Source organism: Carex rostrata, chromosome 25 (assembly GCF_964058835.1).
Source record: "Carex rostrata chromosome 25, lpCarRost1.2, whole genome shotgun sequence".
In the NCBI taxonomy this organism is placed as follows: Eukaryota; Viridiplantae; Streptophyta; class Magnoliopsida; order Poales; family Cyperaceae; genus Carex; species Carex rostrata.
In genome coordinates, this window is record NC_135942.1 from 4,685,075 (window position 1) to 4,739,838 (window position 54,764).

Consider the following 54,764-nt stretch of genomic DNA (forward strand, 5'->3'; position numbering starts at 1 on the left):
AACCAATTAGAGTATAAAGTATGGATGACTAGATAATTTCATACAAATTTGAATAAGTTTACACTAATAAACACCTGCTTATTGCTTAGGAAAATAGCAACGGGTCATTAGCTAGGCAACGGTGACATGTGAAGCCTTTGCAACAATCAAATGGTTTGGTTTGGTTTGGTTTTGATTTGGCTTCTCATGTGGTCACAGCTTTTGACAGGAGAAGAAACCAACAGTTCAACCTACAGTTTGGACAAAGAAGCAGAGCACAAGGGGAAACAAAAGCTTATACAAGGCCCAACAGTGGAGAAATACAGATGGAATGTTTGTCAGGAGGTTGGTGGTGGGTATCATTTTCTAAGGACATAGTAGGGACATTATGGGGTAGAATAAGATATTTTACCAATCTGGAAAAGAGGTATTTGGTACTCTTTGATTACTGGTTCTGAACAGTCAAATTAAGTCCTGTTTCTAGACAGGAATGTAGGAATTGAAGTTCTCATGTGAATTCCAGAAGAAATGAGATTAAAAGGAAGATTGTGAATTAAAATTTGTTGGCAAAAACACTTCAAAGTTAAGCAGAGAATTCAGTGTTAAGCTTCTTACATTCAAATTAATCTAATTGACCTGTCATTGCATTAAACTCTAAAATTTACATTTAAAAAAAAAAAAGAATTGAGAACAAAAATATTAGTCACTAATAGAAGAAATCATAACTAGTATTTGTCTAGGAAAAGAAAAAAAAAAGCACCTTTTGTGTGGAGGCGTGAGTTCAAAAATATGAATGGAGATTTCTCTATGGATCGCTATTAGAATTTAAAAGGCTAGATCTCTATCTTTCTCTTAAAAAAATATTTTAAAAAATAAAAAATAAACAAAAGTGGAGAATCTAATAATAATTTTGCTATATAGATATTTCTCTTGATTGTCAAATTTACTTTATTGTCAAAATGTTTGAATAAAAGCATATACGGAGCTAGTAAGAAAGAATGAGGGTTCATTGATCTCTATGTTTTTTTGGGCAAACTTTTTATATTTGTACATGATTTTTATAAAGTTTAGATACAGGTACTATAAAATTGATCTCCATTTGCAGCATGAAAATTTTATATAATTAATCCATAGTAAGAAAGTATGATTTTGATTATGAATGGAAACACACGTAGCAGAAAGGAGTTTTCACCAACAATGGTTCAAGTCTTGTCAAATTCTTTTCCTTAGCGTCGGATCTCAACATGTGATTTCGACCCTCTCAAATCGTGTGAAATGAACTCAACTCTTGTTCATCATTATCTTGTGATCGCCAAATTAATTTGAAATTCAATTTTAAATTGCGTTTGGTGAAAGAGGAGAATTCCTATCATAACCTTAATTCACATCCTCTTCATCTTGAAGACCTCCAACATAAATCGAATATATAGTATTTTATTGGCATATTTAGTTATTTACCATTAAAATGAATGTAAAAGAGAGAACATTTTTGAATTGGATGGTTTTATGTTTCTATTTTTTATACTTACATTGTGACATTTAGGTATATGTTTGTGTAAGCGTTAAAAATAGAGAAATAACTCATTTTTTTTCGGAAGCCTACCAATTAGGACACCAGCATTTTTGTGAAATATGCTACTATTTTTATTTTAATGAAGGATATAATGCGTACTTTATAAATTTAAAATGAGTTTTTATAAAAAAATATACAATAAAATGAGTAAATTTTGAGCCATTAAAGTTTAAAAGAGTAGATATGATCTTATGAATTTTAGAGGAAGTAACACGTAATTTTGAATTTTTTGAGGGGTATACATGAAATCACCCCTTAAAATAAACCCTTCTATTCGCAATTGTTGGATTTGATCCCTGGATGTAAATTTTATTCAACTAATTTTACTTTTTCTTAATTATAATGAAGTAGCGTGAATTACACTTGATTTCGGGCGGCAATTTACCCGGACCCGAAATATACTGTAAATGATTAGTTTGATTGAGGTTGATCACTGTTTGTGTTTTTTAGTCTAGCAAATTATAGTTTTTGGTTGTTCATATGTGCTGCATGGCTTTGTGTAATTGTCTTGGTGGCTTTTTTTTGTGTTTGTTATTGCTGTTATTATTGGTTTCTACCAGTATAAATGTTTCTTTGTTATTTGGAGTTAGAAGCAAAATATTTTACGAAAATTTACATTGGCCAGAAACATTTACGACGCAACCATGCCCGTGATTTTTATTTTTACCCAAAAAATAAATTATTTTATTATAAATAACCACGTTTTTTGAAATTTTTTATTTCTACTCAAACCGCATATATTCTGTGCGGCCCGAATTAAAAATTCGGACCGTATAAAATATATGCAGCCCGAATTTTTTTTTTTTTTTAACCGTTTTTTGGTACTATAACTATGGGATCTGAGTGAGAAAGAGAGGAAGAGAGGAAGAAGAGGAGGAGAAGGAGAAGTCTGCTAAATCAGTTTTTTTTTTTTTTTTGCAACTTTTCACGTATGTATTTATTGTTCATTACTGTTCATATATGTATTTACTGCTAAATCATTACTGTTCATATATGTATTTATGTGCGAGAAGCACGAGCGAGCAAGAGGGAGAGGGAGGAGAGGCGGTTAGGGCAGCGGTGAAGAGGTGGCAGCAGAGGGGAGAGGGAAGAGTGGCAGAGGGAGAGGGTGGCGGCGAGGGAAGGGACGACCAGCGGCGCAGCGCCGTTCTTCTTCTTTTTTTTTCTTTTTTCTGGCGGAGATGCGAAACAGAGAGGGAGAGGGAGAAATGGTCACGGGGGTTGGGAATATAGGGGTTCAGACCGCATAGAATATTTACGGACCGAAAAAACAATGGGGCCGCATATATTATTTATGGTGCGAAAAAAAATCCGGGCCGCACAGAATATATGCGGTTTGGGTAGAAATAAAATTTTCAAAAAAACGTGGTTATTTATAATAAAATAATTTATTTTTTGAGTAAAAATAAAAATCACGGCAACCATGCAACTACCGAGAAATAGTATTTCTAGGATCCTGTAAATATTTTTAATAAGCATTAAAAAATGATTTCCTACATATTTTTGAAAGGGCTTACACTTACAACGGCCATTTTTATTAATACCCAAAAAAAAAAACATTTTTACAATAATAACCTGACATTTTTTTTTTTTTAAATCTGACCAGACCGCCGGTAATTGGGGCGGTCCAATTCCATACCAGACCGCCAGGACCCTGGGCGGTCCAGTAGGGACCAGACCGCCTGGATCCCTGGCGGTCCACTATGCTGCCATATAGCAGATCTGTCTGCTGTCTCTCCAGCACAGTATCATTTATTAAACCACAGAGAAGAAAGAGAGAGCGATTTTGGCGATTTTGAAGCGATTTTAAGCGATTTAGAGGCGATTGCTACAGGTATATTATTTTTTATTTAATTATTTTATGTTTAATTTTTAATTAATAATTATTATACCCGCAGTCTGTAAAAACTATAAATTAGGCTTTAAGTAATATTATAATTAACTTTTAAATTCCAAAAAATAATGAATCTATTATACTGTAATTCTTATGAATGTTTTTTTTTAAATGTAGTTTGTTAAGGACAAAATGCTGGTTGCACTGTACGTGGGCGGTAGGCTAATTAAGGGTGTAGATGGCGTGTATTACTCGAAAGATGCCTCATTCGGCTTGCAGGTTAATGAAAGAACCACATTTATTGAACTTAAGCAACTAGTATATGAAAAGACTGGTGTGAACCCCGACCGGTATGAATTAGAATTGGCTACCCGAATTGACACACAACGGGCTGGGGCGGGTAGACCTTACTTTGTGAGTTTTCCTATAACAGATGAGGAGTTGTGGAAGGCTGTGTACCAACAATTTGAGTCTAGGGGGGTCGCTATGATAGACTTATATTCCAGGAGGGTTCCCCAGGCCGGGGCTAGACCTTTTAGTGCGGCTGGGGCTGGACCTTCAAGTTATGACAATTCGGCTTATGACAGCCAGGGGTACCACCACTCCCCTCATGACAGCCAGGGGTACCACCACTCCCCTCATGACAGCCAGGGGTACCACCACTCCCCTCATGACAGCCAGGGGTACCACCATTCCCCTCATGACAACCAGGGGTACCACAGTCCCTGTTATGACAACCCGGGGTACCATAACTCCCGTGAGTTTACTGAAGTTGTACCACCACCACCACCACCACCCAGACAGACACCCATAATCCCTACATTTCCAGCTATACCAGAGTCATTACCGATACAGTTATCCGTTAATCCAAATGATACTAATATTGATGTTGATGCTATTGATGTCATACCGGAAAAAGAAATGGAAACCGGAGATGAATACCAAGGAATTTGGGAATCTGATGACTTAGCAGATGGTGATGCAAATGTACCAGGTTTGTCCAGGGAAGAAAAATTCCCAATCAGGGGTCGGGGGAATAGGCATCCTGTCGCCACATTCAACGATACCACAGCTTTTGAAGAGGCTGACATTAGTTTCTTTGGTCCTCGTGTTGTATACAATTGTGAACTTGCCCCAGGGCAAGTCTATACCAACATAGATGAACTTGTAAAGAAAATCTATGAGACTCACGTTCACGGCAACTGGGAATGTATATTAGAAAAAAAGGAATAAAAAAGATTGGTTGTGATATGCAAAAATGCCCCTCGTTGCGAGTTTCGCCTTTATGCAACCCCTGCGGGTTCGGGGGAAACATGGATAATTAAAAAATGTGAACCACCTCATACATGCAAGTCTGCGTCCACAAGGACAGACCATTCAAACCTGACAGCATCACTAATTGCCGATGCAATTGAGGCAGACATTAAGTTGGACCCATCGATGAGCATCAAGGCGGTGGCTATGGCCGTCAGACACAAATACATACATGTAATCCCAAAATATAACAGGTTGTGGAGAGGTCGTGAACTTGCGATTTGCAGAATATTCGGTAGTTGGAAGGATTCATACAACTATCTGACACCATTGCTCCAGGCTATGGCAAGTACAAATCCCGGCACTGTATTTCAGCGGTGGCATGGCCCCATTTATGATAAGAATGGAGTACTAATAGAGGGAGTTCAACAATTCAAGGGCATTGCATGGGCTTTTGGTCCTTGTATCCAAGCTGTGCCATTCATCAGACCCGTTATCAGCATTGATGCATGCTTCATGTCTGGCCGTTACGAGGGGAGGCTACTGATAGCATGTGCATATGATGCTGAGAACCAGCTGTTGCCTTTGGCGTTTGCAATTGTTCGGAAAGAGGATGGTGAGAACTGGGGATTCTTTATGCAATTTTTAAGAAGACGGGTGGTTGGGCCAACAAAGTTTTTCTCTGTAATATCAGACCAGCACAAAGGAATAAAATATGTTTTTGATCATGAAGAATACGGTTGGTCAACACATACTGGCGAGTGTGTGCACAGGTTGTGTATGCAACACGTTGCGGAGAACCTTAGCAAGGCAACCGGAAACAATAGCTGGGTCCTAGAAACATTCAGACGTAATTGCAAAAAGAAGAAGCCAAGAAGGGTGGAAGAGATGAGTAGAGAATCTGCAAAGGTATGTGTTTGTTGATTGTTTACATGTCTTATTGTACTTTGTTAACATATTTTTATTTTAATTGTTTACTTATATTATTTTATTTCCTTATTTATATGTAGTATATGCCGAAAGCAAATCTGTACTTAATGAAGGTGGGCAAAAATAACCCCAGAGATGTCCAAGAGCCACCAGCATACGAGAAAATATTTCAAGCACGTGATGGAGGTTACCGTTGGGGAATTATGACCACCAACGACTCTGAATCGTTGAATGCAGTCTTCAAGGAGAGCCGGACGTTGCCTGTGGCTGCAGTTGTAGAAGACACTTTCTACAAGTTAAATACATGGTTTCAGAAACGGCGTGCTAAGGCCGCAGAATTAATAAGGATGAACCAGTCATTTTCAACAAGGGTGGAGGAGAAACTAAAAAAACACAGGAATAAAGGTGCAACTATGACCGTGATCCCGATGGGTAATGACGGTACAGAATTCGAAGTGCACAATCCAAATGAGTACGTTCCTTCCAGCCGTAGACCAGATGGCACTATGGAGTTTGTGAAGAGGGCTTTCAAGTACGTAGTGCAATTCGGAGAGGCAAGAGAGGTGACCTGTACATGCCAAGGACCCCAACTAGCTGGAATACCTTGTAGTCACGTGATGGCGGTATGCCGAGTGAGAAACTTCTGCGAGGATCACTACGTCGCTGACATGTATCGTACCGATTACCTTGCTTCTACTTGGGGTGGATCTTTCCATTCTTATCCCAACCAGCATGAGTGGCCTGCGTATGTCGGTGATAGAATACTCCCTTCAGAAGGATGGATAAGGAAGGGGAGGAGGAGACACAAACGTGCTGTAATGACTATGGACGAGATGGGTTGTAGGAGGCCATCGGGAAATCAGGCTCGCCGTTCCGTTTCTGACAGGCGCACGGCAGGTATGTAGCATTGTACGAAATTCATTTATGATTTTATTATATTACTAACTGAATTGTATTCTTATTTTCAGATGCCATAAACGAACACAATGAAAGAGAAAATGCGAGAGTTGTTGCTGAAGCAACCGGTAGAGCACAACCACCTCTTGCGACCCAATCATCTAGTAGCCAAGGGTCTACAAGTACTGCCGCACCTGCAGCTGGCACCAGAAAATCTTCTCGTCTATTGGGTTTATTCCGACGTCGTGAGAGATGAACTTATTATTTTGCTTGGGTGAACTTATTCTTTTTGGTTTGAACTAAGTTATGAATATTGGTGAACTTCAGTTGTATAATTGTGTAGAGTATGTTAGACTACTTTAGAACTACAGTTATATTATCTAGCATATTCAATAATAAATTCAGAGATAAATGATAAATTGTCTGACAAGATGATAAAATACATTAAGAAACATCTCACAACGGAAAAACTAAATTGACGAATTTAAAATCCTATTTCTTAGCAGTCGGCTTCTTACCAACTGACTTCTTAGGAGCCGGATTCTTAACAGCAGTATTCTTAGCCGCCGGCTTCTGATTCGTGACACCCGACGATGTGCTCGCCTTACTAGTATGAGTACATGGAACTCTTTTCAGACCATATCCATATGGATTTTCGACAAAGTCATCGTCTGAAAGGGGTGGATTTTCAATGGGATATTTGACACCAACTCTTTTCAAAAGAAGTATTGCATCACAGTGACATTTAGCAGCATGAGTACCTCTTTCGCTATTGTCCATCCTGTTCAATAGAACCAGAAACATAGACTAATTGTACAGTAAACATACACTAATTAAAAAATAATTAGAAAGGAATGAAAAAAATTACCTGAAAGAAAATCGCCTGAAATCACCCAAACAATCGCCTGCGCTCTCTCTTTCTCCTTCTTTGCAGTGTGTGCTGGAGAGAGAAAATGCTGATTTTAATTAGAACCGAGAATTCGAGGAAAATGAAATGATTATGTGTGTCCTACTTATAATATTAAATTGTAATCACCTGCAGGAGGTGGCAGCATCTCGGAGGCGTAGATAGGGACTGGTGGCTCATCCGGATTTCGCCTGGTAGTCTTGATCGCCTCCCGCCAATTGATGTTCTCTCCAGCATCGCGCATCATGCCAATGAGGCGGCCTTCCCAACCGCCTACCTCCACGACTGGTGCCGTGTGCTCGAGCATTTGGCATCCTATGGCTCGCCAAGCATCCCTCGCCATGCAGACCAAACTGTGTCCAACACCTCTCACAGCTGCCAGTAACTGCACACAACATATCATCATGATTATGACAACAATAAGTAATTAAAATTTGCAATTTTTAATTAAAGTATATTTCAGTTGTACTTACCGCACGAGCATGGATCGGACCCTAAGGCAAGAAACTCCTAGATGAATCCTCCATCAGTCTATGTCGAAGGGTGTCGCCGTAATGGCCTGTAAGGTAGACTGACGGCATGCCGTGTCTCTGGTACCAGACCTCATATCTCAAACGTCCGGGACCTACAGGCAATGACTCAGGAGATGGCGGACTCCATAAGTGGTGCTCCGGATGTCCAGCCCAGTCGTACTCCAAGCTGAAACGCTGCCTCCAGTCGACTTTGGGCTTGCAGTGAGTCGTTCTGCAAGTACAATTAATTAGAAAGTCCAGAAACGAAATTAAAATGACAATAGTAAAGTGATAACGATATTTTTTCCTTTGACGATAGTACTTACTTGTGGAACCTGTCCGTCTCATCCTGACCAATCAGCGGGTACTCCGGGATGAAGGCATCCAAGCCGAACTGTCGGGACACCCGATCGGGATAATGGTACTCCACTATCCAGTAACAAACTAACGGTCCCTGATAAAACCAGAGTGGTCTCTGCTCCAATGTCAACCGGCTCAGAAGACCGCTACGATAAAATGCACGATACGGGAACCAATCGATGTTACAATATCGGAGCATCTGGAGCTGACCCCGGACATAAGAAACCCCCTTGCCCGTCTCCTGGTAGTCGTGATCCCTGCCCCATATAGCAGCATATGCGGGGCATCTGTCTGGGTCTGGAACTCTCCAACGGGGAGGTGGATGTGGTATATCTGGCCGACATATGGGCAGATGTGACCACGACCAATGCTGGAGTAGAAGAAGTGGCCCTTGAATCTGCTTGTTCTTCACCTGAAATTTTAACTGTAAATAAGAACTCGGTATGAATTTTCAACTTTAAAGTAACAACAAAATTAGTACAGACTTACCAAACAAGCGTGACACAGGGATCTGTATAAATGGGCGAGAACGGCTCCACCCCAGTTCCACCTCTTAGGCTTATCAAGGTCCCTCAGCAATGAGAGAAACATAATCGGGACCGAATCACCGCTAGAGTCCACGAACATGACGGCACCGCACAGATCCAGCACAAAAGCCCTAATATACCTGCAACATGAAACAATCAATATAAAACATTGAAATTATTGAGATTACGAATATGAACAATATTAACAATATTGAAAAGCGTAATGGTACCTCCTGACCGCCTCAACATCGTCTGTCTCAGGGAATATCTGATTCTGATTCTGGAAGAAGTGAGCCCGGAGTGATCTCAGAGAAATACAGTAAGCAGAAGACCGGGCCTCTTCCTCCTCCCCCTTCTTCTTGTTGAACTTCTTCTGTAGCTGATTCGGATGACACCCTAACAACTCCGGTATCATCCTCTGCAGGTCTGGATGGTCTGAGACGCCACCTATGGGCTCGCCATCGATAGGCAATCCCCACAATGCGCTCACATCACCGAGGGTGACTGTCATCTCCCCAGGCGGGAGATGAAATGTATGCGTCTCAGGGCACCATCTCTCCGCTAGACCGTGCATCAGATACGGATTGATATTACTCTGTGGCATCATGGCAATCTGATACAACCCAAGCTGCAAGAGGCATTGGGTCATCAGCGGATGGGGAACAAACGGAATCTCAGACCTGCGGTGCCTCACCATAAGTAAGCCATCGTCCTGTATTTATTATAAATTTATGAGACTCAAATCGTGTAATTTTTTTAGTAATATGTACATTACGCATAATAATCACGTACCTCAAGAGATGCCAATGAGACACGGTGCTTAACATGATGGGTCCACAGAAGAGGACTGAAGGTGTCAGGATCGTGGCAGCGATAACTAGGCTCGGCCTCAAACGGCTGACCCGCTCCAGTCGGATGCTCAAATCCTGCTCCATCTCCAGCCACATCCTCATCAGACGACGGGCCCGCTCCACCCGGACCCGCTCCAGGCGTAGGCCGTAGTCCCCACCGTCTAGGTTTAGGCATACTACATTTAAAAAAAAAAAATTAAACAGTTCAAAAAATAAAATATTATGTATATGTGTATGTGTATGCCAAAAGATAAAATATTTGATATATTTACGAAGTGATATCGTAAATTTTTATAACTTTGATTTTTATTTTTATTTTTATTTGTTTGGTGAACTATATGTATAATATACACATACACATACACTTATTTCTAGCATATTCAAAAATAATGCAGCTCATGTTCAACTAAAATACCAGGAATTTAAAATTCATAAAATCCATATACATTACTAAATAATACAGTACCGTCGAGTCCATAGAATAAGATAACATAAAATTAATACAGCAACAACCAGTTCAAATAGCAATTATACAAACCGTTACAGTTAAAACATAAAATACTACAACAACATACAATTGGGGTCTAAGCCTTACGAGACGAGGAGCTTGCTCCCTTTTTTTCCTCACCCCGACGGACGTACGCAGGACACTCCCACGTAGTGAGACGAGCGTCATTCAGCAGATCTGCATGCAGGTCCATGCAATTGGGATGGACAGCTTTGCCACATTTATAACAGAAGAACATATCCACCATATCTCCCTTCAGCTCACATAAGCAGCACTGTCCCCATCCAGGTGGAGGGACCCTGTCCACCCAGCCTTCCATCAGCATTTTTCTAATTGATGGATCAAGAGTGCTCAGAAATTCTTCATTATTTTTGGGTGAAAACAATCTTTCCAAATTCCGCATCGCGTAGGCTTCAGCCGTCCAAAAATTAGTAATGAGTGCTCTTTTTGCTTCGCGTTCGGTTTCAGTTCTTCCTCCATTTTTTCCAACTTTGGGTGCCATTATAACTAGGGTTTCAAGTGACAACAATTGATTAGGAAGGCTAATTATGTGCGTAATTAAATACTAACTGTACAGTAATTGATTAGGAAGGCTAATTATGTGCGTAATTAAATACTAACTGTACAGTAATCAACGACTAATTAGAAAATAATTACAAAATATTTAAAAAATAATTGACATAAATATTTTAAAAATAATTAAAAGAAATATTTTAAAAATAATTAAAATAAATATTTAAAAATTAATTAAAAGAAATTTTTACAATTTTTACAAATAATTAAAAGAAATATTTAAAAAATAATTAACTAAATAACATACTTACAATTTTTAAATTTCTAAATTCAAACAACAATGTTGCATAATATAAAAAAAAATTATGATTTTCCTAAGAATATTCGGAACCATTATATTAAATGATATAATATATTAATATTTGTATTTAAGTGGTCAATCCAAGCTACAAATAGTAGGGTCCTCATATCAGATATATAAGGCTTAAAATTACAAGTATAACCAATTACAAGTGCATAAATAGAATAATAGATACATAAATAGTTATTAAAGGAGAAGCTTCCATAAACATACAATTTAACAGAGTTATGACTTATAATTCCTAATCAATTCTTAAAAATTATCAATTTTGTTCTTAAAACCCTAAACTATCAATTTGAGTTTTTATCCGTAAACCCTAACCATAAATTTTTATTAATAACCCAAAATTTAACCAATTCGACAAATTCGACCACAATTTTACAATTCTAAAGCCGATATCCAACTAATTTTATTCAAATATAGCCCAACAACAAAGTCATGGCCCCAATTCCATACAAATTCAACCAACAACAATCTTACGAACTAAACCAATTAATTTACAGATTCAACCGATTAATTTACAAAACCAACCAATTAACACAATTCATTTACAAATTTAACCAATTAACCCAAACCCTAAACCCTAATCGGGTCGCCTTCCGGGAAAATCAACAACCCGGGAAGGTCACAAGCAATTCGGAACAACCAATTCATAACGAGTTTTGATTTAGATAATTACCTGAGATAGCTTGAACACACAACGAGTCAGCGGGTTGCGGTCGGTTTCGAGATCCTTCGCTTCGCCTCCAAACCTTCCCAAAAGCACCAAATCACGATCAATGTACCACAAAGACACCCCTACGAGAGAGAGAGGGGCAAAAATATTCAAAATTGGTTAGAGAGAGAGAGAGAGGGAGAGTGAGGCAGAAAGAGAGAGAGAGGGAGAGAGAGAGGCAGAAGAGAGAGAGAGGGGCAGCAGAGAGAGAGAGTGCACCTGGCGGAGCCGAGCGGCGGGCGTGGCGGAGCTGGGCGGGGTGGGTGGCGCGGCGCTGCGCTTTTTTTTTTTTTTTCGTTCTGGTTCGGTAAACAGAGAAGGGAAGAAGGGGGGGCTAACGGGTCGGGTATAAAGGGGCTACCGGACCGCCAGGGATCCAGGCGGTCTGGTCCCTACTGGACCGCCCAGGGTCCTGGCGGTCTGGTATGGAATCGGACCGCCCCAATTACCGGCGGTCTGGTCAGATTTAAAAAAAAAAAATTGTCAGGTTATTATTGTAAAAATGTTTTTTTTTTGGGTATTAATAAAAATGGCCGCACTTACAAGAACAATCTAAATCTATGCCCTGCCAATACATGATTATATAATTAAAAAAATGTTTAAGAAGTATTTAGTCATGTCCGATACAAAAAAGAAAAAGAGAAAACCAGCAACTAGAGTGAAAAAAACGTGCCGTGACCAAGTTAATTTTTTACGTGTCGTGACTAAAATATTAAAGGGTGGTCACGCCGTACCCAAACATAAGGCATGCCGTGATCAAACATGTCTCGCGTGACCATTTAATCATAATTTAAGTTAGTTTATTCAAGATTCACCATTTATTCAATATCTAATGGTACTCATTACAAGTGACTCGCGTGACTACGTGTCGTGTCGTGACTAGATTTTTCACGTGACGTGCTGTGCCAAAGTTTCAAAAAATGTGTTGGGGTTTCACGTGGTGCTGTAACCAAAAACCCGTTTAGGCTTAAGTTGCGAAATGACCGTAGAACAAAAATTTCTACGGCCAACTTAAGCTCAGGATTAAACGGGGTATGTCAGGAAACTTTCCAAGGCGGTCCACCTTCAGTATTCCTTTGGCATCAAAACCCAATTTAATCCTTTTACAGATCTACTACATGATTGATTTCTAAAACTTTAATCTACTTACCAATTAAATAGATTAATATAGCATATTTATACCTTGTTTCCAAATCACAGTTGGAATGCAGACCGAGCGAGTAGAGCCACATCAGGGAAGGAATCGACTCGGAGTATCACACATGTGATACCTCTATTGGTTATCCACGAGGACTAACCGGAGAGCGGTTTATTTCTTCTGTCAGAAATACCGTAAACCGCGGAATTCTGTAAAAACACTATTCACGGGGAAAAAGACGAAAACCCGTAAACACGAATTTTCGGTTGCTCAGTTTCATCAATATGCAAAACTGACATACCGCGAAATTTGGTAAAACACTATTCATCGATCCCGTAAATATACTTCACAACAACCCGCAAGATTATACGTCAACTACGTATAACTTTCTTTTCTCAACCGAAACACTATTTGGGAGAGAAACCGAGAAAGAGAGAAAATACCGATCCGTTTCGGCATGAAACGGTACGAATGAATTAGTTATTTTCTCTCTACCCCTCCACCCCTATTTATAGGGTTTAGGGTCGGTTGCCAAAAGACCAAAATGCCCTCAAAGTTCAGCATATTTACAAGATATGCCATTGAATGGATAAGGATGACATGTCATGTGGATAAGATCGATGACGTGTCATCTGGATAGGATCGATAACATGTCATGTGGATAAGCACGAATCTGAAAAGACCCGAATGCCCTCGGCCCGAATACAAATAATATTCGTATAATTATTCTGAACAATTATATATATTTTTCTACGGTTGTTTGTTTCGGTATCGATGACGTGTCATCTGGATAGGATCGATGACATGTCATGCGGATAAGGACGAATCTGAAAAGACCCGAATGCCCTCGGCCCGAATACAAATAATATTCGTATAATTATTCTGAACAATTATATATATTTTTCTTGCCGTTGTTGTTTCGGTAATTTATACAATGTGTCCTGCACATTTATAAATTAACCGGTTAACTTTTATACAACGTGTCACACACGTTTATAAATTAACCAATGTTTTTGCTTGTTATTTTTACATAACATTTATAATTTAATTATAACACGTATAATTAATTATAACCATCTTACTATTGATCATAACCAATTTATAAACAATCACAATAAGATTCTCCGATTAACTCCTATATGGTGTGACCCAATAGGATCTGTGTTATGTTGGTAAATAGAGTTAAAACTGTTTTCACTTCTATAATCATGGGTGGCATCTGGCAACACATCATGACCATCCAATTACACAGATGATGCTGTACTGTACAATATCACGATCCAGTAAACAATTTACTTGTGTCTATTCTTCTGTCTCGTAGCTATCAGATTAGTTTCAAGGTAGATGTGTGTCATCCTTGCTAACTGAATCTTTTCTTGATCTTGAGCAGATTATCAAATATAATTACTCTTGTAATTATACCGCTAGCAGATAATCTTACTCTATCAAGGGGCCCAGTGATGCTATAGCTCGTATAGAGATACGAGGGACAAATAGTATTCTTGGTAAACTATCACTTCCTCAGCTAAGCTATACATATGGAAAAGCTACCGTTATGACTGCTTTTTACGGACAGCGGTAGATAACAATCACACATACATATTTCTCAGTGGGAACGATAAATACCTCATACTGTAGAACCTGACACTGAATGAAAACATAAATGACACGAACACAATTCTATTTAATGTTTTATTCGGGGTCTGTCAAATACCATGTTCCTAGAACATGTATCTATGTGATTAAAATGACATCTCGTGTCAGGTGGTTTGTAAAACTTAACCATCTTTTAATCCACATACTAACCTTATCGCGGTAATTAATGTTCCTGCTAATTACCTTGGTCAGTGACCTTTTAAGAGTATATATCATCTATATTATGGAGTTTCACAATTTCAGTCATGAACTCGAAATGATCCATAAATTCAATAATACTCAAGGCAACAAAATGATATATAAATAAACATTCAATTCATGAACAAAGCTTTATGATAATTTATCGTATTATTGACTTCTAGATTATTACAAACTAACAAAATGATCACGGCACAGGACACGTGAGTCACGGCATGTAACTGACACACGTGCCATGCCATTCCGTGACGAGTCTGCATTAACTCAAAAGGGCATATTTTGAGTTGATGCATCTCGGTCGTCTGATTTTAATCGGAGCCAATTCAGTCACAGCCTATAATTCAGAGTCCCTTTAATATTAGTGCGGATCTAGTCAGCACGAATCTTAAAGCGAATCGGATCCAGATGTTTAAGCTCTAAAGATTCTTTTTTGAGTTAACGCAGAGGATACGAATTCATTCCGTAATAGAGCCGGCTCCACCTTACCATTTTTCCCGAATTTTTTTGATAAACCATAATTAAGAAAATAATTTTTACTAATCCAGCATGGTTGATTTTTTTTTTTTTTAAAACTACAAAGACCGGGAGGCTCCTCCGGTCTCACCAATTTCCTTTCCTCAAGACCAGGAGGTTCCTTCGGTCTTACCAATTTCTCACTTTTTCTTAGTTGTCGGTGCAGCAGACTATGTAGCGGTTCACTTTTTTCCTTTTCACTTTTTCCTTTTCAAGACTTTACATTATTCTACAATTACACTAAAAAAATCTAAATTATACTCAAAAAATAAATCATTCAACAACATGCATGTACACTAAATAATTATACAGTTAATAGTTACACTATATAAACTTAAATTACACCAGAAAAATAAATATGAATTACTACAAATTACTAAAAAAATCATTTATACTACAATTACTACATGAACCATTTATTTATACTACATGCAAATTACATACAAATTAATTAGTACATGCAAATAAATTACTACATAAACCATTTATTTATACTACAATTGCTACATAAACCATTCATACAACTATACACATAAACTATTTTGTTATACTAATTGCAAATAAATTACTACATAAATCAATTTTTATACTACAATTACAACATAAATCATTTTTTTATACTACAAACTACAGAAATAATTTATACATAAACCATTTATACTACTAAAAAAATACACATAGACCATTTATTTATATTACATGCAAATAAATTACTACATAAACTATTTATTCTAACCATTTATTCATAATTTCATATTATTTATTAAAAATAAAAGAATTAAACACATACCGAACGAAACTTGTAGATCTGAAGCTTTTCTTGTTCTTCTTTCAAAAATACACAAATCTATATAATTAGAATTAAAATTACATTAATTTGAAGAGTTCAAAAAAAAAAATGGTGAAAATTGGCAAAATAAAATATCTCAGATCCAGTGCAATATCTGACCGTGTACAATGAGATCTGAGTTGTCCATTTTAATATGGCATGAATCTCGAAACTGACCCCCTACATTCCAAATAGACTTCGAACAACAGGGGAATACTCACTCCTTAATCCATCGATCCAACAACATTATATATTGGGCTCCAACAGTGATAGCAAAATTGGGAGAGACCGGACCAGCCATCCGGTCCTGGATTAAAATAAATATTGGGACCGGACCGGTCACTCGGTCTTGTAAAATATTGATCGTATGGAAATCGGTTATAATTATGGGAGACCGGAGGGCTCCTCCGGTCTTGAGAAAAGTAAAATGTTGAGACCGGAGGAGCCTCCTGGTCCTTCTGATTTTTTAAAAATAAAAAAACAATCATACCGGATCAGTAAAAATCATTTTCTTAATTATGGTTTATCAAAAAAATTCATTTTTCCCACTCTAACAGCAACTATCTCCTAAATGTCATATCCAAAATCTTTTTTCTTTTTCTTTATTTCATGTCATAATATGTGAAAGTTGGAGACGATTGGGCTGACATAAGAAGCAATAGTGGTAGGTACAAGAAAAAAAATAATCCACACTCCATATCCCTTTCTATACTTGACCGGTGAGGTACTCTCAGAAACCCTTGATATTCCTCAAGATATACGCTGAGAAGCAGATCAACGGCCAAGATAAGTTCATCACCGACAAGTACCAGATTAGATCCCAAAGATGCAAGAAAACGGTAGTGCGAAGGCCACGTAAATAAAAGGAGAAGGAGATTTGGAGATGATAAAATATTAAGTGATGATGGTTTGCACCCAATTTGGAGAGCAAGGCGTCCATTAGAGCAGGGAGGTTCCTGGCCCAGCACCTGAAGGTATATTTCATGCAGTATTTGATCTTCTGTGGCGTTTTCTGATTTTACATTGCGTAGCGAGTCAGGACATCTGAAATGATCAAGGTTCTTCTTGTTCAGACCATAGTAAAAATAAATTATTCGGTTCGGTTCGGTTCGGCAAGGTCAAAAATTCGTGATTTGGGAATAATTCGGATATAATTCGGGAATGATTCGGAATTATCCGGATCAGAGATCTCAATTCTGCAAGAGAGCCAAAAAAAAATATGGGAAAAATTCAGGAAAAATTCGGGAAAAGTTCATAAAATTCACGAATTATTCGGGTTTAATTTGATCAAAGTTCGGTTCCGCATCACCAAAAATACAAATTATTCAGATGTAATTCGCAAACCTTGTGACTATGGTTTAGGCCCTTCTGGGAGCATGAGATTTTATTTCGACATATGACCTCTGAACGTTTCTAGGTAGTGAAATATAACATGTGTGCTCTTGTCAACTCTAATTCCATTCTTTTCTTTTCTTTTTCTTTTTGCGTTTTAAGTTTCATTCATTGTAGGCTTGGCAGCAAAAGAGATCGCGGGGCCATCGGAAATGATCTGCATTATGGTTTAAGCTCATCTCCACAACATTTAGAATGGAGACATCCATTGACCTTAATTTTTATTTTTTTGTTTAAGAGAAATGTGGAGGTTTAGCCTCACATTCTATTAATCAAGACACTAACAGTGTCAAATTTTTACAGAGTTTTTTGAAAAAGAAAAATAAATAGAAAAAGAAAGAAAAAAAAAACATAATTTACAAAACAATTCTTTTATCCTCTAGAGGTATGTTTGGTTGATTTCAGAATAGGTTATTATTGGGATTAGACTATTCAGTGTTTGGTTGGTTTAAAATAGCTGGAATAGTTAATCCAATTTTTTTGTCTTATTAGAATAACCTATTTCTAAGAATTTCAAAATTTAACTATTCTTACTATTCTTGTTTTACAATCAAACATACCAAAGTTGCTTTCCTCTATTCTTGACTAAACTAGCTATCATACTCTTGCTTTATCTCCAGAACAGTAAATCTAGCCCCTTCTTCTCTTCCCTTAAAATTCTCTAGCATCTCTCCCTTCAAATGACAAGACCACAACATAATAGTTAGCATTCGGAAAAAATCTCATAACAAAATAAATAACATAGAGTAGAACTAGGGTGTTTTTAAGTTCACCAATTTCTTTGGTGAATTCAAGTCTAAAATCTATTGAATTGGCTTTAAACGACGAGTTCGAACTATTGAAACCCGCATACTTTACGAGTGATGTGTCTACATGTAAAAAAAAAAAAAAATTGAAATTAATTTTGCAGTCAAGTGGTAAAAAAATCATTCAAAAAATGAATGCATTAAAATTAATTTATTAACCTTCTAATTTTGACCGCTTGACTTTATACTAAATTAATTTGAATGTTTAAAATTTTCATAAGTAGACGCATTACTCGTAAGGTAGGCAAGTTTCAACGATTCGGATTCATCATTTGAAGCCGATTTGACGAATTTTAGACTTGAGTTCACAAAAGAACTTGGCGAGCTTAAAAACACCCTAGTTCTACTCTATTCATATATAAGTTAAGTTGACTTTGGTAGTAAAATGAAAAAAATGGGAGCAGATGGCAGTCTTCATAATATCTTAAACAACAAAACCTGAGCCTTAATTTTAAATTTGCTCATTCTATTTTAATCTATTTGATTTGTATAGTATCTGAGCAAAGATGGACGTTTGATTTGCAGATAGAATTATCAAATCTCTAAATAATCTGAAATAATAATTTATTTACTTATTTTAATATCAATTTTACTGAATGTATATATGAGATTTGTTAATATTTTATATTACATATGAAAAGGGGAGCTGAATATTTATTTTTTCAACGTCTTCACTAAATATATATTGAGTTTTTGTGATAATTCAAAATAAAAAATTAAAAAGAGAAAGAAAGTTTCATCAAAAAGAAAGAAAGAATATCGCTCCATACCACATTTCCCGATTTTTTTATATATATCCAAAAAATAACCAATTAGCTATTGAAATTGCAAAACTACCCAAACCGGTTAACCAGTAACCGGACTCAAATCAAATTTCCGGTTAACCATTTCCCGGACCCGTTGAAATAGTCCGGTTAACCATTAACCGGAAATTTGATTTGAGTCCGGTTATTGGTTAACCGGATTTGTGCATTTTGCTTTTTTTGTTTTGTTTTTTTTTAAAACAAAAATTATTTATTTATTTTTATTTTTTTGTATTAAAATTTTCGAAATGTTGAATATATTTCTTTGAAAATAGATGAAATACAATATAATTTGATTTATTAGAAAGACTGCAACAAATAACCCGGATCAATATTTTTCGGGCCGGATTTTTTGCGGATGTAAGAAAAATTAATATATTTCTTTATATGCTATTGGAAAAAAAATAAAAATGCTTAGATTCTGAGTTATTGATCCCAGTTGAAAAGTCACTTCTAGGTAATCCAGAAAATATTGTGATCAATCTAGTACATTTAATTAATAAAAAGTTGTATCTATTTTGATAATTCTTTTTGAAAAACAATCATTAAATAAATTAAAGTTTTTTTTTTTTTTAAATAGATACAATTTTTTATTAATTAAATGTACTAGAATGATCACAATATTTTCTGGATTACCTAGAAGTGACTTTTCAACCGGGATCAATAACTCAGAATCTAAGCATTTTTATTTTTTTCCAATAGCACATAAAGAAATATATTAATTTTTCTTACAGCCGCGAAAAATCCGGCCTGAAAAATATTGATCCGGGTTATTTGTTGTAGTATTTCTAATAAATCAAATTATATTGTATTCCATCTATTTTCAAAAAAATATATTCAACATTTCTAATCTTTTAATACAAAAAATAAAAATAAATAAATAATTTTTGTTTAAAAAAAAAAAAAAACAAAATGCACAAATCCGGTTAACCAATAACCGGACTCAAATCAAATTTCCGGTTAATGGTTAACTGGACTATTTCAACGGGTCCGGGAAATGGTTAACCGAAAATTTGATTTGAGTCCGGTTACTGGTTAACCGGTTTGGGTAGTTTTGCAATTTCAATAGCTAGTTGGTTATTTTTTTTAATTTTATTTATTTTTTGGATATATATAAAAAAATCGGCCACATTTCTATGTGCAAAAAAAAAAACAATTTTTGATTTTTTTACATTACTTCATTACCATTGTTAGTGCATACATGAAGATTTACAATAATGATAATTAATGTCAATTGACAATGTAAATTAAAAGAAACCATTTTATTATATTAACTAAGAAAAAATATACGCAGACTAACTTTCTAGTTCCATTAATATTAGATGTAGCAAACAATAAACAAATATGTATCCTCCCAGGTATCAGGTATTGCAGAGGATTACTCTCACTTTATGGTTTGATATTAAATCTCAGCCGGTTTGAAATTCGAGCTAGTATAGAGGGCTGGAGGCAGTATTATTGAGCTTTGAGATTCGTGCCAAGTTAAAAAGAACAGATCTACTAATTGTAAAAGATTTCCTTATCAGGTAATGGAGAGGATGTGAATTCAACAATAAACTGCATGTACAGTATGATCGTATATTAATTTTTTGAGTGAAATGATCGTATATTAATTACATAGTGGAACTTTTCTTTAAGAATGCTGAGTATTTTTATGAGAGCAAAGATAGGGTGTGATGTGTTCACCAAGAGAGTTTGGTGAACATAATTCCAAAAGTATATCGGATCGACTTCAAATGTCGAATTCAAATTGTTAAAATTCATGTATTTAATGAGTGATGCATGTACATGCAAAATTTTGAAAGTTTCAAGTTTATTTGTTACAAGGTCAAGTGATCAAAGAAATAATAAAAATTAAATATATAAAACAATTTACAAATTAACTTATAAAATAGTCATTTCTTTGATTGCTAGACTTTGTAGCCAATAAACTCGAAACTTTCAAAATTTTGCATGTACATGCATCACTCATAAAGTATATGGATTTCAACGGTTTGGATTCGACGTTTAAAATCGATCCGATATACTTTTAGAGTTGTGCTCACCAAATTTTCTTGGTGAGCACATCACACTCTAGCTTTACTCGTTTTATGGTATATGGATTTGAACCTCTCCATTATTTTCGAGAACTGGAGAGAAATATCACTGGAATTTGTCTTTTAATCAAGTGGAGGTTTAGTGGAAGCATTATAGCCTGGGTTTTCCTGAGCCGAAAGCACCTCCATTAGATTTGATTTGAATTTATGCAACTCAAAGCGATACAAAGATTAAAGCCCTGTACTTCATGAATAATTGAATATATATTTTTTTTCATTAGCAAAAGAAAAAGGCTACAAAGTGCAAAACCTGTTCCTGTGTAATTATGAAGATCCAGAGTTCTTTTCACTTTTGATTTACCTGACCATATTTTATACCCTTTTTGTGTGGGACCAAATTTTTATTTATTTTTTACTATACATAATTAAGCGCACTGATCAATAAATAATCCATTTCTTCTGTGTACATACTTGGAAGAAGTACCATATATATGTATCACATAAAAGTTAATTCTCGGTGGAGTGAGAGCATCTACATCCCTGAAACTCTTGGAGTTTCTAATCTGATGTGGCAGTTTCTAAACCAGTTTCAGGGATGCAAATGGGTTTCTTATTTAGCAACTTTGCTCCAAAGTTTCTTAATAAGAAACCGTTTATAAACTCTGACGCGACTAAATAATTCGCTGAAATTCTTCTCTCTTGTAATTTATTTGCTGATGTAGCAATTAAGAAACTCTAATTTTAGTTTCAGGGATGTGGGAGTTTAGAAACTTGAAGAGACAAAATTTCTAAAAATTAGTTAACAGTTATTTAGAAACTCCAAGAGTTTCACGGATGTAGATGCTCTGAGACTATGGTACTTTGCAAACGCAGATCGCTTCGTGTTATAGATTTATCTCTATTTTAAAAGTTTAAATTGCTGATCTAAATTGTTTACGATCTTAGTATGGAACTATAATATTGAAATATGCTTATAGACCAACTTTTATTATTTTAAAAATTTTGTACTTATTTTTAGTTAGATATAAAATTACTATTTTCATATGGTCCAGTATATTTACATCAGATGATTTATTTATTTATTTAAAAATATAATTAATTTTTAATATAAATTTAAAATTTAATCTCTAGGCATATTTTCATATGAATATCATGTTAAATTATTTGTATTGATTATTTGAACTTAAAATACAAAGGATAAATTCATAGTACATAACTAACGCACATTACAAAGTACGATATAGTCAATCATTGTTAGTGTGTCCTCGATGCCTTGAAGGAGAATCATGCTATTTCTTGCTTCAAATTGGGGATGAAATCATTTTTTTGTTGTTGTTGAAAGTCCATTGACAATATTTTCATTAATTAGGTTAAATCAGTTGCATAGTTTTGTATTAGTATATACAACATCTGTATCAGTACGTAAATTATTACAACTGAATTTTTTTACAAAAGTCGACAAAAGAAAATAAAAAAATGAAAGTAGAATCAGATCTAGGTTTCTGCACTCAGTTCGATAGATATATATTGAGCATGCATGATTTTCTGCGCTCGTGCTCAGATTGGTAGATTGTGAGCCTGCATAATTTATTGTCATTAGCACAAAACAATGATGTTGTAATCAAGGAGAGACATGGGTATCTAGGGGAGTCTTCGTGCTCGGATGAAATTTGTGCCTACATTATTTAAAAGGATATACAAAGGAAAGAGATAGGAAGAAGGAATGACAAGAAGAAAGAGAAAAGGAGGAAAGGGATCAACATCAGCGCATTATCATAATCATTAACTATAAACGTATCTTATTTATACATAGATATAGTAGATACTACGGTAGAAGTTTTAGTAACCTCAATTAGTCAATCTAAAATATGTAATAATCTATATTCTATTGGATTAAAATTAGAAGTACAATAATTTTGCTCACAAAATCCTATCACCCAAATAATTCCACTTTTTAGGTTAAAGAGATAATATAGTAGTGTTAACCACAAATCCACTTTCCACAATTGTACACAAGAAAAAAAAAATTAGTACTCCATTACTCCATACAAAGTGTTGAATTACAAAGTCATATCTATGCTTTCATTTTATTCCATAAAACCAGTGAAATGTCGGTATTAAAATATATCTTTTAACTGAAATCGAGAAGATATGGTAGCTCATATATGATGTTGGTTTTTTAATCTTTTAATAATTTTGTGTATGCTACCATGGCTTAATTTTTATTAGAACATTTTGTCTGAACATCAAGATATGAGTATTGTTGCTTCTAATTCCTTAAATAAGATTAAAGACATCTCTTGTCATGTAATTTTTTCTCTTCATTAATTTGATCACCATAATTTTTATTTGCAAGAGAATCGTCAGCTGAAGAACTTGCCTTCCCTTTTTGTTGTTCCAGTTAAAGAACTTAATCAACTACACTAACAATTCTTTGTAAAATTTTACATAATGGCTCCTCCTATTTTTATACATAAAGCCAAATCAATAATGTTTTTTTTTTTTTCTTTTAAAAAAACATTCATATTACAGCAGAGTGAAGGATACAAGGACATAATTATTTACAGAGCATCTAATCAAAAAACCACGAACGAGGTAAATAAAAAAAAAATATAGAGAATAAAATACATTTTCTCAAGAGATTGATTTATGACATGAGCTGATGTAAGCTGCTTGAGTGTTAAACTTTATACAGATTTTCATAGACATCAAATCCTCAAATGACAACATGTCATGGGGTGAAATATTGACCAGGGGCGAAACATAGGTGTAGCTGGGGGGTGCTAAGCCACCCCAACTTAATTTTTTTTTTTATTACCAAGTATATAGGAATTGTATTATATAGTTCATTTTACATGTATAAGCCCCCCTATAAAAATATTTAAAATTAGAAGGCTTCAATGTAAATTTTAAAAAATATAATTAAATTCATTTCTATTTGGACTAGTGGGCCTTCCGTCTTTGCGCATTGGAATATGGCAAAAATAAAATCCTTTCCAAATTAGAAATTACAATAAACAAATGGTATTTTATTATAACACCGACTAATCAGACAATTCCTAAATTGAAAACAACAATTTCATATTATAAATTATAGCATCGATTCTAAAAAATAATAATGATATTATTTAGCACCCCCTATACTCAAATTCTGATTCCGCCCCTAATATTGACAGAGGAGCATTTTCTTCATGCAGTGTTGTTTTAGCTCTATTATCTGTACATTGCATGAAACTAAAACTGCTCTGTCAATATCTCACCGCATGTCATGTGTACGCCGTTGGTATAAGACAAAATTGACCTCAAGATAGATTCAAGTCTCTAATTATTTGGATCACTGAAATAATTTCCTATCAATACACTCATTCTCTTGTTGAATCAATTGTTACGACTTGGAATTGGAAGTGAGTGGTGTCTTGCCAAACGTAAAATAAAAAATTCCCAAGTATTTCAAAATATAATGTGTCACAATATATATTTCCTAGCTAGTGCTCTTGGGGGTGTCTTGTCAGACCTGAATAAATAAAGGGCATTCCACCTGAATACTTTTCATCATTTCATAGTATATACCTTTCACTTTTCCCCACTTCTTGGTATTGATTCATTGCTGTGTGAAAATGTCATAATGAGGTTTGTATAATTATATGGGCCATTTTTATTAGAATAATTATAACAAACCCCCCACTCCCATCCTCCCATTTTTCCCGCACTCTCTCTCTTCCTTAACTGCCATATATCCCCCCACTAATTTCTCTAAAAGTTTTCTTTTATCCCCCCACTAATTTTCCTAAAAGTTTCATTTTATCTCCCCACTAATTATAAGAACCCCCACTCCCATCCCCACATTAATTATACATTCCTCTAATAACAATTCTCGCGTTAATTATTGCTTTAAAAACAGTATGCGCATTAATTATACTGTTATCTAATAACAATCACTGTTAATAAATGCTTATCTGTTAATTGATGTTCAAAAAAATATTTATCATTATTTCTGAGAAATATTTACCCTTGTAACATAGAGTATTTATCCATGTAACATAGAGTATTTATCATTATGTCTGAAAGTATTTATCATTGATGTTTTACTGTAAGTTGCAATTATGTCTGAGAAGTATTTATCTATGCAATACAAATTATTTATCCATGTAACATAAAGTATTTATCATTATGCATGAGAGTATTTATCATTGATGTTTTACTGAAAGTTGCAAGTATGCCTGAGAAATATTTATCCATGTAACATAAAGTATTTATCCATATAATGTCAATTATTTACCCATGTAACATAAAATATTTATCATTATGTCTCAGAGTATTTATCATTGGGTGAGAGGATTGCTTATTTAATGGTCTCCAGTTGTGCGGGGACGATTCAAAAAAAAAGGAAATTTTGTGCGGGGACAATTAATGGATTGATTTATTCTTTCATAAATAGAGATTATTGCATAGGGTTTAATACCTGACAAATTCAAGGTAAATACTTTAATGCTTCAAGTTAAATACCCGCAATTTTTTAAACGCTCATTAATGATTGAGCGGTCCCCCCATGTTTTTCTTGGCAGTATCTGCGGGGATAAATGCGGGGATAAACTTGCGGGGATTGTTATCACTGTCCTTTTTATTAATACCCCCAAAAAAAAGGAAATTTTAAAAATGCCCCGTGGTTGATTTTTTTTCAAAACTGTCTCGATCGCTGGGCTCACGGGCGGCCCAAAACACCAAGCAGACTGCCCCTCTACAGGGGCAGGCCACTAGGGACCAGATCGCCTGTGGTTCAGGCGGTCCTCTTTTTTTTTTTAAAGAGATCTTAATATTTTGGCTTAGATAATTTTATGAAGAAAAAATTTCCTTTTTTAGAGTGTATGCCAAAAAAATAAGACATTTGGTATATTTATGCAGTAATGTCGTAACTCTTTATAATTTTGATTTGGTTTGTCAGTTGGATATCACAAGTCTAAAGATAACATTAATTAAGGAATTGATTCTTAATAATTTATTTTATTCAAATATACACAAGGAAATATAGTTAGATTGTCTCAATGATGTCAACTTTATTTTTTTTATAGAATAATTGGATTATTTAATTATTGTCAACATATACCATTTGCTCGGAGATAGGCAAACAAATACAATAAATAGTAAATGCATTTTAAAATAATTATATGAATAATTCTTGAATAATCTTAGGCTTTTGACTAAATAAAATATTGATCGTTATACGCCTACTGTCAAACGAAAACTTAAACTGAATTTTTGAGACACTACACGATGTTTTTTTGATATTCAGATGCTTGGGGATTCTCCCCGGGGCGATATTCGGACCCATCTCGTCCTCCCTTTCCAAAAAGTGGTCATACGTGCAAATCCGACTTAATTTCCTAGCCAAAGTTATGGATGTTTAAAGTTTTTTCAAAAGCCAAACTTTGGAAATTCATAACTAATTGTAGAAAAATCCAAATAAATTGAAAATTGTGTCAATTCTGTGTATTTTTTAATGCTCTACATGCTGGTTTAATCACTTTTGTAGTTTGGTTCCTGTATCAGTCTAGATATGCTGATTTACCAGAAGAGGTCCAATTTGATGTTTTTAGTGCATTGCACTATACCAGTTACTTTTGTTTAGTGCTTGGCTGCTGAGTTTGGACTTGGTACCATACCAAATGTCAGTCTAGGGTGCATTGTGCATGGACAGAGATCTAATTTGAGGTTTGTTCATATTTTAGTAGCTCTAAACTACTGTTTTAGTACCAGAAATAAAGAGAAGAAGATCAAAAAGCTGTCAGAGCTTGAAATTTTTTGAATCAAGGCCAAATCCTTAATTAGTGTTATCTTTAAACTTGTGATAGCTAACTCAGAAACCAAATCAAAGTTATAAAGAGTTACGACATCACTGCATAAATATACCAAATGTCTTATTTTTTTGGCATACACTCTAAACAAGAAAAATTTTTCTTCATAAAATTATTTAAGTCAAAATATTAAGATCTCTCTAAAAAAAAAAAAAGAGGACCGCCCTTGGCCCGGACGGTCTGCTAGAGGTGTGGCCCCTGTAGGGGGCGGTCTGGTAGGGGTGTGGCCCGCTCCTGTAGGGGACAGTCTGCTTGGTGTTTTGGGACACCCGTGGGCCCAGCGGTCGGGGCAGTTTTGAAAAAAAACCAAACTCGGAGGCAATTTTAAAATTTCCTTTTTTTTAGGATATTAATAAAAATGGCTGTAATTGCATTAATCAGAAAAAAAATATCAATAAATTGCTTTTTGAAAGAAGAAAAAAATATATGAGGATTTTTTTGAAAACTCTCTATTCTAGTATAATTTTGAATAGCAATATTATTATGCACAAAAATTTACGTTATATTAAATCGAAATAATGCTAGGATAATCATAATACCATTGAAAAAAAAAGAGTTGTGAAAGAGAAAAGAAGAGATGAGCGCCACTTGTTTGGATGGAGAGTAGAGGAAGGAATGGGAGATAAATAATAGAAGGGAATGGAATGGAATAGAAAGGAAGATTAACATATTTAACATCTTCGTGTTTGGATGATTAATGAGAGAAAATAAATTTAATTTTTATTTTCGTCTTATTTCTTGTTTGGTTGATTAAAATTTAGAAGGTTAATGTGAAATTCGGTGACTGTTGTAGGTTTGAGGAAAAAATTTTGTATGAGAATTATATATATATAAGATATATGATTGGACATTTGTATCATTTTTTCTAAAAATATTTATAATAAAATTTCTTTTCATCCGTTACACCCCAATTTGGGAGGGAAACTGATTCTATTAATTATAATGATAGAAGGTTAAACCTTTCACCTCCTGTACCATTCACCTTCAATATAATTTTATCAACCAAACACGATTCAACGGAAAATTTTTGTTCCTTTCCATTCCCGCCCTTCATGTACTCTCCATCCAAACAAGGTGTAATGGGCGGGGTAATATTTTTTTCGGATAGGCATATTGACACCACACACATTTATATTAACACAACATCTTTACAAAAAAATAATGTATGGACAATTTTAACCCTCATTAAATCTCTTCCTTATAACTACCATATTTTTTCATAATGTAATTAATATAGCGATCGTTAAATTATTTGGTTTCCATAATTGATAGATTTTTTTTTTCCTTTTTTTTATATTTTGCATTCATATTAAATCAAAAGTTACAGAATTTGTTGATCTTCCTTTTTTTTCATGGAAATATAGCTGCATAATTTACACAAGAAAACATTCAATTCAATTAAGATTTTAAGCAGTCAAGTCAAAATATGTATTTTTTTTTAATAATAAGATACACTCGCTTTAATATGTGATATATTCCAACTCAAATATATTCTCAATTTATATATTTTTTTCTCTTAATTTTGATACTTATAATCTATTAGTCTATTTTAATTAAAATTGTTAGAAATTTTTTTATTTATGTTTTGTAATTAAAGTTTTGAATTATGCAAATGAAGGCAATCAACTTTTTAATTTGAAGTTTGAATATTCTGATGATATACTTCTTGTCGTTCGTGGTTTATATGGTGCTAAAGGCTATGTACGCTAACAACTCGCGACTTGCGACCAAATAAATTTGGTATTTTGTAGTGTTTTGTTGTACTTTTAATTTATTATTTTAGTCATAAATTAAATGCAAAATTATTCATGATAATTTGCATTCAATATGTTTTTTTATGTAAGTAATTATGTCATTTTCTTAGTGTTATTGCGCAAAAAAAAAGATAAATTTTAATAGACAAAATAATATTGTAGATTGTTAAAAAAAATTGTGAAGTTTTACAAAATAGATCGATATATACAATGTTGATAGATTTTAATAATATAATAAAATTAATTCACTGTTGTAATTTCCTTAAAAAATCTTAAAGATTTGATTAAAATAAATAATGAATACTTATTATATGATAACATAAATAACTTTTAAGTAACAGATTTTAAAATAATATATGACAAAAAAATATTTTTTACACAAAATAACATACTTTATAAAACATAACTTTTAAGAAAAAGCATAAATGTGCTAATATATGAGAGAGAATTAGTTTTTAAAGAAAACACTTAATGATAAAATTGTCTATATAGTAAAATATTTTGATAATGTTGTGTTAATTTAAAATTGAGTTGTTTTAATATCATCACTCTATTATTTAATTTTTCGCTATCAAATATACTAATTAAGCAGTACTTACCATTTTTGTCATCATATATACTTTCCTAATCATCACGATTCTAACACTATTCTGTTTGAATTCGTATCCTCTGCTTTAACTCAAAAAGGAATATTTTGAGTTAATATATCTGAACCGTCCGATCAGCTTTATAATTTGTGTGAATTAAATTTGCACTAATATTAAAGACTCCCTATATGTTAGATAGGAGCTAGACGGGCTCCGTTTACAATCGGACAGTCGATATATATTAACTCAAAAGATACTCTTTTGAGTTAATGTAGACGATGTGGACTCATTCTGCTTGGTTGCAATGAGAATAGGGTATTTTTGAAAACAAACTATTCGGAACAAGCTAATCGGTATTTGGTTGATGAGTTAAAATAGCTAGAATAGAGAATCAATTTTGCTTGTCTTATTAAAACAAGTTATTCCTACAAAAAAATTGGAACAAGCTATTATAATAAGACAAATACCAATTTTGCTATTCTAATATTACAACTAAACATACCCTATATATGTTGCAAAACATGCTCATAAGGAATTAATACTGATAGATTCTCAAGTTGGTTACCCACGAAGTTTATTTTTAAAAGTGAGATAAAGAAGACAAATAAGAAAATAGCTCAAATCTCAAAATAAAGAATGGGAAAAAAAACAAGGTTCTAAATAGCGTTTATAGCGGCATAGCGGGGAGACCAAAAAAAAAAAGCTTTAGCGAATAGCGCAGCTATAGCGGAAGCTATCACAAATAGCGTTTTCTTATTTAAAAAATTATATTTTATATTTCTACTAATAGTAAACATGTCTCATCGAGAAAAAAAACATCAAATTGATTAAGAAGTTATAATATTCATATTGAAGTTCAATTTCTCACGAACAAGGTCCCTAGGCATTGTTTTAATTTTTCATTTTTGGAAAACCCAACAATAATGCATAATACAAAATTTAATTGATATAGCGGTATAGCCCGCACATGTTCCATTATATTGATATAGTTTGATAAAGTAAAAAAAAGCCCACCTGGATATTAACGCTCATTAAAATTACAAAATCATAAGTCCATGTAGCATAGCGGACCGCTATTGCCGTTACGCGCTACACGCTATAGCGGACCGCTATTAGCGCTATAGCGGCCGTAGCTCGAATAGCGCAGTTTTACCCCGTAGCTTAGCTTTCTAGGTCCAAAACCGCTATAGCTAGCTATTTAGAAGCTTAGAAAATAATTATGATGTTTGATAAGAGAATTATAATTGAAGCTAATTCAAATATACTTACATGAGATAAAGAATTATATTCTTACTCTTTCAATTTATTTCACTATCAAAATTAAATGTTTAAATAGCGAATAGCGGACTCATAGCGCGGTCAATCATTTTCCATACGGTATGTAATTATTTTAACTATTATTTTATAAAATTGTAAAATCCAAATATTCAACTAAATATAAAAAAGTAAAAAAAAAATAATATAGTGATAACTAATTTGTGAATCGGACCACAATATACTTAAATGACGCTAAAAATTGATGTGCAATTCCTTAAATCATAAATGCATATAATTTTTTTTATACTTATAACAATCAAACAGATTATCATTTTTTTTTCAGCCATTGAATCGGACCACAATAACGGGTATAATGATTATTTTTATGTTGATGAAGAAATTTAATTGTGTCTATTTGTTTAATAATAAACCATCATATTTACTTAATGATGAACTAAGAAAATAGTTATAAATAATAATAAAACATAAATAAAAATTAAGCATTAAATCTTATAGTACTTTTCTAATATTGAAATGTCTTGATTATTATTTATTCTTTATTGTAGAATGCAACTATGTTGCTAAAGAATGATAATGTCAAGATGTTTATCGTCAAAATATTACTATAGTTAACGTTGCTATAGCGCCAGCTATGAACACAGAATTCATGTATATGATCATCTGTGGTAACATTGTAACATAAATAAGTTTGGATCCGGATCATCCAATTTGCTTTGACACCAGTATTAAAGAGACTCTGTACATTCTATTTTGGATCAAATTGAACCGAATTCTAATCAAATGCTTTGAATATATTTTTTTAATGGTTGGCGGCGAAATGCCACCAGATATATTGATAAAAAAAAATATTTACACAGGCCCAAAGCTAAAAGGCCTTGACCAATACAAAAAATCAGCTCGCAAAAATTGACGCGAGTAATGCTCGCAAACAGTTTGAATCTAAACTCAAATATTATGTTACCTCATAGAATATGGATTCTAAAATAAGGAGTCACATCAAATTCTTATCTCAAAAAATAAAGCTTGTTATGTTATCATGTCAAAGAAATTAATCCACCAGGCATCTCATTTTTCATAATACTTTTATATATTTGATTAAAATATTATAAATTGACTGCTAAGACGGATTAAACAAATCAAATTTTAATAGAAAAAATTGAATGGGAATTGCTAAGGATTTCCATTTAATGGTATAATGGAAACATAGTGAATCTACTTGCCTAGTGCAAACGTCCTCAGTCTCGGAATCCATTGATTGTTTGTGTGAAACAAACTCTCTTCACAGAGTTGATATATATATATATATATATTTTCTACCAAACATGCCTTCAGTCAAGGTTTACAATTTTGAAATGCTCATAACTTAAAAATCAAACACATGAGAAAATTCTTATTCATCGCAGGTAAATAGAAATACAACGAGCAAAGTTAACCCAAGTAAACATATAACATTAGGCAAAATTAATCAACAATAGATCTATATTAAATACTTGTCTAATATTAAAACCAAAGCACAGAAAAACACTTTAATTTATTGTTCCTGATGTGCCCAAAGGCACATATGTCATATGTGTATAGCCTGTTATAGAGAGAGAATGTGGGCGACAAGAAGAAAACATCAACACTAGCGTTGAGATGACACCTTTTATTTCCCCTTTTTTTCTATTTAATATCTAATTGCCTGTGCCCTGTGGGGACAACGCACGCACAAACTAACCTCACACACTCAGTCTCTCTCTCTCACCTCTCCATATTTAGACCCCTCCACCACCTCCTCCTCTCTTCATCCTTCACTCTTCTTTCCACTCTCTGAACCTCCAAACACACACCACACACACAAAAGCAGAGAGAGTACACTCTGCCTGTGAAATGGCTGATGTGGATCCCAGAGCGGTATGCGGCATGCCTGAGAAGGTGCAGCTGCATGTCGCCATGCTGGCACTTCAGTTCGGTTATGCCGGATTCCATGTTGTTTCCCGTTTGGCTCTCAATATGGGTATAAGTAAGCTGGTGTTTCCAGTCTACCGCAACATCATTGCCCTGATATTGCTTGTGCCGTTCGCATATTTCCTTGAAAAGTATGACACCATTTTGAATTATCTATAAATAATGAATGAAAATGAAACGTTAACTACATAGCAATTTTTCTTTGGTTTTGGTAAATACTGGTATGATGTGATTTGTTTTGTTTGATAGTGATGTATAAATCAACTTACTAGCTATATGAAGATAGTTAAATTAAGGTATAATTATTAGAAAGTATAGACGAATGATGGTAATTTGTTGGTTTTTTTTTTTTTTTTTGTAGGAAGGATAGACCGACACTGACACTCAGCTTTGTTGTGCAATTTTTTCTACTGGCTCTCTGTGGGTAAGATCATCTAATAATTCTTCAGCACTTTCAAAACATAATTTTCAAATATAGTTTTCATATATATTAGAGGTTCTCATATTTATGATCTATTCATTTTTGACATGGAAATAGCATAACCGCCAACCAAGGTTTTTATCTACTTGGACTGGATAATACATCTCCAACCTTCGCATCGGCGATTCAGAACTCTGTACCAGCCATCACCTTTGCTATGGCTGCAGCATTGAGGTACAATTTTACATATATTGTTTCTCCTTTTCTCCATCAAGAAGTTATCGAAATATCCTACCAAACTTATTTGAACCATCAATCGGATATTATTTTCCTAATTAGTAGAACATCACAGGATAGAGAAGGTACGCATCGACCGTAAAGATGGCATTGCAAAAATTCTTGGCACACTTGCATGTGTTGCGGGTGCATCAGTCATAACCCTATACAAAGGCCCTACCATATTCGGCCCTTCAACCCTTAACGGCACAGCGGTAGCAAGCTCATTCACACAAGACACAACGGTGCTCTGGGTAAACGACTCGAACGGCAAGAATTGGACCCTTGGATGCATATACTTGATCGGGCACTGCTTATCCTGGTCCGGCTGGCTCGTGCTTCAAGCGCCCGTGCTGAAGAAGTACCCCGCTAGATTGTCAGTTACGTCGTACACTTGCTTCTTTGGTGTGATACAGTTCCTGATCATAGCGGCTTTCATGGAGAGAGATGCAGATGCTTGGGCTTTTCACTCTGGTTCCGAAGTCTTCACCATCCTCTATGCGGTAAATTTTAACTAATTTCTTGTTTAATTGTCCCTTTTAATTTATTAATTGTTTTGCATGCCAAGAGAAATGTTGTTCTGTCACAGTAACTTTAGTTGCAGGAACTGGAGACGAGTACAAGAATTATTTCTGTTAAACTCCTGATTTACTGTTTTAAAAACATTGCTGTATATTGGACCACAATAAAAGCTTTAGGAACCCCATTATGGCAACAAACTATATAATTGTAGAACCTAAAGGCTAGTATTACCTAAGTGCGTACAATCTGAGCTAAAACCAACCTCGATGTGTAAATTAAACCTATAAATAATTAGGATCAAGGAGTTGGACAATCATAATTAATAGTAGGCATGTGACCTGTATATTACTTAACTGACTTGAACAAATTTAATTGAAACAATTTTGATATCCTACTCAGAATAAGTATTAGATACTAAACTCTGTACTCTATATTGTTCTAATTCCAGTTTATATGAAAAGAAGTTCTTAGAATAAGATATCCATGTAATCCACTACATGTTTGCCTGTCTATCTATACAAGATTCGCTTATTTGATTCTCTTAAGGATTAACCTCAGAACTTTCCCAGATAAGAAAAATATGTAATAGGCAAAACCAATTACAAAGAGGCTAAATACTAGTATTGCTAAAATATGTCAAAATCAGTGAATGAGTCCATCTTTTAATAATATAAGAATGATTTAAATTTCCATTAAAAGATCAGTCATTAAGAATTTAATAGTGGAACTCCTGAGGTCAAGCTCTGCCACTGGCTGTTAGTAAGCTAGATAGGTAATATATTTGGCTTGAAGAAAATTTTCAAATAGATGTTGAATTCATTTAAATAATCCTTCTCTCCCTCTCCAATGCAATTAAAGAAATTCTCAATATGCCCTTTTCTCTAAATATTGGGAAAAGCAATAATTGATTGAGTTAGAAAATAACCTTTCTATTTCTACAGAAGAGTATTGCTCTGTTGTTAAATTTATGGTTTTAATAGGGTATGAACAATAAATGTCAAATATAGATCTAATTGAATTATATTTCATTTCAATACAGGCATAGAATATTAAATGGATAAAGTGATAAAGTTAACAATGAGCTTATCTTAGCTTTCTTAGAGATTAAATAGACTAAAAAAGAGTACTAAAGCTAAACTAGTGGTAGACATAATTGGATAGAAGCCTTTGATGCATGCTTTCTCCTAACTTTATCTGAAACCATATTCATTTTGTTATACAAAATTCCTTTTCTAGTCAAAAATTGAAGGTGATGCTATGTACTTTCTAACAGTGTCATGCTCCATGATAATATCATGTCTTTATGCTACTCATGATCAGGGGATACATGTAACATCAACCCACTAAAAAACTCATTATGTCTACCATGATTCAGGGTTGCTAAACTTTTTATAGGAGAAAGTAATCATAATCTGGTCAGCAAAAGTATGTTAAAACAAATAAAAAGTATGGAAATCTGCAAATAAAAATTATTAGGCTCAAACTTATAATTTCTAATTAAAACCTCTATAGAAGCAGCAGTAGCAAGGTTGAGCTATTTTAAAAAATTGGAAGGGAGTGCATATAAAAAGTATTATAAGGTATATGTGATAATTTGTAGTTTGTTAAAGTAAACAAGTTATGTCTGTTCTAAAATAAAGAAACAGAACACTTCAAATTTAAACATTATTCAAATTTGAAAAGTATTAAAATACTAATAAGGTCAATTACATGACATGTACTTATTGGGGACTTAACATGCAGGGTTTCATCGCATCTGGAGTAGCTTTTGCAGTTCAAATCTGGTGCATTGACAGAGGGGGTCCCGTTTTCGTGGCCGTGTATCAGCCTGTCCAGACACTTGTTGTGGCCATCATGGCTTCCCTTACTCTTGGCGAAAAGTTCTACCTTGGAGGGTATTTGCTATACCTTTTGCACATAAAAAAAAAATATCGAATGTTTGTAACTTGGAAACAAAAATGCAAAACTGGTAATCATTTACCAACAGTAAGTTTTTTTTTTTGCTGGTAAGCAATAGTGCTCAACCAGATTTTGTGGGTAGAGACAAATTGGTAACACAAGTGTAGATAAGTAAGTAATTTGTACATGTCTACATACAGTGTATAACAAGTATCATATGTGCAGGATAATTGGTGCAGCACTGATCATAATGGGACTATACCTGGTTTTGTGGGGCAAAAGCGCGGAAAGAGCATTTGCTGTTAAGGAGGCTGCTGTGTTGGTTTCTTCAACATGTGAACATGAAGGACACCGACAAAGCAGTGTCGCCTCCTTCAAGGCCTCTTCTCTTAACCAACCTCTACTTCCATCTTCGACCTCAGAGAATGTCTGATGGATTTCAATTAATCCCCTTTGCATGAACTTTGATTATGCATGCACTTATTTAATTTTACATTTGCTTTTGGTTCTTTTTTTTGTGTGGTGGTGTGGAGAAAAAAAAAACAAAAAAAGCATAAACGTTGTGTGACCTTTGTGAGCAGATAGGAATAGGCTTGATCTTAACTAGTAGTATGGTTGACAACGGGAGGGAGGGGTGTGTATTTGCTAGTTTGATGAAATGTTTGTCTATGGTTTGCTTTTGGTTGCATCTTTTAATTTTATTTGGATGTAAGCTTTAATTTGATCAAGAAAAAAGGAGATGGAAGATTTCTTTTAATTTACTTTTTTTTCCTGACATTTACTTTTGTTGCATACCCACAATAAACTTTGATTCATTACAATAAATACATATAAATAAATAAAGAGGGTTCTAATGCCTCATTTTTTTCATACCTCATCATACTTCATATTTTATATTTTCGTTTTGAAAGTTCAAATTGTCGATCCGAACCGTTCAACAAAATATTTATACTAAAATATGGATGGAGATAAAATTTTATATTTTTTGAAATTTTTTTGCTATTTTTTAAGATAGGTAAAAAATCACTGTTTTTAAACTGTTCAAAAAACAGTGATTTTCTACTCATCTTAAAAAATAGTAAAAATTTTTGAAAAACTATAAAATTTCATCTTTAACCATATTTTAGTATGAATATCATACTGAACGGTTCGGATCGACAATTTAGACTTTAAATATGAAGAAAATGAAGATATAAAATATGAGGTATAAAAAAAATGAGACATTGGAACCCTCCTCATAAATAAAATACTGAGCTTAGGATCATATCATATATATACAGAATAGGAGTCATGTTTGCATGCTCTGATATTTTCTAAACCAACTTGAAACATTCGACATGAGAACCAGACTTTGATTTAGTGGTAAAGACAATGTCATCTGTGTGAGAGGTTGTAGGTTCGAAGCTCGAATAAGAGATTCTCTTGTGGATATTAAATAGTTAGGTGGCTTGACCTTCAAACTTTATTCAAAAACAACAGAAGGTATATCTAACTTAAATGAAGCATATCCCAAAAGAAATCTCCAACTAGTAGAATGCACAAAATAAATGGCATTAGAAAATAACATGAATGATGTGCAGTCAAAGATTGTCCTGATGAAAATCATGTTGATATTCAAATTCAATTAGGTACTAAAGTATATTATTGAAAGCAATAAGTGGTCTAATGTCGCATCAGTCATCATCAATCAATAACCATCCACTTACCTTTAATGCAATCCCTTTCATCCCAACTAAATATAAACATTTTTCGAAAAGAACAAAAAAAAAAGAGCAAGGATAAAAGGATCTAACTTCCTCTGATAAAAGGATCTAATCTCACTGCCTATTTAAATACCAGATTTAGCATTCAAAATTGTCTGAGTTACTCATGGAAATCTTTTGTAGGACCTGGAATCTGGATCCGTATCCTCCCAGGTACCTGACTCAAAAAAATTGAAACGGAAGGCCCAGATTCGATATCAATCGGTGCCTGTTTGGGATGATGGAGGGGGCAGTATTATGTGTGCTTTGAGATTCGTGCCAAGTTAAAAATTCCAATCTTGGACCGTCCGATTTAATTGTACTCTGTCAGGTAACCTGAGGGGATGTGAATTCCTGGAATCTAGGGGGCTTGTGTGGTAGTATTCTTTTTTGAGTGAGTCTACGGTACTATGCATATCACGATTTGGTACCGTGCTATGGCTCTATATTCGAGTTTTCAAATCCTAACGGTCGATCCGAACCGTTCATCTTGTTCTCCATATTAGTATGTGTTTGGAGACCAAATTTTACATTTTTTGAAATTTTTTTATTATTGTTTTAGATTTATTGAAAATCACTGTTTTTGGATGGTCCAGAATTTTCAGATCAAGTGATTTTCTAAATATCTAAAAAAATAGTAAAAAATTTTCAAAAAATGTAAAATTTGGTCTCTAAACACATATTAATATGGAGAACAAGATGAACGGTTCGGATCGACCGTTAGGATTTGAAAACTCGAATATAGAGCTGTAACACGGTAACAACATGTGATATGCATAGTACCATAGACTCACTCTTCTTTTATTTTCTTTTTTAATTAGAACTCTCATTAATCCCGACAACTGTTTTTTTTAGATGTTTTTTTTGCAGAAATTGAATCTAAGAAATCACCATTCATCAGCCAAAATTAATCCTTGCATATGTGAAGGCAGCATAATACAGAGGGATAAAATTCTCTTTTAATTCCACTTGAATGTTTTTGGAGCAGAAGCCTATTTAATTACAGGAAATGGTTTTAGTTCTTTATATCTAGAATTGAAGCCAAAAAATTCTGCAGAGGAATTCAACAAAAATCACTAGATACAAGCTATAACATCAACTAAAAAATGCAATCTTATAAACGGACTTAAAAACCTAGTAGAAAGCAAGTTCTTTGCAACCAAAAGAGACAATCTTGAACCACATCGAAGCCCACTGATTATTTTTTTTTGTTTTTTCGTTTTCTTTTCTTCTTTTTTTCATCGAAGCCCGTAAGCCCACTGATTATCGAGTCGCATTCTTTCTGATCATCATCTTTTATGTTGAAAGCCTGACGAATCTTCTCCGTGCTCTTCCCCATTACATTGTCAGCCATCTTTTGGCATGTCACATCCAGCAGCCCGTCAACATTTAAATAGTTAGCTGCCATGATTAGGTCGAATAGCATCGCCGCCTTATCGATATCATTTACAAACTGCTTGTCCCAGTCTTTGCCCGTCTTCTCAGTCTTTGATGCATCTACTGTGTCGACGTGCTTAGTGCAGTACTTGATCACCTTTTCAAGGATCAGTGCGGTGACATTCACTAGTGGGATGGAGTTCTCGGAGCTGGCTTCTTCTATCAAGCGGCATATCGTTTGAGATTGCTGAGCCACTGTCTCAGATACCTCGAACTCCTTTCCATCATTGCTCTTGAGCTTGATCGTCTTGCTCGCCGTGCTGTCTGACATTTGTGGAAAGAGAAAACAAATGGATGATAAATTAAGGAGATCACTGATCTTTAGATACATATAACAACATCAACGCAACGGATAATTTTTTTTTTTTTTTTTACTTTTTGCAAAACTGCCGAAAATTAGGTTCAGACTTTAACAGAATCTTTTTTCAAATCATCAGATCAAATTAGATAGTAACACAATTGGGTCTCTTTTGAAACAGCCCAAAATAAATTAAACATTAGGAACCAATATACAGGCCTATATATATACATTGAGCCATCAGAAACCAAAATTAAATTAATCATTAGAACTAAATTCCTTGTACCCTTTTAGCCACCATGATCATAAAAGGACAAAGAGAACTAGATACAGACAAGCTATAACATCAACTATAAAATTCAATCTTAATTATAAACGGACTTAAAAACCTAGTAGAAGATAAGTTCTCTGCAACCAAAAGACACAATCTTGAACCACATCAAAGAAAAAGAGTTAACCTTTTTCTTCAGTTGAAAGATTAAGCCCACTGATTATTGAGGCACATTCTTCCTTCTTGGCAGTGAAGTCATCATCTTTTATGCGTCCTTTGCTGGTCGTTTCAGTCTTTGATGCATCTGCTGCTTCAATGTGCTTCATGCAGTACTCGAACACCTTTTCAAGGATCGGTGTAGTGATATTGACATTCACTCGTGGGATGTTCTCTGTGAAGGCGTCTTCTATCAAGCAGCATATCGTTTGAGATTGCTTCACCAGTACTGTCTCAGATACCTCGAACTCCTCTCCATCGTTGCTCTTGAGCTCGATCATCTTGCTCGCCGTGCTGTCTGACATTTGTGGGAAGAAAAACAAATGGATGATAAATTAAGGAGATCACTGATCTTTAGATATATATAACAACATCAACATGACGAATATTTTTTTTTTTTTACTTTTTGCAAAACTTCCGAAAATTAGGTTCAGACTTTATCAGAATCATTTTTCAAATCATCAGGTCAAATTAAGAAAGTAACACAATTGGGTCTCTTTTGAAACAGCCCAAAATAAATTAAACATTAGGAACCAAGTACATGAATTCGCATCCTCTGAGATATCTCATATTTTGCGTGACTTTTTGGAAAATCTCAACTGTTCAAAGACATTCTGCACGAATCTCAAAGCTCAAACAATACTGGGCCCCTGCGCTATCCCCGAATAGGCACCGGACACTTAGGTCACGCAAAATATGAGATATCTCGGGGGATGCGCACTCATAGTACATGCCTATATATATACATTGAGCCATCAGCAAATCAAAATTAAATTAATCATTAGTAACCAAAATACAAACTCAAGTCATGGGGAAAAAGTTTCTTTGTTCTTCTGTTTGTCTTTGTTGAAAAGCAACAAGTGCAACCTTTTATCTATATTCTTTGTTTGTATTTTTGGAATCATATATACATTTCTTTTATATTAGTACTTAAATTTGATATAAAAATATTGACATCTTTCAAATAAATATTTATCTATGTTGAAAGCCTGATCAATCTTGAATCCAAGAAAGAAAAAAAATCAATCTTAGAACTAAATTCCTTGTACCCTTTTAGAGGAAACAGAGAACTAGACACAGACAAGCTATAACATCAACTAAAAAATTCAATCTTAATTATAAACGGACTTGAAAACCTAGTAGAAGATAAGTTCTTTGCAACCAAAAGACACAATCTTGAACCACATCAAAGCAAATTAAAGAGTTAACCTTTTTCTTCAGTTGAAAGCTTAAGCCCACTGATTATTGAGGCGCATTCTTCCTTCTCGGCAGTGAAGTCATCATCTTTTATAAATCCTTTGCCGGTCGTTTCAGTCTTTGATGCATCTGCTGCTTCAATGTGCTTCATGCAGTACTCGAACACCTTTTCAAGGATCGGTGCAGTAACATTGACATTCGCTTGTGGGATAGAGTTCTCTGTGAAGGCGGTTTCTATTGAGCGGCAGATATTTTGAGATTGCTCCACCAGTACTGTCTCAGATACCTCAAACTCCTTTCCAGTGCAGCTCTGGAGCTTGATCATCTTGCTCGTCGTGCTGTCTGACATTTGTGGAAAGAGAGATCAAATGGATGAGAAATTAAGGAGATCACTGATCTTTATGATCTTGGTTATAGAGGAGAATGTGCTCAGCTAACTAGTGTCAAAGAAGGTCGCAGAGAATATAGTATATAACGACGTCAATGTGACAAATATATATATATATATATATTTTTAAAAACTGCCAAAAATTAGGTTCAGAATATAACAGAATCATTTTTCAAAGTAACATGATTGGGTCTCTTTTGAAGCAGCCCAAAATTAATTATTTTTTTCTTAAGTGCCCATGGGCCAGCCCAAAATTAAATTAAACATTAGGAGCCAATATACAGGCCTATACCTCTAGCCATCAGGAAACCAAGAATAATCATTAGGAGCGAAAATTCAGGCCCAAGTCATGGTTTTTTTCTTCTTCTTTTTATTTGTCTTTATTGAAAACCGACAAGTACAAGCTTATAGATATAATAGCCTGTTGCCTCGCTTAGCTTCGGCAATGATAATTGAGATAGTAGAGAAAAGAAAACATAGTGCATATCATACAATGAAGTATAGAAAATAGAATGTAGATGAACAACAAAAATAAAAAGAAACTAATCTGTGCTAAGACAAACTGAAGGCTTGGTGGTCTCTTCAAATCCCGAACATATTGCTTTGAGCACTGCACTTTTGCCAACCTTGCCTAACAACATATTCAGTAGAAGAACAACTTAAATCATCATATAAAAAAATAATTGAAGTGTAAATCAGACCTCTGCATCGTCTGTTGTTGATGGCAAACATGGAATAAAATGTAACATCACCACGATCTCGCTTACCAACCTGAAGGTTTAGAGATTTAAAATCAACTGGTATTATCACTAAGGCATAAAAGATAAAAAATAACTTTGTCAGTTATAAAAGAGAAGGACAAAACAAAATAACAAATAGAATAAAAAACAGTATCACTGAATTTATGACTTTCCTTTCTGTTTTCTGGCTTTTACTCAATCCTGTTCTTGCGATTTTAGTTTAATGTTGGTCAAACATACAACGGCACTTATAAAAAAGGAACAGAGTTTGACTCACCAAGAGAGCTCTGGAGCAGATGTGTAAGCTTTGAGTCTCTTCAAATTGAAAATCCAGGAAATCCATTTGAAAATAGCATACTAATACACATAAAGATGCAATAAAAATGACAAATGAATCAATGAATGTAACTGAACTATTGGACTTTAGAACCATGCTGGTAATTTCTCATCTACAACCTAATATTATCAGTATCACTGAATTTATGCCTTTCCTTTCTATTTTCTGGGTATTTTTCTGTTGCTAAATTTTTTATTTCTCTGTTGCTAATTTATTGTTTATCCATTATATTGAGAGGAAAAGGCACAGTATTCTCACCCTGCTCTTAAGCATCTTAATTAATAGCACTTATTGTTTATCCATGTGAGCTGAGCTGACACTGCTCAAAGAAGCATTTATCAGTGATGCTATGATAATTACTTATTTTTATTACAATAAACAATTATACTATATAAACGCAACCCAGAGACATCAGATGGTTTGAGATGTTCCACATGATCCACAAAAAAAAAAAAATTCCCTCCACCGTCTTTGCATAAGAAAAATAAAATAAAAATACAAATAGGCAGGGGCGGACCCACTGTAGCACAGGGGGGTCAGCTGCCCCCCGCTGGATTTTCAAAAATAGTGCTAAAAGTCTGCTTTTCGGACCTCTGCCCCTCCCTGGAATTCAAATTGCTCCCCTGTAGTCCATTCTGGAATTCTAATAGACGGAACGGAGCCCATATAAACTCTGAGTGAAACAAATTAGCGGAGCCCAAATAGGGGCTGATCCCAAATAGCGAAAATTAGTTGAACCAAAATTCCCTATATATGTTGAATTGTTGATTTTTTTTCAAGTAATTTAGGATTTTTATTATATTGATTGGTATTTTTTTTGTTATATTGAATTGTACCCGATAAGCTATTGGGTTTGAACCCGATAAATTATTTGCATCCAATTATTGCCCTGTCCTGACAAAAATCCTGCGTCCGCCCCTGCAAACAGGTAAAACAAATTAGTTGGTGAAATACTAAGTTGCCAACCGATATAATTTCTTGGATGAAGATGCAAACCTTAATGTTATAGCTTGATCTGACGAATATGAGACGAGGATTTCCATCAATCACATGTAACTCTTTTTAAGTCGACAAATAAAAATGTTAGAAAGAAGATTATCCTAAAAAAAAACAGGGACCTACATGTCTCGTAAAAAAAAAAGGGTAATGCTTATGCCATTGCTACTGTAACAAAACCGCGAACCAATGATTAATGTAACAAATCCTCTAGAACTAGAAGGAAAGAGGAAACTCGCTGTGGGCTCATGAGCCAGCCCGACTCAGCTCGGATTAAGCGATAAAATTTGAGTCAAGTTTGAGTTTGGGTTTTTTTTCAATTTAGAGTCTGATTCATTATAAAATATTGAGCTGTTCAACTCATTAGCTCATGACCCAGTCCGGCTCATTAGCAGCCCTAGAATGATTGCAGAATTCAAAATGATACAATGAAAATGTTCCAGATAATAATATTTTAATTTATCTTACCTAAGACCTGTGCTTGCAGTGTCAAATTCTAAATGAGGACACGACTGATCAGAAACAGGTTTATGGAGCTCCCTTCTCACAACCACATTGGATCTAAAACAACAAATTACAAATTAGAAAGGTACACAATTCAAAATAAACAAATCAAGATATAATTATTTCCTCGTTATATGTACTTCTATGAAAAATATATAGTGTAAACTGATATGTAATCACCTGCATGGATGGTGGATATCATTGGACACCATGGCCATTATCAAGACCAGCTTTTATCCAGGTGAGCGCCGTTATCAGGTTTGAGCAGGGTTCAAAATAACTAGTTATAGCTACGCATTAGCTGCGCTAACTATAGCTTTCTCGGACCTCAAAAGCTATAATGCTATTAACCGTTTTTCTTTTATAATGATTCTAAATAGCTAGCTATGATTACGTTATAGCTTTTTCGGACCTTAAAAGCTATAGCGCTATAATCGCTATTTAGAACCTTGGGTTTGAGGAATACCATACGAAATTCTGGAATAGCAACGGTAAATAGCGTGGTTGTGTCTAAGACATCGTCTAGTGCCGCATGAAATTGATATGGAGAAGAAAATGAAATGGATTGATATGGAGAAGAAAATGAAATGGGAGCGGTTAAGACATAACAAGAACAGGAAATAACATCAAGGGGGTGCGCCGGTGCGATTTCAATAGAGATTTATTTATAGGGGGTTTAATTAGAGAATGAATTTTTTTGTCATGCTACCCTTATTAGTCATGTCACGTGTATCGATTACGTGATGTGAATTACGTGTCGCATGATGTGACTGTCACAACAAAAATAAGACAGTATTTGCGAGGGTAAAAAATAATTTTTCGCTGCGGAGTACCGTCATAAATGTATTTTCTTTATTCACGAGGGAGTACCGTCATAAATGCGTTTTTTTTCTCGCGAATACCGTTATAAATGCATTCGAACAAAAATTACACGTTACGTTATGTCACGCGAATCATTTACGTCACGTCATGGTACGAAATATAGAATATTTAATTTTTTTTTTAGTTAATTTTTCTTCTTCTTTTTTTATACGCATAGATTATAAAAATCTGTTATTGATATTGATAAAAGGATAACTCTTTCATACAATTTTATTTCAATCAAGTTCTACTAAATAGAGTTCGAATTTTGAAACGTGTATGATTATTATTATTATTATTATTATTATTATTTTGAACGCATGGCAGAAGCTGCCATGGGAAGTGTATGATTTTTTTGGCATAAATGCATATATCTTTGTCTTTTGTTTTCTTTTTGAAAACCTGATAATTTATCTTTGTCTTTTCAAATTCAATTTAAGTGCAACTATATCAGATACAGACGGACAATTAATTCTCAGCTGCCCGTGTTATTTAAGGCTTGAGCTTCTCTGGAATTGGTAGTTTCATATAACATTGCATAAAAATAATTTTAGCTTGATTGACAGTGAATATAGCCTATTTTTAATTTGGTTCTAAATTGTCAACATTTTGTACAAAAACTATGGTTAATTTTTATTGAATGAGAGAATTGGAGTCAAGTCACCCAACATTTTTTTCAAACTCATATTATTATAACAAAAAAAATTCTCAATTTAAGTTTCAAACTCATGACCTTCTACATCAGCAGATCCAGACATATGTCTTTGCCACTAAACTAAATATTGGTTCTTAATTATGGCTAAAATTAATACATAGTGGAACAAAATCTACCATAGTTTTTTCAATACAAAATTTATGTTGTCATCATATAAAAAATTACTTTAAAAAAATCATCTCAAAGTATATATAAACAAATATTGTTATATTGTACGACTGTCTTAATAACTACCACTATTTGCTATAGATTATTTTCTTCCAAAAACTCGCAGCAACAAACCGTGAATTATTATTATTTTAAACCTTGGATGCAAGCCATTATGGAGTCCAGATCCTCTGCATTACCTCACCGTCTGAGGTAGAATTTGAACCGTTCGATCAGAATTGTGTCTAATCCGACTTAATGTACGAGAGATTTTTAAAAATTTATGCTAATATATAACGAACGTCCGGATTCAAACTAAATACCTTTTAAGCTCTGTGTAATTCATAAGGCTACAAGGAAGTTCCGGATGTTAACCGAGCGAAAGGCTTCGATTCCATCTGCTTTTAGATGCTAAAAGCTTTTGTTGATTTTTGGGCCATTAATATCTGTAATGGCCCAAATCCTGTAAGCTCATGGGCCTGTTTGGGCTTAATGCTTTTTTAATGTTCTTCCCAATATGCCCCTCGACACCACCCTTAGGAATCCATTTACAATCCATTGTTTCATAGATTTGTCATCAGCCACTGAGCCACGTAAGCTGACACGATCTAGCACCACCATCTTTTTTATATTTTGTTGCCATAGGGTCCAATAGTGGAATTGATCCGGACCCATCCAGTTTAGGCCGAGCACATGATAATAAATAAAGGACAGCACCATGTAGTATGGATCTCTATATGGTATTGCCATTGCCAGCCAAGCGCATGTGGGCACGAAAAATATATGTTGGCTGTATTAAATTTAAAGGATTAGCCAGAGACACAGTACCAGCAAGAAAGTACCTAAACAGTTCTTCCTGCTATCAGTTTCTGACAAAGATGACTACCTTTCTCAGTAATCAACTGTTTGTCCCAAAAAGTGCAACCTTAAATGTTCATGACAAACGTACAATTTGCCATAATATCACATGGCGACGCGAACAATTAATAATCAATACCAGCACCATCACATGTAAAAAGTTTTTATGAAATAATTATACTAAAAAGCAATGCCTATCTTTATGCCTATCATTAATACCAGCACCACCACGTGTGCCAGTGTATAGACTCTGTTTGCTCTCACTTAATTTTCTCAGGAATTACACTAACACACCATTTTCTTTTTCTTTATTTTAAAAAAAATGTAGCATTTATTCATTTTTTTTTTAATTGGAAGTTTCTTGTGTGGCTCAATTACATAGCCGTTGTGTGGCTCAATTACATAGCTGATGAGAATCCTATAATTCCTCGAAAGAGCTATACTTATTTAATAGATTTCATCCATTTTTTTGTTTCATTTTTGCAATATTATTATCACAAAAGCTATAATTAATTAGAAGTTATGCAACTGAAAGAACTGCCTCAACTACCTTTAGTTAATTATAACAAAACTAAGGCTAAGAGAAGAAGAATCTCCATGAGAGCGGCAGTTCATATATAATTAGTAATTGCTTGGCACCTATTTAAGTTATCAATTGAATGGACAATAAATAATACACTAACCACCTTTTGACAATTACAGGCTTTAATAAATGAAAAGGAATATACTGACAAACAAACTTATTTAACAACTGATATCGAAATTGGGAATATGTTCTTTATAGTTTAGGTAGACTGCCAATTTGATGCACTTTAAAAACCATTTGGTCATTGATCAAGTAGCAATAAAACTAATTGATAATTTTCAAATCACTCGATAGAGGATCAAATCAATTTTCATATTGCACCAAATTTGATACACGGCCTATCAAAAGTATAAAGATCACATTCACAGTGTAAAAATTTTCATTTTGATAAGCATTTTGTCGGTTGTTGCAGTTGTCAAATAAAATTGTTGTTAGTATAACCTATCCCTAAATTTAATAAACACCGACATTTACTCGCACCTTGTCAAGAGACGAAAAAAAAATAATAAATAACATGAATTAAGCTTGGCTCATTAGAGCGAATCACAACTTCCATCACTGTCGTCACATGTACCTATAGATTGGATCACAACCTTAGCTCCAGAAGCAAGCCTGTATTAAAAATCAACAAGAACGTCAATTACATACAAGAAAAGATAACAAAATATGAATTCTTTTAGCAAGTGCAGATGCCAAAATCATGATGCCCTTGTTATAACTGTACCACCAACAGTTGATAGACAACTCTTAAATGAATTAATACTAAGGGAATGCACCATGCCAGTTAAATAGTACAACAAATCAAAAACATGTTGAACAGGGAGCCTAACATCAACAGATACAGGTGAGGTACAAGCACATGCTGGGATTGTAACTAAACCTGACATTGCATGCGTGGTCTACAATATGAAAAATTGGAGGATACATACCCAAAAGTTCAAAAAAAGAAAAATTTCACGGAGGGGGGGAAATAATGAGAAAACTCAACTTTCTTCTATCTTGATAATTTTCTCTTTGTCAGCCTTGAAAGATTCTAGTCTCATTGATGTGGACCCCGCAACAGATGAGGAATCAGTCATTGTCCTTTTACTTGCTCCATTAGAAGAGCACAGAGGTGACAACTTGCTGCACTCCAGCCCTGCAGGTGATTTTATATTTTCGCCCCTGGGCTGCTTGCATGACATCGTCTTGATTGTTTGTGGTAGGCATTTTGTGGTTGTCAATCCATGAGCATGCTTCGTGTCCCTTTTCAAATTAGGAGTTGTTTTGTAGCTCCTAAATATAAAGAGAAAAGTACCCTTTTGGTATTTTATTTATGAAAAAGGGGCAGTGCCATACTGGAACAAAAACTACAACCCTACTACTTCAATAAAAAACCTCCATCAGAAAACTGGAACCAACACACTGTGCCAGTGAAACAGTTAAGACCCCCAAATTATAACTTAATACTAATCACCAAACTATTTATTAACTGAAAACTAAAAGTAGTGATGAATTTTTTATACATGACAGTCGGATTCAGATCATTGATAACATAGCCAACAAAAAGCGTAATAAATAAGTGAACAAGGCGTGGTAGTCTAAAATATCAATCTCTTATGCAAGGTACACACCAGCTAACAAAAAGTTTGTGTCTGTTGACTCCAAATTAATCATTTATTTCTTTAATTAAAGTTATTCAAGTGTCCCAATGCTGCTAAAGCATGATGAATTGGCCAAATGACACCATATATTTTCAAATTCTGAGTTCCTGCACCGCCCAGGATTTGCTTTAAGTGTTTCTTACCTCTCATCTTCAAAAGAAGTTGACCTTCTCAATGCAGACCCTGCTGCCTCCTTATGCTTCTTCGCCTCAACCAAGCTTCCACTAAAGTACTCGGCCTCTTCAACCCTTAATCCGACGGCTCTTGTGCTCTCTGACAACCGATCAAGATCCCTCAATGTCGAAAAAACCGGTGAGGGAAACCCTATTTGAGTAAATCTCGGTCGGTACGTTGGTACTATCCCAAACCCCTTGTGATCCTTTACTGATAACGACCCACATGTCACAAGTTGCAATAGTAAATTTGACGGTTTTAATTTTTCATCTTCTGGTGAAAATATCTCTTCTTCTTCTACTACCCTAAAATTATTCCTTTTACTTGCCTCAGCTCTTATCAGAGACTCCAGAGTGTCAATTCGGCCAGACGTACCAGTTGCTGAATCAGTCACAGAGGAAGAAGTGCTGGGATAAGTAGGGTTTGGTGCAGGCGATGGTGGGTCCCTGACAATCTCTGGAGATAGTTTCTTAGACCGTACCTGGCCTGGTATTGATACTGGTATGGGTATCGATGGTACTTGATTCCTTCTTTCTTCAGTCTGAGTCGATGCATCATGGGCCTCCACCAGCTTGATAACTCGGTATTCTGTTGTGCTCGGTGAGCTGGTTGAAGAGAGGGAATGGGGTGTACTGGGACAGGTACCCATATGGCTTTGATCATCATCTCGTACCAGCATCCTTTTGTCTTCTTTACTAGGTGCAGGGGAGGAGGAAGAAGAACTCCCTTCAAGGGCCCCTCCTGATTTGGGCGAATCAATTTGAGGGTTTTTCAGACATTCCTTTTTTGTGTTGGTGGCAATATTATTCGGCCGCTCTGAAAAAATAGATGATAATAAAGCGAGATTAATACTAGAGTTAAGTAAAGTTACCAACCACAAATCAGATTTTCCTCTTTCTAAGCAAAGGGTCAAAAGTTCTGTTAAGACTTGTTCAGGGATGATTAAAGTAGCAGTATTGTGCTAGCATGGTGTATTTGTTTCTTCGCTTATGTTTTCTTTTCTTTTTCTTGGAAAAAAAGGCAATTTTCATTGCCCGTTTCATTAATTTGAAATTCGTTTATGTTTTCTTTCTGTTAATTGTAGCAAGTACCTGGTGGTGATTGATCCAACAATTCAGAACCCTTTAAGACATACTCGTTGCCATGCGCAGGTAAAACCAGATCGTCTTCTGACAGGTCGTGCCAGACAAATCCATTTTTATAGCTCCTAAAAAACCAATAATTAATTGCACGCATGAAACATGTAAGCAAACAACTGCATGCATAGATGAACTTAAATTTGAATAATAATACAATGCCATACTCCAATTTATTAAAATTATGAAAGTCAGAGACTAGTAGACTACCTTTTACAAGACCAAGAGTACATAGCCGCCATGCCTTTGCCTCTAAGAGCATTTAACCTATTGATCACATCTAAGATCAAACAAAACAGTAAAAAATTAAACCAAATTGAATTCGCCAATTCAAACGTAAGAATTGAACCCAACAAATTCCCAAACCACATTACCTCTCAAATAGAGACCATCACTCGAAGAAAGGGGCACCTCCATGAAATGGGGGTGTTCTAAGTGTCGATTTCTACAGAGGTAGTACACAACAGGAACCTTCTTCCCTTGTTGCAACTGCGCATGGTTCTTTGAATGTGGTTCAATCCATACCTTGGTTCTCTCTGGGCTTGTTCGACCTCCATACTTTCTTCCCCTAACCTCCATTTTCTCTTGGGTTTGAGAAAGATGCGATATCCTTTTTACATGTAATTACATTGTAGCAAACAACTATTGGGAATTTCGTGCAGTCAGAAGAAAGAGAAGAGCGATAGAGGAAACAAGAGGTAGATTCAACCAACAGGGAAATCACTATATCACAAGTTTTGAACTTTGTAAATCTACTAACCAGGGATTAATTGGGGCTGCGGAGAAACTTAAAAGTGGTTACTGTGCACTATTATTGTAATTGTAAACTATCTTTCTCTTTTAAAATGAGATGTTGGGAAATAGTGGGGGAGTGAGAGAGGAGGGAATGGGGAAGTGTGTGTTGTGTTGAAAAAGAGAAAACTGGAGGGGAGCAAATGCTTCGGATTTTCTATGGCTTAAACAAGAACAGTGCTATGTGAGGTTTTTCAAAATAAGAATATTTTCCAAATCAACACAAATATAGGGGTGTCAATGGCACCCTTTGACCCGTTTACTCAATCCGTATTATATATGAAAATATGGTTAAGGGTAAAATCTTTTTTTTTTCATTATCTTATCGGGTACGGGTAAGGATAAAGATTTTTTTTTGTCATCTTATATGTTTCCGTATAAGATAATTTTTAAAAATAAAAATATATATATATATAAAGAGAGAGATGGGCTAATATACAATCGATTGTTCCTAGCTTTCCGTGCAATCAAGTCGTTTTTCAATTTTTAAAGTCCAAATAATCGATCCAAACCGTTAGATGTGATCTCCATATTAATATGTGCTTGGAGACCAAATTTTACATTTTTCTGAATTTGTTTTACTATTTAATAAGCCACTTTGAAAATTGCTGATCCAACGGTGGCTGCTGATTTTACTGTTTTGTTAAGTCACCGTTGGATCAGCAATTTTCAAAGTGGCTTAATAAATAGTAAAAAAAATTCCAAAAAATATAAAATTTGGTCTCCTATCACATTTTAATATGGAGATCACATCTAACGGTTTGGATCGATCATTTGGACTTTAAAAATCGAAAAACAACTTGGTTTGCACGGGAGGCTAGGAACAATCGATTGTATATTAGCCTATCTCTCACTCTCTCTCTCTCTCTATCTATATATATATAGATAGAGAGAGAGAGACTAATGTGCATTCGTATGCATATGGTCCGATATGCATACGGTCCAAATTTAAAATTTCAAAATCCAAAACGCCGATCCGAACCGTTCATCTTGTTCTCCATATTAATATGTGCTTGGAGACCAAATTTTACATTTTTCTGAATTTTTTTACTATTTATTAAGCCACTTTGAAAACTGTTGATCCAACGGTGGCTTAACAAAACAGTAAAATCAGCAGCCACCGTTAGATCAGCAATTTTCAAAGTGGCTTAATAAATAGTAAACAAATTCAGAAAAATGTAAAATTTTGTCTCCAAGCACATATTAATATGGAGAACAAGATGAACGGTTCGGATCGGCGTTTTGGATTTTGAAATTTTAAATTTGGACCGTATGCATATCAGACCATATGCATACGAATGCACATTAGTCTCTCTCTCTCTCTCTATCTATATATATATATATATATTTGTATGAAGATGATACATGATACAATAAAGTTTGTATTTTGTTAAATTTTTTATAATACAAATTAGTTGTATTTATTATTTTTTTCTTGTTTTGAAAAATAATTTATCGAAAGCACAAATCGAAATGTCAATGACACTTTTTTATCCGTTTACCCGACCTATACCGTATTCGAAAAAAGGTATAAGGTAAATATTTTTTTTCGTTATCATAACGGATTTGGGTGTGAAAATATCTTCATCTGACCTGTATCATACCTGTTGAGACCCCTACACAAATATATGAACCTGTAGGTGGTGTTTTGTATGTATAGCAATTCACCAAAATATATTTATTATAACCATATTTTTTTTTGTCATGCTTCAATTTAGTAGAGTGAAATAAAAAAAAAAATTGAGCAATATTTCGCAAAGAAAAAGTACAAAAATCTCTATATAATTGTCAACTAGCTTCCGAATATCTTTCTCCATTTTAAATTTGATCACTTGTCTTTTTACGATTTGTAAAAATATTAATTATCCTCTCCATCATATTTCGATAGCGATGTGAATAAGAATCAGCATGTAAACACACATTTTTTGTCATATCATCAAATATAATATTTTCTTTCGGAACCAGATCTCCTGCCCTCTGGGGTGTAGGAAATTCCTGCCCCCAGAGTCACTGCGGGGTAGGCCCGGTTACTGTTAAAGGGTTTAGGGTTAAAGTGATTTTGGGTTTAGGGTTATATGAGGACCCACTCTGCAGTGACTCTGGGGGCAGAAATTTCCTGCCCCCAGGGGGGCAGACGATTTGGTTCCTTTTTTTCTCTCATTGAGGTCTCATTATTTATGTCCTTACAATTTTTTTAGAAATATCAATATGGAATTTTTTTATGCTGAAAATAATAAAGAAAAAAATGTATCTAATAAAAAGTATATGATTATACGACAGTGTCTATGTATAAAATTTCATAATTGAATTTTGAGGGACTTTAATATAGGATATATATAATTAAATTTGAAATGTCCTGATAGATTTAATTAGATTTCTTCAAGATTCTAAATAGCGTTTATAGTGACATAGCGGGGAGACAAAAAAAATGTTTTAGCGAATAGCGCAGCTATAACGAAAGCTATCATACATAGTGTTTTTTCTTTTCAAAAATTATATTTTATATTTCTACTAATAATAAACATCATCTAAAGTCCCATAGAAAAAAACACCAAATTAATTAAGAAGTTATGATATTATTTCAAGGACTAAATTTTGTTTTAATTTATGGAGAGCCCAACGCACAATGCATGATACAAATAATTTAATTGATATAGCCTAACGTACAATGTTTAAATTTATTGATATAGCTTCTTAAATTAAAAAAAAAAGTATGTGTAATTTAATTTCAGTTTGAACTTTAATGCCCATTTAAATTGCAAAATAATAATAAAAAACCCATGTAGCATAGCGGCCGTAGCTCGATTAGCGCAGTTTTACTTCGTAACTTAGTTTTTTAGATCAAAAACCGCTATAGCTAGTTATTTATAACACTTGATTTCTCCCCTATTTTTCAGCGGTCACAAAATGAAGTTCACAATTGAGAAGGCTCCTCGGCCACACATGATCTGAAAAAAGAGCGGGTAATACGACCAAATATGTCGACGAAAAAGACCCCCCAACTGTGACAAAAGTTCGTATCGTTACAAACACACGAGATTCGGCTCCTTTTTAGCTTTCCTCTTTTTCACCTCGAATTTATGTCCCCTCCAGTCTTTACAAAAATGGATTTAGTGCTTTATCTTTAAACCGCTAAATTTTTTTGAAATGAACATTCCTAAAATAGCTAACAAATTGCTACGACTCAAAAATTATCTTTATACATTTTAAATTATATCACATGCATAGAGAAAGAACCGAAGCACATGCAGGATACTTCAAAACTACTGGACCTAACATGTAACATATTTAATTAAATTAAAAAATATCATTTGTACCTAACTTTAACAAAGAAATGGAGAGGATGTGCTCCTCTTTCCATGCGCATGATCACCTTTTTCTTCTCCTCTGCAATTCAGATCCTGAGCGCCGTACCAAGCTGTACAACACCCAACCGTTGACACTCCTTTTAGATTCGTGCAACACTATGATCCAACGGTTTATCACTTACTCGCATGGCTGCTTTGCATGATTGATAGGCCTTTTAAGATATGGACCCCACCTCCCGTCATTCTCGCATTTATAAATTATAATTGGGAGAATTTTGGATGGGTTAGAAAATGATTTATACTTGTAGCAAATAAATAGATGAATAAAGCTCTTGGTCGTTTCACTTTTAGCTAAGTTTGTGTTTTGTTCCTCTCTTTAGCCCGCTCAGGCTTTCTTTTCTTCTTTACCTGCTTTTGATATATAGCCTCGTCTTTAAGCAACAGAGAATAACACCGAATAATATCTGCTTTTACAAAAGTATTCTAAACATATGCTAATTAGATTGCTAAAGTTATTTCAGGTCACATGAACTTCTGCCGGAACTTTTACCTTAACCTTTTTTTTTATATTTTTTTGGTAATTATATGTTAGTGAGACTATCAGTCTGAGCTCATCAATAGGGGTGTTCACCGGTTTGGTTTGGTTGAAACCGAGCCTAACTATACAAACTAAAGTTATAATTCGGTTTTAAAAATAGAACCAAACTGAACCGAACCAAAGTTTTATTTCGGTTTGTTCGATTTGTTCGGTTCAAACCGAAACATTTTTTTTATTTGAAGCAATTGATTT

The 54,764-nt window shown here is 34.5% G+C and overlaps 3 protein-coding genes and 1 long non-coding RNA gene across 4 annotated transcripts; 1 reads left to right on the forward strand and 3 right to left on the reverse strand.

The window, feature by feature from the left end:
• The first annotated feature begins 32,320 nt into the window (after positions 1-32,320).
• LOC144576270 (protein WALLS ARE THIN 1-like) lies at positions 32,321-36,385 on the forward strand. The gene is made up of 6 exons (XM_078326587.1): positions 32,321-32,641; positions 32,872-32,934; positions 33,049-33,165; positions 33,284-33,710; positions 35,473-35,624; positions 35,854-36,385. The coding sequence occupies exons 1-6, from the start codon at positions 32,433-32,435 to the stop codon at positions 36,059-36,061; spliced, it is 1,176 nt and encodes a 391-aa protein (XP_078182713.1). The 5' UTR covers positions 32,321-32,432; the 3' UTR covers positions 36,062-36,385.
• A 2,075-nt stretch (positions 36,386-38,460) lies between these two features.
• On the reverse strand, positions 38,461-41,348 carry LOC144576062 (uncharacterized). Its single transcript, XM_078326311.1, has 3 exons — positions 40,802-41,348; positions 39,564-39,890; positions 38,461-39,071 (listed from the first exon to the last, which is right to left on the reverse strand). The coding sequence occupies exons 1-3, from the start codon at positions 41,136-41,138 to the stop codon at positions 38,569-38,571; spliced, it is 1,167 nt and encodes a 388-aa protein (XP_078182437.1). The 5' UTR covers positions 41,139-41,348; the 3' UTR covers positions 38,461-38,568.
• A 722-nt stretch (positions 41,349-42,070) lies between these two features.
• Positions 42,071-44,019, reverse strand: LOC144576063 (uncharacterized). Its single transcript, XR_013518596.1, has 3 exons — positions 43,935-44,019; positions 43,251-43,312; positions 42,071-42,723 (listed from the first exon to the last, which is right to left on the reverse strand). It is a non-coding gene; the product is annotated as an uncharacterized LOC144576063 (long non-coding RNA).
• A 3,885-nt stretch (positions 44,020-47,904) lies between these two features.
• On the reverse strand, positions 47,905-50,729 carry LOC144543587 (protein SOSEKI 3-like). The gene is made up of 5 exons (XM_078291896.1): positions 50,249-50,729; positions 50,085-50,154; positions 49,830-49,945; positions 48,708-49,554; positions 47,905-48,196 (listed from the first exon to the last, which is right to left on the reverse strand). The coding sequence occupies exons 1-5, from the start codon at positions 50,451-50,453 to the stop codon at positions 47,905-47,907; spliced, it is 1,530 nt and encodes a 509-aa protein (XP_078148022.1). The 5' UTR covers positions 50,454-50,729.
• Between the last annotated feature and the right edge of the window lie 4,035 nt (positions 50,730-54,764).

Excerpts from the sequence above, each read along its gene's own strand:
- LOC144576062 (XM_078326311.1), bottom strand. The coding sequence starts at position 41,138 with ATGTCAGACAGCACGACGAGCAAGATGATCAAGCTCCAGAGCTGCACT. Across the intron at positions 39,891-40,801 it reads GCTTTCAACTGAAGAAAAAG|ACAGCACGGCGAGCAAGATG; the intron begins GTTAACTCTTTA and ends CACAAATGTCAG. Across the intron at positions 39,072-39,563 it reads TCTTTCAACTGAAGAAAAAG|ACAGCACGGCGAGCAAGACG; the intron begins GTTAACTCTTTT and ends CACAAATGTCAG.
- LOC144576270 (XM_078326587.1), top strand. The coding sequence starts at position 32,433 with ATGGCTGATGTGGATCCCAGAGCGGTATGCGGCATGCCTGAGAAGGTG. Across the intron at positions 32,935-33,048 it reads TTTCTACTGGCTCTCTGTGG|CATAACCGCCAACCAAGGTT; the intron begins GTAAGATCATCT and ends ACATGGAAATAG. Across the intron at positions 33,711-35,472 it reads TCTTCACCATCCTCTATGCG|GGTTTCATCGCATCTGGAGT; the intron begins GTAAATTTTAAC and ends CTTAACATGCAG.
- LOC144543587 (XM_078291896.1), bottom strand. The coding sequence starts at position 50,453 with ATGGAGGTTAGGGGAAGAAAGTATGGAGGTCGAACAAGCCCAGAGAGA. Across the intron at positions 50,155-50,248 it reads TGATGGTCTCTATTTGAGAG|ATGTGATCAATAGGTTAAAT; the intron begins GTAATGTGGTTT and ends GTTTGATCTTAG. Across the intron at positions 49,555-49,829 it reads GTTGGATCAATCACCACCAG|AGCGGCCGAATAATATTGCC; the intron begins GTACTTGCTACA and ends CTATTTTTTCAG.